The 55,463-nt window shown below is 39.8% G+C and overlaps 3 protein-coding genes and 3 long non-coding RNA genes across 6 annotated transcripts; 4 read left to right on the forward strand and 2 right to left on the reverse strand.

Moving 5' to 3' along the window:
* Positions 1–389: 389 nt before the first annotated feature.
* Positions 390–1,230, forward strand: LOC121644988 (tripartite motif-containing protein 16-like). The gene has a single exon (XM_041993263.1). It carries the CDS (start codon positions 390–392, stop codon positions 1,089–1,091), a length of 702 nt encoding a protein of 233 aa, XP_041849197.1. The 3' UTR covers positions 1,092–1,230.
* Positions 1,231–7,261: 6,031 nt separating this feature from the next.
* On the reverse strand, positions 7,262–17,766 carry LOC121644080. The gene is made up of 3 exons (XR_006011221.1): positions 17,663–17,766; positions 16,719–16,724; positions 7,262–7,273 (listed from the first exon to the last, which is right to left on the reverse strand). It is a non-coding gene; the product is annotated as an uncharacterized LOC121644080 (long non-coding RNA).
* LOC121644019 (tripartite motif-containing protein 16-like) lies at positions 13,034–14,854 on the forward strand. The gene has a single exon (XM_041991713.1). It carries the CDS (start codon positions 13,046–13,048, stop codon positions 14,708–14,710), a length of 1,665 nt encoding a protein of 554 aa, XP_041847647.1. The 5' UTR covers positions 13,034–13,045; the 3' UTR covers positions 14,711–14,854.
* LOC121644074 lies at positions 14,980–16,179 on the forward strand. Its single transcript, XR_006011215.1, has 3 exons — positions 14,980–15,539; positions 15,658–15,734; positions 16,056–16,179. It is a non-coding gene; the product is annotated as an uncharacterized LOC121644074 (long non-coding RNA).
* Positions 17,767–23,413: 5,647 nt separating the features above from the next.
* Positions 23,414–24,154, reverse strand: LOC121644078. The gene is made up of 3 exons (XR_006011219.1): positions 24,105–24,154; positions 23,698–23,759; positions 23,414–23,431 (listed from the first exon to the last, which is right to left on the reverse strand). It is a non-coding gene; the product is annotated as an uncharacterized LOC121644078 (long non-coding RNA).
* A 23,231-nt stretch (positions 24,155–47,385) lies between these two features.
* LOC121644021 (E3 ubiquitin/ISG15 ligase TRIM25-like) lies at positions 47,386–51,349 on the forward strand. Its single transcript, XM_041991714.1, has 2 exons — positions 47,386–48,565; positions 49,962–51,349. Exons 1-2 carry the CDS (start codon positions 47,620–47,622, stop codon positions 50,012–50,014), a joined length of 999 nt encoding a protein of 332 aa, XP_041847648.1. The 5' UTR covers positions 47,386–47,619; the 3' UTR covers positions 50,015–51,349.
* The last annotated feature ends 4,114 nt before the right edge of the window (positions 51,350–55,463 follow it).

Raw genomic sequence — 55,463 nt, forward strand, 5'->3', positions numbered from 1 at the left:
GACACAGCTACTGCATGAACTGTATTAAAAGCTTCTGGGATGGAAAGAATCAGAAGGGAATCTACAGCTGCCCTCAGTGCAGACAGACCTTCACACCGAGACCTGTCCTGGAGAAAAGTATCATGTTAGCAGCTTTAGTGGAGCAGCTGAAGAAGACTGGACTCCAAGCTGCTCCTGCTGATCACTGCTATGCTGGACCTGAAGATGTGGCCTGTGATTTCTGCTCTGGAAGAAAACTGAAAGCCATCAAGTCCTGTTTAGTCTGTCTGGCCTCTTACTGTGAGAAACACCTTCAGCCTCATTATGATGTGGCTCCATTAAAGAAACACAAGCTGGTGGAGCCCTCCAAGAACCTCCAGGAGAACATCTGCTCTCGTCATGATGAGGTGATGAAGATGTTCTGCCGCACTGATCAGAAGTGTATCTGTTATCTCTGCTCTGTGGATGAACATAAAGGCCACGACACAGTCTCAGCTGCAGCAGAAAGTATGGAGAGGCAGTCACTGACAGTCACTGATGTGGATGTTTTACTGCCACAACCAGAACCAAAAAGCAGAGCTGGATTCTTAAAATATTCATATGAAATCACACTGGATCCAAACACAGCACACACACAGCTGTTACTGTCAGAGGGAAACAGAAAGGTGACAAGAATGAATCAACATCAGTCTTATTCTAGTCATCCAGACAGATTTGCTGGATGGTGTCAGGTTCTGAGTAGAGCGAGTCTGACTGGACGTTGTTACTGGGAGGTGGAAATGAGAGGAAAAGTTTCTGTAGCAGTCTCATACAAGAATATCAGCAGAGCAGGAGATGAAAGTGGATTTGGATGTAATGACAAATCTTGGTCACTATATTGTTATCAAAATAATTATGAGTTTTTCTACAACACCATCAGAACCTCCATCTCAGGTCCTCGGTCCTCCAGAGTAGGAGTGTATCTGGATCACAGAGCAGGTATTCTGTCCTTCTACAGCGTCTCTGAAACCAGGACTCTCCTCCACAGAGTCCAGACCACATTCACTCAGCCGCTCTATGCTGGACTTTGTGTTGGTTTTGGATCCAGTGCTGAGTTGTGTGAAGTGAAGTAAAGTTATTTTCTCTGCTTGTTGCTGAGACTTCATTGTTGTGATGTCTCTGCTCTGCTGTTCTGTTGTTTATTTGACATTTTTTTATTTGCTGGTTTTTCCTGTTTGTTTCTTTTTGGAGGAAATCACTGCTAATGATGATTTTTATTTCCATCAACATGAAAATCTGAACTTCTCTGTTCTCTAAATATGTGTTGAATATTTGTATTGATGTATTTGTATGTTGTTGTTTCTCTTCCACTTCATGGAGCCAAACAGAGAAACCAGCAGACCTTCCTTCATCACACATTATTTTACTCTCAACACTTTGGAAATGTAAAAATCATTTTCTACTTGAAATTACTTTTAGTTGTTCTAGAGATCAGATGTTGTTGTTTTTGTAAACCAACAAACAAACAAGGTTTCTAATGATGATGTTCAGAAAGGCTCATTTCCAGGATCAGAATAAATGAGATCATTCATCATGTTTAATGTCAGAACAAAGTCAATTTTTCCAAACAAATAAACTTTGAAAGAATGAACAAAGTATTTCATGTTTCATCAGTGATTTAGCTGTTATTGAAATTAAATGACATATTGTGTGAGGCCTATATGTTGTGAAATGAAGATTTATATGTTAATTATGATGCTAATATTTTCTTGAATAAAGTAAATGAAGCAACATTTCCTCTGGTCTTTAGATGTGTGGGGACCTGTTGCTGCAGACGTTACTGAAGAGAATGGAAATCTCTGAGAAACCAGCTTTTAACACGCATGAAGGGAGCGATGGTGTTAAAAGTGACGTCCTTCCCTCTCACCACTGCCATCCAGGCCATCCGACGCTTCAGTTACATCATCATCCTGCTATCCAAAGCTTCTTTTCCAAGTGGGAAACCAAAAAATCTAACTTTGTGGCCTACTTTTCTACCTTCTTTTGTCATGTGACTTAGTATGGCACTCTTCCATTCAACACAAGACTCCCATTTTATCAAAGATTTTAATGCAGGCAAAGACGATGCACAGTTGTTTACAACAAGGATGCAATCAACATTGACCCATAATACACTGCTGATATCCCGAGCGTTACGTCACCTGACAAAGACCGATGTGGTTACGTGTGTGGTAAACGGTCCAACTCAAAGCAGAAGTAAAGCTAACGGAAATGCAGCAAGTAGAGCTTGGAACATAGATGATACTTAGCGCAACATCCCTGATCATATTACAACAAATCAGACGTGGTCGATTCCATTAAGTTGGACTTATTCAATTTTCTCTCTGTGTAGAATTACATGAACAGACAGCTTCTATTTGATTAACCCAGAATACGTTGGTTCTATTCAAGACATTTTTATTTAAAATTTACTTTAATAATTACCACAAAAATCAAGGACAAATTACTATTGAATGTATTTTACCAAATTCATTACTTCAAACCTATATGACCACAGAATCATTTATTACAGTGTATGGTGGATCGTTTGTAATCAACATTACAGACTTCTGGGTCTGGTGCATTCAGTTTTTCAGATAACACGATGTCAGGAGCACATACACAATCCTGAAATTACAAGGAATCCATTGATACCAGTGACATGTGGTGGGGTTCATGACTGGTGAGGTACTGTCAGATTTACATTGTAAGAACTGAAAAGAGCATCTTATTTCACATTTCATCCACCAGCATGCAACTATGCCCCCTTGAGGTGAGGCAGAGTACTTCCTGTCTCACCTGCTGACTTTTCTCTGCACTTTATTGTTCGAGAAACATGAATAACTTGCAAAAGTTGCAAAAGAAACAACTTCATATTTATATTACATAACTCAGAGAAAGATTTAAATTATCTAATAATCCTCCCACATGTTCATACAACATAATTACTCAAGCTATTATGTCAGTCTGGCATCAGTCTGTAAACCAGAAACTGTTATAACATAGACGTCCTTATAAATGAAGCTAAATAAAGCAAACAGTTGAACACTGGTGTAAACTGTTTTTGTCTGTCTGCCAGTGTGTGTCTACACATTTTTTTAACCACAATTGCACATTATATTGTTCCAGTGTTGAAATTTCCATTCAAAGATGTTAAATTCTCTCTCTATATTATTCGAAGATATTACACTACAACTTCAGTGTTTTTATTATATCACGTCTGCATATTCTCTTTTAATAAAATTTTATCTGTTTACTGTTGTGCTGCTATTCTTTATTCTGACTGAGAATTTCAATAAAAACTTTTATGAAAAAGTAAAACTGTCAAGCGTCTCATCTGGTTAACAGTCATGTTTCTATTCAGTGTTTATTTCCACAAGATTTTTAATGTAATTAAAATTTAATGTAATTTTCATTATCAAACTGACACTGGTTATTTATGTGCTTACGAGGCAACGAAAAGTAAAAAAAAATATTTTAAAAAGTGCCTTTGACAGACTTTATTATTCATCTTTAAGTCATGGACGAAAACAAACAACAAAAACTGCACATTTTTGCTGCACAAATACTATATAAAAAAAAAGCTCCAACTGACTGTACACATACGTCATCATCATCATGTGTCTCATCCTCTGATCAGCTGATCACCATCTTCTCCAGCCTTATGTTTCTCCTCTCTGGTCTGTAGCTCTCCAGGGTCTGCATCCTGGTGGACTCCATCTCTGCTGCGTGCAGCGTCTCTTTCCTCAGCTGATCCGTATGCAGCGTTCGTGGGTGTAACTGATGTGTCCTAGAAGCAGGGATGGTGCACAATCTTAGCCTCCATCATTTCTTAAGCTGGTTGACCTGCAATCACATATTTGGTGTTATTAAAAAAACTAGTTAACACTGGATGCTTCCATTACATTTCACACTCTTAACCACTTAATCCAACCAGTTAACATCTCATCATATCTCACTGAACACTCTTCGTATTTACCTGCATTTTTAAAATCATTCACTCTGTGACGTTTTGATATAAAGATGATTAAACAAAATAAACACTGATCAAACACAAACAGATGAACCCTTTTTTATTTTCCTCCCTCTTTGCCTGTAGTTCATAAGTGAAGTTAGCCAGTGTGAATATAGCAACTTTAAAAAGCCAAATAAAGTATATTCATTAACATTACTTACACAATAAAAACAACAACAACAACAAAAAAACTCTCCTACTTGCCTTTATGAAAATGCCAAGAGCAAAGACACATGAAGGGAGATGGTGGTGAAAGTGATGTCCTTCTGTCACAAAGCTGCAACCCGCCTCAGTTACATCCTCAACCTGCTGTCCAAAGCCTCTTTTAAAAGTAGGAAACCAAAAACGTCGTGGCTACCTTTCTATCTTTTATAATCGTGTGACTTAGTGTGGCAGTCTTTCACACAACACGAGACTCCCATTTTATCAAAGATTATAACTCAGCAAAGACGATGACATCTGTTTACAACAAGGATGCAACCAACATGGCGATCTACTGCGGCTATCCCGAGCGTGACGTCAGCTGACACAGACCGATACATAGATGAATCAAATCTTCTTAACGGGGAGGTTAAAAATTAGAAGATGTCAGTCCGTTTCTGCTCAGGCCAGAGCGCACATCCATGATGCTGAAAAGAAGTTGTAATCCCATGCGATTTCTGGTGTCATCCTTTATCAGCATCACCTGGTAAAAACGCTCTCTACATGCTTCAGCGTAGCTTCAGTCCATCTGCTAGCGAGTCCGCTGCATTGACGTCGCAGTAAGTTGTCATGAAATTATGGTGTTTGAATACAATTCATGTCGATCAAATATTTCACAGAATTTCTTTTACCTGTGCTGTTGTAGTTTTATTGATTTATTATATATTTACTTTTTCTACCATAAAATGAGAGTGTGTTGTGCTGTTTTCACAATGTGACAGCCTGGACTGTGTGAGTGGCTGGAAACAGTGACACGATGATGCCGTATCCAATGCAAAATTTTATTTTTTATTTACCAGATAAAGATTTGGACAGGAACTCACTCCTTCCTGTTGCAGAGCAGTCAAGCCTCCACCAGCAGCAACACCCAAATGAGCAAGCGAGCCCCATTTATCTCCTGCTGCTGATTGGACTGAACCACGCTCCCAACAGGTTTTTCTTCAGTTATTCAACAAACTTTTCCTGCTAAAATTAACTTATACAAAATCTTAAAATTATTTACACACAAATTATATAACACCCTAAAAATAAAGTTAACCCCAAACCAATATATAAATGAACTCTTAACCCCTCTGCCCCATGCTCTCTCCCAAACCATGAAAGAGTGTCCAGGCCACCTGAGACCGATTTGTCCGAATGCCCTGAAGAGGACATGAGTCAGGTGAGTCAACACAATTACACCATTAATTTACCTTATGCAATTTACACACACACACACACACACGCACGCACGCATGCACACACACACACACACACAATATTTCCTGTCTTCCACCATCATAATATTACTAACAGCTCTCTCTCACAGGTATCTGGAAGACAGAGTCAGACGTCATTATTTCATTGTTCAATAAATACAAAAAATAATTAAACATTTTGTGTGCAACTATGCATTTTTTAAAGTGCAAAATGTGCTTGAGCAACCAACCAAGAGTGCTGTACAATTATTTATTTTGTAAAATCCACGTAACAAACCTCTGCTTCATTACACACAAAATGGAAATCCCGCCACATATGAGAAAAAACAGCCCAAATTTCATCCACCAACCCAATGCATTTATTCCGCGCCTGATGTGATGAAAAGTACCCCAATTGGCCAAAAAGAAAAAAAAAGAAAAAAAAAAAAACGGCCAATCTGGTAACACTAAACTCAGTTGAACCAACCATTGCTGATGGTTGGTTCAACTGAGTCAGTTGGTGGACTGAAGCAATTGGCACAATTTTAGAAGGGTGATAGGGCCTCTTAGGACATCAATCATTCACTGGAAAATTCAGTCTGTCTGCACCTCCATTCAGGTAAACTGACTTTTATTATCATAATTACACATTTTAAAATGGAACACAAGGAAACAATTTAATCCAGGATTTTCAAGGGTCCCCATCCTGTACCTGGGTGTTCACCTCAACAGTAAAGTGGACTGGTCACACCACACAGATGCCCTGTACAAGAAGGGCCAGAGTCGCCTTCACCTCCTGAGGAGACTGAGGTCCTTTGGAGTATGCAGGCCTCTGCTAAGGGCATTTTATGACTCTGTGGTAGCCTCTGCTGTCTTCTACCCTGTTGTCTGCTGGGGAGCGAGCAGCACTGACCGGGACAGGAAGAGACTGAACAAGCTGGTCAGGAGGCCCAGCTCTGTCCTGGGCTGCCCGCTGGACTCTGTGGAGGAGGTGGGTGAGAGGAGGATGTTGGCCAAGCTCACATCCATCATGGACAACACCTCTCACCTGCTGCACCAGACTGTGGAGGGGCTGAGCAGCTCCTTCAGCAGCAGACTGAGACACCCTCAGTGTAGGAAGGAGCGCTACCGCAGGTCCTTCATTCCCACTGCTGTCAGACTGTACAACTTATCTGTATAGTCATAATACTGTGCAATATTTATTTATATTTTACTGTGCAATACCCCCCATTATCAATATCATCATCATTCTTCATATCCCACCATCACCATGTAAATATGTATATAGTCTGTGAGGTTGTTTTCTTTTGCTCTGTCTATTATATATATATGTATATATTTTATTTATATATAAAGTATATATATATATATATATATTATATTTATAATGCTACATATTTCTTTTTTGTTTTTCTTAGACTTCTTTTCTTGTAAATAATTTATATTGCACCTTCTTGTTGTGATGCATGTTCACTTTATTCTGTCTGCTTTCTGCACTTTATTCTGTAATAAGAGCTGCTGTAACTAGTGAATTTCTCCACTGTGAGATTAACAAAGTCTAATCTAATCTAATCTAATCCTGCAGTGGCAAGATTCTACTGCATTCAGGGACAACTCTGATTAATTACAATCAGAAATTCATCAGAAATTCATATTTGTATGTTTCACTTTTGTTTGACAATGCAAAAAAAAGAGTATTTTTTCAGAAAGTCTATTACTACCATATTATTATTGTTGTTGTTGTTGTTTCAGTGTCAGTAGCAGTGGTTTGGAAGCAACAGCAACAGTCAGGTTAACAAAGGGAAGCAGCAAAAAAAAATAATAAAAATCTGAGTAATGGGGTCCCGGGCCCCTGAGCCCTTTGTCTAGCAATGCCCTTGCCCTCACAGTCTCTGTAGGCATAACTTATTGATCACCAAAGTCTTTTTCAGGTTCAACAGACAAATCCCAAATAAACTCTGCTGTCAGCCATATGGCTGATATTACTGCACATTTGAAGAAAATATGGAAGCCTTAGTTTTAAGATTGCAGGGACTCCTGTTGTTTAAACATCAACACAAAAACTTAAACCAATAGCAAGCAGACGTAAACCACTTCCCCAAAACCAGTGACAGTTCTCCACATATCCAACCAGCTCCACATTTGCTCCCTCTGATAGTATGATACCTGCCTGCAGCACCAAAGGACTCGTAGTAACGTCTGTCTCCGCCCTAGAAGCACCTGTCCTCCTCCTCTCCACTTTCACCTCATCACCTCTGCTTCTGTGTTATGGTAGATTCTCTGATGTTTAAGGAGGTTTGTGGTCTTCACACACACATCAAATTGTGCATCGATGCTGTTTGTGAAGCTGAAATATCTCCACTTATCACTGCGTGTCGGACTGATCACTGAGCAGTGGATGAACCGTGACGCTGCGTCTTTTCAGTTCCTACCTATGCTGAAAGTTTAGTTATATAAATGCTGGTATATGATGAATAGATATTTCACTATTGATCCGAACATCATTACTATTTATTCTTCTCAGATACCTAGATCATATTGTAGGCCCGTTCCCACTTATTTATTTATTTTATTCACCGGGACACCGGCCCAAGAGTAATGTTGCCCACCGGGAATCCTCCTGAACCTCCCGATTTGCCGGCATTGCTCTTGATGTGTATTTCAGTGTGAGTAATCGGAAGTGTGGCGTGAGAGTGTGTAAAGCCATTCCAGTGTTTGAGTCTCACGGCCAATGCGTGAGAGTTGGCAGCCCTGCAGGTTATGGCTCTTAAAATATGGTTTATATGCAGGGATATTAAACACAGCTTAGGCCTTGGCAACGCCTTTGACTTTTATTTGTTTTAGTTTTATTATTCTGATCATTTCATATTTAAATCATCACCAGAGAATTTAGTGTTTTTTCTTTGAGCTCTCTGGCTCCCCCTACAGTTTTAGGCTGTAACAGCAAGGTTATAAAAACAAACCTTCATCTGAGCCCTGCACATGGAGAGCTGAACACATGAATCTGTTGTCATGTTAAAGAAAGTGACGCCTTCAGAGTCCAACAAAAACTCAGAGGAGAACTTTTGGGAAAACTAGATGGATAAATGGACGAGGTATAGGGAGGGAGGATAAATGAATGAAGGAGGGAAGGATGAGTAAATTGGGGGTGGACAGATTAATGACAGAAGGGAGGATAAAAGCATGAATGGATGAAGGAGAGTGATAAAGGTAGGACGGTAGGATGAATACATGAAGGAAGAAAGGATTGATGGGTGAGGTTGGAAGGATGGAGGGAGAGAGAATGGAAGGATGGATAAGGGTGAAAGAGGAATATGGATAATGAGGTATAGGGATGGGTAAATTGGTGAATTGATGAGGTGGAAAGGATGGAAGGATGAATGACAAATGAGAGGGCGGATGAAATGACGGATGAGAAAGAGAACTGATGGCTGAGAGAGGGATGAAGATTGATGAGTGGATGAGAATCATTGAGGGAGGATGAAAGGTATGGATAAAGAAGATGGAGGAGTAGATGAGGACGATGGAGGAGTAGATGAGAAAGATGGAGGAGTGGATGAGGATGATGGAGGAGTGGATGAGGATGATGGAGGAGTGGATGAGGATGATGGAGGATGGAGGAGTGGATGAGGAAGATGGAGGAGTAGATGAGAAAGATGGAGGAGTGGATGAGGATGATGGAGGAGTGGATGAGGATGATGGAGGAGTGGATGAGGATGATGGAGGATGGAGGAGTGGATGAGGAAAGAACACCTGATAAAAACGATCATCAAAAATGATCAAGTAAAGGATGGGTGAGAGGGGTGGTAGAATGGACGGATGAGGGAGGATGAATGAGGACAGGAATAGGGAGGGTGAGGCTGAGAGAAGCAGACAAACAGAGCTGAGTGGGTGAAGCAGCTGATTATAGGTGTGGTTGAGGCCTTGCTTCTGAGCCTCAGTTAAAAGCTCCACTTCATTAGCTGTGAATTATTGGATAGTTTGAGATGTTCTGGATTGAAATGAAAAACATGGAAATGTGTCTTTGAATGTACGAACAATTCTGACAACTCTAATTCTTTTATTGACATTTTGACAGAGGAGAGAAAAATAAATAAACTAAATAAAAACTATAATAAGTAAAAAATAATTACTGTATATGTCTGTAGAAGTAAAATGTTGTATATGAAAAAAATGTGGAACTGTTTTCAATAATTCCTGCATCAGAAGGTTAATATAACATTTATATATGTATATATGACTACTGTATAGTTTAAAAGTTTGTATAGTTTAAAGTCATTATTCATTTACACCAAACATGTAAATGATGCACTCAATGACTTAATTTTCCTCTTTGTATCAAAAATGTGCTGTTTATAGGCCAGGAAGCAAACAATACAGCCAAGACTCCACATATCTACTGATCCACTCAGGGGAAGACCCAGGAGGACTTCAGAGCTCTATAAGGAAGATCCTGAATGTCTTTATTTTGCCGCCTGGAGATCTTGTCGATTGCTGATCCAAAGTCTGTTAGTTTGAGCTTGAATGGGATTAACCTATAATTTACAGACATGATGTTATCTGGTTTAATATCTGCATTTGCTATCCAAACGCTTTGCAACCAGCATTTGCTGCACAATAACTCTTGTTTCAGACATGCGCCATCGTTCCATGTATGGGTTATTCATGAAGCCTTGTAGATCTGTATCCAAGCATTCAAGCATCAGATTTATTTGTTCAATAAAGTTAAAATGTCCAATATATCTAACTGTGCTTTGTAGAATGAAGATGTCTGATTTTCCTCAGAATTCTTAACTCCTGTGTGGACCTGTTATTTTCTTTCAGCATTTTAACAACCACGGTTTCATTTGTCCTAGAAAAATGGTGCTTGTAAACTTTTCCATCAGCCCTTTGACTGAGAAGAATTCCGTCCTCTGGGAATAATTGTGGAAGTTCGGCAGATTCTATCTTTTCTGAATCACTGCTACTATTACTGTCTATTGGGGAGCTCATGTTTGCAGCCTATAATGTTCACAAATCTAAGTAAGTCTTTTATCTGCTACTGACGGCCTGTTTACATGAACGGGCTTATATGGCTACTGGCTGATGACGTCATTGACCAAGTCTCCCTTTGTGACGTGAAAGGTCTTCGATGCTGATAAAAAATGCTGATTTTAGACATATTCAGTGGCAAGTCACCCAGAACATGAAGTATTTTGTATTTTGTCTTCAAGACATGTTTAATAAGAATTGTTATCTACAGATCTATAGAGAATATAAAGTTATGTTTATAGAAAGTTACAATAGAAATGTTTATAGAAGGTAAAATGACATGGAGTTGTCTTGTGTCTGATGTGAGGAAAGTCACATGATAAGGTCAAGGGTCATGGCCGCTGCCTTATGGGTAAGAGAGCTGGCGCAGCCGCTGTGTGTTAGAGATGCTGAGCTTAGAGATGCAACATTCTACACCGAGTTCATTGAGGCGCACACTGTAGTTTGTTATTTTTTGCTTTATATTTCTGCTCATTTGTTTACAGTATGGACGATGTAGATTTATTTTATGTATAAACGTTTCTGTTTTTGATGTATCAGCTTTCATGTGTTGCTTGACTTGACTTTGTTTTTTTATTTGTAGTTTACACGGCGTCGACTTAAAGAAATAGAGAAGGAAAGAAAATAAAGAAGACATCAGTACGTTTCATGGCCTCTATTAACTGAACCTGTGCAGCTAAATTGCTACAACAGGTGGTGATGGGCTTGGCTACAGCTTCACCTAAAGATGAAAAGAGATGTTTGATGGTTTCTTTACTTCTGAATGACCTTGTTATGTATGTCAGTGTTACACAAGTGTAATTCACAGCCCAGAGGATGTTTTTAAAAACAGGATCTTTGGATATCATGGCATCTGCTAACAACTCTACAGAACCAAATTTCTTACAGAGATATCTGAGCACAAATGTGTGCATATCTTTTCCAACGAACTGCCGTCTTCCTGGAAGTGAAAGACATTTCATGGCTTTGTCTACGAGAGGCCTGATAATGGCATTAATGGACTCCAAAGTGTCCAGAGGTGACTGAGCCCTTTCAGCCATCTTGTTTATCAACCTCACCAGCCACAGGGTAATATTGATTCTATTTTCCTTAGAAGAAATATCAAATTCTTTCTCTTTATTGAAGAAGAAATATGTAAAATGAAGGTCTCTGTCTTGGTGGTGGTTCAGGCTCCGGATCCTATTCCAGACTCTGGGATGTTCTATAAACCTGACCCCATCCTGCTGTATAACACCCTCACATAGATTCTGATTTCTAACAGCTAAATTGCTCATAAATCTCCTGCTTTCATAGAAGAAGGTGTCGGCCATTTTTTTCTGCCAATATGAAGACTTTGCGATGACTACGTTTATCTTTCTTCATCATGCCTTTGATCTGACAAGCAGCTGTACCCAAAGCTCTTCTATTTGGGATTCTTTATGTCATTAGTGATAGAGATTGATATATCATCCATGCAACGTTCCTGCAAAGTTACACAGTTCTAGCCTACAGTGTGATATTATATCGTCTTCATTAACTCTCGGGTAGGTACAATGTCCACACATTTAGGGGAAAACATTCGTCCCTCTTGACTATTTATTTCCATATTGGATGGGTTGTTACACATACAACAAAAACTATGACTATACAGCCACAATATATACGTGCCTCTGAACAGACCCTGGTCATAAATGTTGTTATTCTGTCTATTATAGTAAGAAATTGTACATGTATCTAAATTTTGAAAGTGTGAAAAATATAGTCTAGACTTTTTTTTCTCCTTAGATGAAATAGGGGTGTAGGAAAGACTCCTAACAGGCTGTTAGACACTGATTTTTCAACTTGAACACAAAGTCTTACCATAAGTGGTTCATAGGAGTCTGGTAGTAAGTGTTTCGTGTTTTAAATCTACCGTGCTGTCCACAAAGGAGTGTCCCTCAAACTGTCTTGAAATGAGTGGTTGACCCTTCTGAGGTCCTTTGATGGTGGACTGAATGATGGACTCATGAAGTTTTAGATCACACAGCAGATTAAAGAAAATTCCATTTAATGATGAACATGTTTTATTCCAAACCAGGTTTTTCCTTCAACCTGAGCCACTTGTTTTTGTGTCTAAACCTGAATAAACTGGAAGAACGTCTGTGTCACATCCTAAAACTGATTTCATTATCAGCAGCAACAGCAAAGTGTCTCCATTATTTCCTAATAAAACACAGGTAAAGTCTATTTTTAATGAATTTAAACATGAAGTTTATGTTGAAAGTTGAGCAAAGCAGCTGTTGAGCCTCAGCAGATAACAGAGGGTCAGTATCGTCTCTGTGGAGAGTCTCTAAAGGAGAATTGTAAACAACAGTAGAAGAGGCTGGAAACAGAAGTAGATCTGTTCAAAGTCTGCACTGATACTGCAGATGAGGCGCTTCATGTTACATGTTAGTTCCTGTAGCCACTCCTAGCAGATGTTTCTATGTTCCCGCCCCTCCACAGATCTCTCTTCATCAGGATGGGTGTGAGCAACATGGTGGAACATGCAGCTGCTGGTAAGACTCATTTCCTGCTTCATGTGAGATCTGTTGTCCTTCAGAGCGCACACACTCTTTCTGTTCAGAGAAAGTGAAACTGTTTGACAGTTACTGTGAAGAGGAAAATGGCGCAGCAGGGAAATCAGCTTGACCGAGTAAAGTTCTGCTGTTGCATCTGTCTGGATCTACTGAAGGATCCGGTGACTATTCCCTGTGGACACAGCTACTGCATGAACTGTATTAAAAGCTTCTGGGATGGAGAGGATCAGAAGGGAATCTACAGCTGCCCTCAGTGTAGGCAGACCTTCACACCGAGACCTGTCCTGGTGAAAAACACCATGTTAGCTGATTTATTAGAAGACCTGAAGAAGACTGGACTCCAAGCTGCTCCTGCTGATCACTGCTATGCTGGACCTGAAGATGTGGCCTGTGATTTCTGCTCTGGAAGAAAACTGAAAGCCATCAAGTCCTGTTTAGTCTGTCTGGCCTCTTACTGTGAGAAACACCTTCAGCCTCATTATGAATCACCTACATTCAAGAAACACAAGCTGGTGGAGCCCTCCAAGAACCTCCAGGAGAACATCTGCTCTCGTCATGATGAGGTGATGAAGATGTTCTGCCGTACTGATCAGAAGTGTATCTGTCTGGTCTGTGTTATGGATGAACATAAAGGCCACGACACAGTCTCAGCTGCAGCAGAAAGGACTGAGAGGCAGAGAGAGCTGGAGGTGAGTCGACAAGAAATCCAGCAGAGAATCCAGGACAGAGAGAAAGATGTGAAGCTGCTTCAACAGGAGGTGGAGGCCATCAATCACTCTGCTGATAAAACAGTGGAGGACAGTGAGAAGATCTTCACTGAGCTGATCCGTCTCATCCAGAAAAGAAGCTCTGATGTGAAGCAGCAGATCAGATCCCAGCAGGAAACTGAAGTGAGTGGAGTCAAAGAGCTTCAGGAGAAGCTGGAGCAGGAGATCACTGAGCTGAAGAGGAAAGACGCTGAGCTGAAGCAGCTCTCACACACAGAGGATCACAACCAGTTTCTACACAACTACCCCTCACTGTCAGCACTCAGTGTGTCTACACACTCATCCAGCATCAATATCCGTCCTCTGAGATACTTTGAAGATGTGACAGCAGCTGTGTCAGAGCTCAGAGATAAACTACAGGACATTCTGACAGACAGATGGACAAACATCTCACTGACAGTCACTGATGTGGATGTTTTACTGTCACAACCAGAACCAAAGAGCAGAGCTGGATTCTTAAGATATTCATGTGAAATCACACTGGATCCAAACACAGCACACACACAGCTGTTACTGTCAGAGGGAAACAGAAAGGTGACATTTATTAAACAAGATCAGTCTTATTCTAGTCATCCAGACAGATTCACTGAATGGTTACAGATTCTGAGTAGAGAGAGTCTGACTGGACGTTGTTACTGGGAGGTGGAAATGAGAGGAAACGTTTTTGTAGCAGTCGCATACAAGAATATCAGCAGAGCAGGATATGAAAGTGGATTTGGATATAATGACAAATCTTGGTCATTATATTGTGACCAAAACGATTATTATTTTCGGTACAACACCATCAGAACCTCCATCTCAGGTCCTCGGTCCTCCAGAGTAGGAGTGTATCTGGATCACAGAGCAGGTATTCTGTCCTTCTACAGCGTCTCTGAAACCAGGACTCTCCTCCACAGAGTCCAGACCACATTCACTCAACCGCTCTATGCTGGAATTTGTGTTTTGTCTGATGGATCCAGTGCTGAGTTGTCTGAAGTGAAGTAAAGTTATTTTCTCTGCTTGTTGCTGAGACTTCATTGTTGTGATGTCTCTGCTCTGCTGTTCTGTTGTTTATTTGACTTTTTTTTATTTGCTGGTTTTTCCAGTTTGTTTCTTTTTGGAGGAAATCACTGCTAATGATGATTTTTATTTCCATCAACATGAAAATCTGAACTTCTCTGTTCTCTAAATATGTGTTGAATATTTGTATTGATGTATTTGTATGTTGTTGTTTCTCTTCCACTTCATGGAGCCAAACAGAGAAACCAGCAGACCTTCCTTCATCACACATTATTTTACTCTCAACACTTTGGAAATGTAAAAATCATTTTCTACTTGCAATTACTTTTAGTTGTTCTAGAGATCAGATGTTGTTGTTTTTCTAAACCAACAAACAAACAAGGTTTCTAATGATGATGTTCAGAAAGGCTCATTTCCAGGATCAGAATAAATGAGATCATTCATCATGTTTAATGTCAGAACAAAGTCAATTTTTACAAACAAATAAACTTTGAAAGAATGAACAAAGTATTTTCTTTTGTCTTCATTTCAGTGTTTCTGTAAATCTGATGGAGAAAATGTCAAACTAATATGAGGGAATAACTGAGGCAGTTTTCCTGGAACAGCAGAAAGTAATAAATAAAGCATTTTTTCTTCTAGAATTGTTTGCTTTATTCTACATCTAACATGAAGAAGTCAGAGTGTTTGGAAACTTAAATCTCACATCTACAAGTTCTACTTCCAGCCTGAAAGCTGATGTGAACACTGTTTGGAAGCTGGAAAGTCTTCTCTCCCATCTTTCCCAGGTTCCCTGAATGCAGCATCAGTGTTGCAGGTTGTGACTCCTGTGAACAAACTGACTCAGTGTGATATTACAGATATTTCAATCTCTCTTTACTGATGTTGTTGAAGCTGCCAAAGGCTCAGTGAAGTTTTTCCACGTCTTCCTGCAGGTTCACAACTGGAATGTGAAAACTGATGCACACCACAAGAGGGAGCCTTCATCCTGCTAACAGGGATGAAGAGGAGGGTAAAGCTCCTCAACTCACTTTGCCCACATGTTTTACATTCTGACAGGTTTTCTTTTTATTTACTCAGTTTTTATTTGATTTATTACAACAAACGTCTGCTGTTATCTAGTTGTTGATATTTGATATTTTACTCAATGTTTTCCTTTTAATTTAATCAAGATTCTGACAAAGAGAAACATTAAAAATGTTATGAATATATTAAGTTAACATAACTGAAATCAGCTTTTGAGATAATTACAGAAACTGAACTAAAACATGAAAATATCTGCTAATATTTTCTTGAATGAAGTAAATGAAGCAACATTTCCTCTGGTCTTTAGATGTGTGGGGACCTGTTGCTGCAGACGTTACTGAAGAGAATGAAAATCTCTGTCAGACTGAAGAGAAACTTTCCTGGTCAGACATTTCTTATTTCATAATAATCAGTGAGCTGCATCCTTTTCTTTAAAATATCATAAATGTTAATAATGTGTATTTTGAAGTGTGGGACTGGTACCATTTTTAATCGGATACACTTGATCTCTTACATCTGATTTTATGACTTTACAGACGGCTGTTTGAGAATGTGGTTTGTACAGTTTTACAACATTTCATCTGTAGAAACTTCTACAAAACAGGTTGAAGTCAGACGTGTTTGCTTTGTGCCAGATTTAGTATATTTATTTAGACTGTCAGTCCAAATAAACAGTAAACAGTTTTTATAAACAGTTTTTATTTCTTTAAGGTTCATATCATCTCTGCTGATTGCTTAACTCTGTCTACAAGTACTACACCCTTTATGTATTCAGTGTTTTATTTTTAATAACAGCATAAATTTATACTATAGGTACTTTAAAATATATTATTTTACATGTTTTGTTCTCTAAACCTACCATGTATCAATACTTTATCAGTAGTTTAATGTGTTTTTCTTTTCTCTTCTTAAAAATACCTTGTAGGTCCAGAGGCATTCTAAAGCTTAAATGTAATATTTAATTATTTACATCAAACTACTCCACACAAATTAATTAAATTGTCATTTGTTTTTCTCTCAATTTTAAAATTGTCTAAAGAAAACCCCCATCTAGATATTAAGCGATTGATCAGGCAGCCAATTAAAGCCCTTTTCAAAACACTTCTAATCGGACGGAGTTTACAGATTAAACGACGATATCTTCTTAATTTCTCATAAAAACGTAAATGTTGTCAAGTTGCGCAGTCGTGCAAAATGATGTCGTTCCATCGTTTGTCCACTAGATGGAGCTCTAAACAAGCCAAGATGACTGTGGATCATTCAGCTTGCCAGTTTACATTAAATGGAGGACCATCCATACTCTTTGCCCTGCAAGACGGAGGAAAAAATAGAAAAGAAAAAGAAATAATAACCGGGAGAAAACGAGAGTATACATCGGTGGAGCATTTACCAGATGGAGGCAGTTGATGAGGGTCTTCAAAGCTGACACGGAGGTTGCAGGTGTAACATCGTTTAATAGGTTCAGGTTAAATCCTGCTTAATGGGGGAAAACAGGCTACCTGCTGTTGTAAAATGTACCTGCATCTCTTAGCGTAATAGTGGCAGCAAGGAATTATGGGTAATCCTCAAACAGCAGAGGATTTCTATGAGGTAAGATGCAGATGAATGTCCGTGGACAATATTAATATAAACTCACTGAAAAGTGCATCGAAGTGAAGTTGGTTTTCTTTTGCTTTTATATTATGTGTTTTAGAGGAAATTCGCCATGGTGTGTTTTATTGCTGGTGAAAATTTTGGTTTAAGATAGCTAACATTAACATGTGCCACATTTCCAGAGTGAGCATGTGCTGTTGTCCGCACGAGGTGACATTCCTCTCTGTCTGTTACTGATGCAGAATAAACCTGATGTTACCCACACCTGACCAGCTCCAAGAGTCATTCACGTAGTCAGAGAAGACATCACACATCGGTCACACAGGCTTTCTGCTGGATGGGTGAGTTAATTCAATCTAACAGTGAAGTTTATTTTGGCGTTATGTTAGAAACAGGGCAGGGTAGTCCAGCAACTACTTTATCCTCCCGTTGGTTCAGTCGGACCATTTACTGTTACTTGCTATATAAACGGCAGAAACAGCTAATTTGTTAGTTAGCCTACAGTAGAAAAGCTCAGTTGCAACAGTTTTCAGTTGTTGTTACTCTTCACAGAAGTCATACCAATAGGCGACCGTGCGCTTCTTTCAGATGTATTTTCCGAGAGCTTTCCCTCATGTTTTATGATTTATTTCAGCTGATTTGTCAATTGGGGTGGGGGTAGTTGTCCTCCTTCTAGTCAGACAAAATAGACCAAAGTAATACCAGTTTCTCATCGTGATTTAATCACTAGAACCACAAGAATTCTAACACAAAAATATCTCTCAGATAATAATTATTTCTAATCAATATGTCGCCCACCTCCCTTAATAAATCAGCTGAAATACGTGTTATTAAACACAGAGTCATGTTACAGCACAGGATCTTCCCCTTGCAGCGCCGACAGGTCCACTGCCCCTGCTTCCTCTTCATCTCCCTCTTCCTCTTCCTCTATATCTCCCTTCATCAGATGATCTTGTTTCTCTGCAAGTCACGAAAATGGTTTCACCCGATATCATTAGCTATTGGCAGTAGCTTGGTACCAAATACATGGAGAGCATGCTTGTAACTTATCGGCATAAAAAACATTATTATGTACCGTTCTGTACCTCATCACCTGACGGGACACTCGAACTTCTGAAAGATGTTGACATTTTCACATTTATGATTCTACGCAGCTTCCGTAGTTGTAATAACGCTCCTAGACGGTGAGGTTCCAATAGAGTACTACTCGGTTGCTTGCATTACATGAGCGCATCACTAGATGGGAGTAATTCTTACACACTGGGGCTTTAAGAATGACTCAGCATGTCTCTAGTTTCAGTTCAACTGTTTGCCATGTGTCATGATAGTGACCTCTGCTTTGTTGCGTCTGTCATGCTTTTCATTTACGTTGCATTGCTAAAGTTGTGCTAACCTAGCTTGTCTGTTTATGTTAGCAGTAATATTGCTGTGGTTATGTCAACCTAGCATAGCGTTAGCTAACAGCTTCAAAGCCAGTCAGTAACTGAAGAAAAAAACATGTGTGTACAAAATATTTGAGAGTTCAGAACGAGCGATGACATGTTTTGACATCTAAGAAAGGTTTTTATTTTGGTTCATAATGAGGCATGACTTCATGGCAAAGAAAATAATGGAGTAGAGAAAATGTCATTTAATGTTAAAGGGCATCAGAGGGCTGCATAAATACTGTGGCAAAACAACAGAGAGGCCTACAAGAAGCTTTGGCTGAAATCAAACAACTCAAGGCTTTAATGCAAGAAAAGGACAAAAAAAAAATTGAGCAACAGGAAAGAAGAATTGATGACTTGGAGCAGTATTCAAGGATGGATGACCTCCTGATATCAGGGCTTGAAATACACTACAGCCGGTGACAGGGGAGATGACAGTGAGCTACCTTCTGCTCTAAATCTGGATACTTCTTCATTGGAAGATCAGGTAATCAAGTTCCTTAACAGCAGAGACATCACAATAGACAGTAAAGACATTGTTGCTATACTTTGGCTCAAAAAAATAGCAAAAAGCCAAACATTCTCATCAGGCTTGCTAATAGGAAACACAAAATGGAGGTGCTGAGAAATGCTAAAAAACTGAAGGGTACAAGTGTATATGTGAATGAGCACCTTAGAAAAAAAAGTCTGAAATTGCAAGACAAGCAAGGATCCTGAGAAGAGAAGAAGATTCATGACACTTGGATGAGAAACTGCAAAGTATTGATAAAGCTGAATGGAACCCCAGAGCAGGCAAAAGTGATGGTTATCAAAGATATTTTACAACTTGAACAATACAAATGACATTATGCTGGGGATGAACATGGATGACATGATGAAGACTATTCACAATACATATGGACAGTAAAAAAATAAGACCTACTAAGTATTTGGACCAAAATCCTCAGCAGTAAGAACAGAAACTGGTAAAGCATGCTATGAAAGTTTACAGTTGCAAATGTTTGATTACACAGAGTAAAACTCACAGGATATGCTAAATGATATTGATCCAGAGAATAATTTCTATACTACAGTATGTACTCATTGTGAATATTATTCTGAAGAGCAGTTTGAAAGTAATGTGATTACAAAAGACAAACTATCTGTTATACATTTTAATTGCAGAAGTCTAAACTCTAATTTTTCTAAGATTATTTGCTGGTTGAGAAAAACAAAAAATTTAATTTATTGCAATAGTAATTTCTGAGACTTGGCTTCATGAAGAACAATCTTCTATGTTTCAAATTGAAGGATATAATATGTTCTTCACAAGTAGAGATGACCAAAAGGGTGGGGGGTTGTTTTATATATTGATCAAAACCTTACAAGCAAATCGGTGAGCAACATGTCATTTGTAATTAATACAACTATGGAGTGTGTTACTGTGGAAATCGAGATGGAAAAATCAAAGAATGTCATAATTAGCTGTATATATAGAAAACCAGGATCCTGTATTGAAAAGTTTAGGGTAAAAATAATTGAAATGTATGATGGTATAAACAACAGAAAATGTGTTTTGTTTGCAGGGATTTTAACGTTGATCTGTTGAATCCTCAAATGCAAAATGTAAATACAGAGTTTATTAATTCCATGTTCAGTTTAGGATCGTATCCATCAATCACTCGACCAGCTCGAACAACAAGAAACAGTGAAACATTGATTGATAATATATTCACTAATGATATTGAAACTGATGTGTTAAGTGAACTTTTAATTGCTGACATTTCTGACCATTTACCTGTTTTTACAATAGTACAGAGGCCTACAAAAGTACAACTATTGTAGTTTCAAGACAAAAAACTCAAGAAGCAGTAAATTCATTTAAAGCTGATTTAATTAAACAGACCTGGGACGAGGTTTATGTAGAGGATGGAAGCATGGCTTATGAAAGTTTTCTGAATATCATTTTTACCCTTTATGAAAAAAGTTGCCCTTTAGTCCAAAAGGTAAAGAGAAATAAATCTGCTGAAAAGCCATGGCTAACCAAGGCTGTTCAAAAAGCTTCTACAAAGAAAAATAAGTTGTATAAAGATAAAAAAAAAAAATAGAACTCAGGAAACAGAACAAAAATATGAAAGTTGTAAGAATAAGTTAACAAGCATTATGCAATCATGTAAAAAAATTATTATAGTAATATACTGGAAGAAAAGAAATGAAATATCAAGAACACTTGGCAGGTACTAAATGAGATAATAAATAAGGGGAACCACAGTTCTACTTTTCCCAATTACTTTTTAACCAAAGAAAAATATAAAATCAATCTAATGATATTGCAAATGAATTCAACAAATATTTTATTGATAATGGGCCTAACACTGGACGAAAAGTACCAAGATACGGAGCGATCCGATGCCGCTATCTGCCCGTAACTGTCTCAAATACGGACAAGATACGGGGAAATCCCCGCCGCATCCCTCACATATCCTATTCTTAGCTCTCTCCGGATCCGGACCACTAAAAATCCGAAAACCCGGATTTTCATCCGCGAGGTATCTACAAGATGCGTGTTTATGTGATCCCACGCGGATCCAGTTTTAGATCTCCTCGGATATTTACCTCTAATAAATCCGAGAAAAGTCCAAAAATCCGGATTTCCGTCCGCAAGGTATCCAGAAGATGCGTGTTTATGTGATCCCCCATAGATCCGACTTTAGCTGTCTCTGGATACTGCCCGCATCTTAGGCGGTTCATGTTTACAGATCACGGGTAATACATAGAACATCCGTGACGCAATATGTCTGATTTAATGGTTCTCTTCATTAATTATATGGTTTGGCATGTAAACTTTCATGTAAAAGTACTAACCTAATTATCTTTTAAGATCTTATCAGGCACGTTGTGTGACAGTCTTCAAATGTTGGTCTGTGTACCATCATTGTGTTGTACACATCACTATCTGGACCAAATCCCACATTACTGTTTCAATAAGCATTTATGAAATGACCTACTGTCAAGATTAAACTGTATAAAAATATCAGCATTATTAACTGAACAGTGTGAACAGAACAGAATGAAGCAGTCTAATAAATCAGGTGCATCTACATAACTGCATAGCTGAATGAAAATATGTCAGACAGGAAGACCAGAACAATTTTTTTATTATAAATTAAAGCACACAGTTTGGTTTCACTTCAGATAAATGGGTTTGATCCCTCTCGGCGGCTGCCTCTGGCTGTATGTGCCACTGGGCACTCTCCGGTGCACCATCCTGGAGGACATCTTCTGCAAGTCAGTGAGGTGGCACTGACACCTTTCTAATATCTCAGTCAGTCTTGTTGCCCTCCATTCAGGTGGATACACTTTCCATATGTCTTTGTTTTCACTGTCCGTCTCCTCGTCGCTCATCGTGCATGCAGGCGCCCCTTCCAGGTATTTATACTCCTCATCAGTAAGGATGGAGCGAGCAGCAGATCGGCGTGAATTTAAAAGCTTAAACAGAAAAGAATAGATATTACTCAATGGTGAATGACATTAATAGGCCAATGAGAACACTTAAATACATACATTAAAAAATTAATATACAAACATTTTTTACTGCCTCTGCACTGCCAGCAACTTCATATTTATGCACAGTTCATACAACACATTTCAGTTGTTGTATCCAGAGAACACTGCTGACTACAACACTGTAATGTGATACACAAGCAAATCAGAAATCTGATGCATCCTCATGCTGGGCTTACACCAGAAGACTTCTAAAGACAAATATTTAGAGTTTTTTAAGTATTAGCCTAGTTTCAGACTGAGATTTGACAAAGACTGAAATCACTATTAACAAGTCTACAACTAGATTCTTTCAGCATTTTTTGTGATATTGGACAGTTGATATCGAATAGAGAATTTAACATCATTATATGTGCTTTTGTATCTCTACCAGGTGTTACACCGACTCATCAGCATCATGAATGAGTTTTCTAATTATGCTCTCCTTTGTACTCTAACACATACATGATCCACAGCAGACATTTACTTATTAGCATAATGCTGGGCTTACACCAAACAATTTTAACAGTTGCAGAATAAAAACAGAAGTTTTTAGGAAATTTTAGGAGTCTTTGCTTTGCTGTGGGCAGATCAGCCCTGTTCTACATCGACTGTACAACATATCACAGCAAATGCTAAAAGAATCTAGTTGTAAATAGTGATTCACACTCTTTGTCAAATCTCAGTCTGAGACTAGGATAATACTTTTAAACATTTGTCTTTAGGTGTGAGCTGAGAACTTCTCTAGAGTTTTTTCCAAATCTCTTTAAAGTCTTCTGATGGAAGCCCAGCATTATAAAGGAACCTAAAAAATAAATAAATAAAAAAGTCATTCAACTCACTCTATGCCTTCGGTTGTTGAGCGCTTTGGCCCTCCGATCCTCCTCCACTTTGTTGTCTTCTGATAATTTTAATTCCCTCCTTATATTCTCAAAGTACCTGTTGCATGCTCCTATGAACACAAAAAGTGACACATTAATTGTGATACTTTCTCTGGAGAGAAGCATTATTTTTATAACTAACTTAAAACCAATTTTAGAGTCATAACTTACTTCTGATCAAAGAGGTGTCATATTCTTCTTCATCTGTTATTGTCCGCAACAATATATTTGTGACAGTAGAATTGTGCTCAGACGTGAACCTGCAGATTACATCACAGAAAACACAACAAAGCAACATGAAACATGACATATACAAAATCTGCTATGAAAATTTGTTGGTGACTATGTAAAATTAAAGCCTATGTAAAAAGTGCAATTATTGTTGTATCTAAGTCCATTTAAGATGGACTAAAGCATCATTAGTCTATGATCTGACGAATAAGTAACCACTCAAGGTAATGCTGCATAAAAAATACATGTCTTGTAATCAACGTACAGACTATTAAAATGCTTATAGATGTCTTACCTCTCATTTCCTCTGTACTTTTGTCCATCCTCCAGACTCTTGTGGATCCTTTTTACCTCACGCTAAAACTGCCAATATCACAAACAGATCATGTGAGAAAAAAAAAAAAATTGACAAAATTTTGAAACACCTCATTACAGCGGCTTGTACAGCTTGTTTGTGCCTGTGTTTGCAGACATATTTTATCTAAGGCAGTGGTTTCACACACTGCAACATATAGCCTTTTCCTAAAATAAGGACAATGTGTGGGTATTTATCACAGTGGCTCCTAATGTTCAAAGCCTCCTGGTGGGGGGGGGGGGTCCTCGGATCCCAGGTTGTAACAGTAGTAACAGTGTATGAAGATGCATGTTAGATCTGTTTTACTCAAATCTATGAAAACAACAAAAAAGACTTGACTAACTTACAGAGAGGGTTGTGGGAATCTGCTGCGGGGTGCGTGGTTCCGGAGTTGCTGGCGTTGCTCCGGCAGGCAATCTGTTCTCCACGATTTCAGTCAGTGCCACCAGTTTCTCCATCATTTTGTCAATTTTCTGGTGTGCACCGCACAGTGCCCTGAAACATTTACAGTTGTGTTTTGCAACATATCAGTTTTTTATTGTAAACAGTGGAATATGGTTACAGAAATCAAAGCATGTGAATCCCATTTTTGTAAGTCATTGAAGGGAACAATGAAGGGAACATGGGTTGGGAACAATTTCTACTGATTTTTTTTTTTTCTTTTGTAAATGGGACGTTGCATATTAATATACATTTATAACGTCATCATGGATGACTTAATGTTTAAATCACTTCAGACAGACTTCTTTCAATCAATATTAATTTAACTAGTGTCAAAAAAGGCAAGGACATGGCGTGCCAACACCCACAATAATCTAAATAAATACATATTTTACAAGTACTATGTAATACACGAACTGAAACCAGCTGTGACTACACTGTACTTTATACTTCGCTTGCTGGCGTCTCTGCCAGTCCTACGAAGCTTGCGGTATGACGTCACATTCCCCATTTTTCCAGGTTATCGGTTCTTAACTTACCGACACATGCACTTTTGTATTTGCAGTGCAAACTTACTCTCATCTACAAACAAAAATGATGCTTTATCAGTATTAAGATTCCGCTCACATAGCTCTTTCGATTAACATATATCTGCCCGCACAAGCAACAATGCTGCTCATGCAAATACCTCAGCCGGTCAAATAGCAGTTAGCCTCTCAGTTTCAAGTAACTGCAGTTTCATTGATATAACAATATAACACAATTTGTCTGCAAAGCTTACAACTTAAATGTCTAGAAAAGAAGTTTCAACTTACTTCCACGTATCATCTGATGTGATACCGGTAGTCTCGGGACTATAGGCTCTACTGGCTTCAGTAAGGCGCCGCCGCCTTACTGTGTCGGCCCGAGAAGACCCGCATAGTGGAATTTCGGTTAAACGTCCGCTGACAAGAGCACTTCTGTCGTCGGAGTCCTCAGAGTCTGAAGATATGGCGAGGAGTCGTTTTCTTGAGCTAGACATCTTGTACGTTACAATAACCGACCAGAACTCTACCAGAAAACACATAATTCGGGACAGCAGCGTAGCTGCAATAGATACCGATAGATTCGATATGATTGGCTAGCGGAAATAGCCAATGAAATCAAGCGCCTCAAACAGCATCCAGCATCGCGAGAACTTACGAGACAAGGCTGAATCACATTAATAACTGCAATACGTTACGTTATAAATAGTAATACATTATCTTATTGTGCTGTTTACTTCTTCAGCAGAAGGATATCATGACTACGCCAGTTAAACATGGAGTTAAGAGAAAAACTAGGTACCTCTACTGTGAACACTGTAGAGAGATCGTTTCTAAAACTGCATACTATGACCACTTACATAAATATGGACAGAACGAATGCTCCGGACAAGTGGATACAAAAGAGGTATGTATGGTACATGGACTATTTTATTTATTTATTTATTCTGTATTGGACATTGAAAAACAACTGTACCTACATCAAGAAATTACATGATTACTGTCTTTTCATTAGCAAAAAGTATAACAGTTAAAGTTAAAAGTATGCTAGTGTATAAGTATTGGCAGTATAATAATAGCAAGTATACTAAAGACCGTGTACTTGCAGTGTAGACTAAGGTTATCACTCTTTGGACCAAATAGTAAAAATTATAACTAGTTCTTAGATAGTTCAGAGTCAGAATATGTAATATGGACTACTTAGTACACTGGCAATGGAATGTGTCAACTTAAAAAAAGCTTATAAATGGTCTGCCTTGGTCCTTAAACGGACTTCCTAAAAAAGAGAACATCTGCAGCTGATCCAAAACGCTGCTGCTAGAGTTTTAGCCAGGACTAAGAGATCTGAACACATCACACCAGTTTTCAAATCTTTACACTGGCTTCCAGTTATTCACAGAATCGATTTGAAAAACCTTCTGATTGTTTACAAATCCCAGAATGGTTTAGGCCCAGAATACATCTGTTATTATATTTAGTCTTAAAACATATTGCTAGTATAGTATCTAGTTCACTACAAGTGCATGGTCTGCAGTAAACTTCCTAGTGTGCATGTTTTGCTGTGTGCTTTCTCTGGTGTACAGTATGCTGATTTGTGGTCATTCTGAACTAAACTGTCAACCGTGTCAATAACTTTTCCTACATTTGCAAGTGTCATTTACTCGTAAAATGCACTGACTATGGTTTCTTTAATATTCAACTCATAGGGGTGCCCCAAAGAAAACTGTGAAATGAAACAACGAAATGGAAGTGGAAACAAGGAAACCACAGCTGATCTTCACAGTGATGAAAAAGAGGTAAGCTATACGGTATGCAAAATGAGATTAAATCCCTGATTGTTTCTGTTCTCAGACGAATAGGCTATTTCTTTCTTCATTCATGCGGCAGGTATTTCCAGGCTTAAAGGCATGAGAGTTGTTGTACTCAGGTGTTGTTATTAAAATTAGGCCAATGTCTAGGAGACTGTTTGAGTTTCATCTGCCTAAGGTTTTTATAGTTTCGATTTTGTTGGCATGGAACCTATAAGAGCCTGAAAATATCAGTTGTTTTAAACCAGGTCAAATCTGAGAATCTGCTATTAAAAAAATAGTCGGCCATATGTGCATACAAACAGTTGGAGTCCATGTACTGTGTTATTTGGTGAGGTAAATAAACTGGTGGAGCTACAGTAGCAGAGAGCCAGCAGTGGCTATTGTGGTAAAGCAGGTCATCCGGTGACTGAAAGGCCTGCAGTCAGATGTCTGCCCCCAAGTCATTCTGTGGTAACTTGGTAACACCTCAGCCTCCATGTCTCCAGCATCCACATTGCTTGTGTATGAATGTTTGGTGTGGACTGAAGACACCACTAGCATCAATTAGCTGCCACTTTTCCAAGATAGAAATAGAAATCCCACTGAATTTTTTTTTATTTATTTAAATAATGTATTCTGGTAACCATACTTTTTACTGCACCATTTTATTGATGGAACATGTCTTAGACACAATACATTGCAGATGATTCATTCTGACTTAAAAAGAAAAAGTATGAATGTAAAAGGCGAGTGAACCCAGCAAAAATGTGATAGCATGTACTCAAGTATGGTTTCATGAAAGGGTGGCTGTTGGGGTGCACGGCTTCTGGGTATTTGCATAAAGGTGTCTTCATGGAAAAAAGCTTGATAATCACTGGAATTTTCATTACAATACCTCTACTCAAGTAGGGCAGTTTCAGCTCCATGCTTGTCCAGTTGAGAGGGGTAAACAGCTCAGACATGACAATGCTCCAGATGACTAAGAGAATGGTTGGTGTGTTGGTGAGACGACTGGGACTTCAACGACCCTTAAATATGAATGTTGTAAACAGCAGCTTCTAAGTCTAGAACTTACCACCTGTGCGTTTAACACCTGAATAGCTCATTCACAAGACAGCCGAACCATCTCCAGAATCAAGTAGTTAATTACCTTCTATTCAAACACTCAAGATTTGCATTGACACAGACGACTGGGGATTTTTACACAATACACTGTAACCTGGTACAGTGTTCACACGAAACATTATCCCATCTCATAGGATTAAAAACAACAGTAAACCTTCTGTATGCCAGGTTCATCTAAATAAACTTTTTTTAAAAAAAAAGCAAAAAATGATTGGAACTCATGAAGTTATATGATGAAAATACAACACAAATTATGATCAGATTATATCTGATGTCACATCATGTCACGTGTGACTATCATTGTCAGATATAACTTTAGGATCCATTTTGTCATGTTATATTTGTGGTTTTACTTTTTAAGAATGAATGTGTATAACACACTGATCTGACCCTGATGTTTTTCAGTTAAGGTTAATTCTTGGATTAATGTTTAATGTCCTATATTTGTGTCTCTTACAGCATTGTGATGAGTCGGTCTACAGGGATGATGGAGAACAGCAACCCGATTCAGGTACATCCAATGTCAGCTATTCTTGTCAAATTTTTAGTTTTGTTGCACATTTTGTGTTTCATGTTGCATCTCTACGTTCTGTATCAGATCAAAGTTTTTTATTTATTTATTTATTTATTTATGTAACTGAATTGCTGTTAACTTTGAATGCAGGTGCCAGAAGCAGCGGATGCAGCAACAAGAACACGGGATTCAGTGACGAGGAAAGTGACAGCAGCATTGAGGACTCTGTAGGAAGTGAAGACAACACTGGAAGCAGCAGTGAGGAAGAGAACATGGAATGGAGTGAAGAAGACATTCACTTTGAAGGGACAGAGGAAGAGATGGCACATGGAGAGGGCGGTGACAAAAGCAATGTAGATGATGCTCAGTACTCTTGGTTTACGTATTTCATCCTTCAGCTTACTATGTGGAAGTCACATTTTACAATTTCAGATAACGCATACATTGCACTGTTAGATCTGCTTAGGTCATTTCTTTTTACAGTTGGAAGCATTTTCAGACTTGATATATTGAAAAATTTGGCTGAAAGAGTTCCTTCAACCATGTATATGGTCAGAAAAATACTTTCACTCAAAAAAGATGACTTCACTCACTATGTGGCATGCCCAGTTTGTAACGAAGTATACACACTTGAGGAGGCAACAATAATTGTAAAAGATGGACGAGGCATAAGAAAAAAATCTGCAAGATGTAGTCATGTTACTTTCTGAAAGCATGCTCTAAAGCGTCATCATAAGGAATGTGGAACCTTGCTTTTGAAAACAGTCACTGGAAAAAAGGGTTAACATATTTACACCCTAAACGCAGCTTTTGCTACAGAAATGTTACAAAGAGTTTGCAGGACTTAGTACATAGACCAGGTTTTAATGAATCCTGTGAGAAGTGGAGACAACGGGACATGTCAGACAATATATATGCTGATGTGTATGATGGAAAGGTTTGGAAAGACTTTCAGTCTTATAATGGAAAGCCATTCCTCTCTGAAGCACGTAATCTAGGTCTCATTCTTAATGTGGACTGGTTTCAGCCCTATGACAGAGTTAAAGATTCCATAGGTGTTATGTACCTAGTTGTAATGAATCTGCCTCGTGAGGAGAGATTTAAACAGGAGAATATTATCATTGCAGGAATCATTCCTGGCCCACGTGAGCCCAAAGAGCATATTAATCCTTACTTGGGACCTCTTGTCAGTGACCTTTATGATCTGTGGAAGGGGGTTTACTTGTTAGACTCTTCTGCTTTAGGAAAGCAACAATACAGAGCTGCTCTACTGTGTTTGTCAAGCGATATTCCAGCATCTCGCAAGACCGGAGGATTTCTAGGCCACATGGCAAAAATGGGATGCTCTAAATGTCTAAAAGAATTTCCAAGAACCATTGATAACAAGGTTGACTACTCAGGTTTTCAGTGTGATCAGTGGCTTCCCAGGTCAAAAGAAAATCATATTCTTTTTGCCAGGAAAGCAAAAAAAGCTAAATCAAAGGCAGATCAAGCAAAGTTAGAAGGAATTTATGGGGCCAGGTATAGTATACTTCATGACTTGCCTTATTTTGACCCTGTTCGAATGCATGTTATTGATCCCATGCATAATATCTTGGAGGGTACAGCCAAAAGAGTAATGCAAGTGTGGAAAGACAAAGGTATACTAAATAGCCAGTCCTTCCATATTTTACAGTCAAGAGTAGATTCCTTAAAAGTCCCAAGTGACCTTGATCCAGGAATTCCTGGAAAAATTGAGTCAGCATTTGATGGTTTTACAGCAGCCCAGTGGAAGATTTGGGTATGCACTTATTCTTTGTATGCCCTTAAAGGTCTTTTGCCGGAAGCAGATTATAATATCTGGAAGTGTTTTGTCTCTGCTGCAAGGACTCTTTGTTCTCGGATAGTATCAACAGGTCAGCTGGATGACACACACAGATGTCTCAAAATGTTCTGTAATGCTTTTGAGGACAAATATGGAAGAGAGTGGTGTACCATGAACTTGCACCTTCATTTGCACCTAAAATCCTGTGTCATAGACTATGGCCCTGTTCATTCATTTTGGTGCTTTTCCTTTGAAAGAGCCAATGGGATTTTAGGTGATTACCATACCAATAACAGACATGCAGAAATAATTATGATGCGTAAATGGTTGCTAGATTGGCAGGTATTTCAGAAAAATTTGTGTCTACCAAAGAAGTCTGGACAACATTTTGAATTCTCCAAAAGGAAATCATCAAAGTGCAGCTACATACTAAGCATGGAGCAGTTACATAAGCTTAAAATTCTGTCAGATAGTGATGATATTCAGCATGACTTCACATTTGATGATACATTAGAGACCCTGCTGCCACCTTTACACCGAAGGCATATTTCACATGAAGAGAGTGAAGCACTCCTTTCAATGTTTAAGACTTTGTACAAAAATGACTGTGTACACAGAGTATCGTTTAACGCCATCAGGTTTGACAGATGCACACTAGGGGGGGAATTACTATCAACAGGAGACTACAGAGCTGATGCAAAGTCATGTGTATTTGCAAGGTGGCTTAAAAATGATGAGAAGACTGGAGAACCTGTGATTGATATGAAAGCTGAAGCTCGACCAGCGTTGATTTCCAGAATGCTGAAGGTCATGGTCTTTGTGAAAAAAGATGGTGGGACAGTTAAAGCTGAGCAAACTGTGGCTGAGGTTAAATGGTTCAAACAACACAGTGACAGATATTATTACAGTCAAAGTCAGTCATGTTCTGTTTGGGAAGTAGGTTTTGAACCATTTTCATGTGCAACATACCTCCCACTGAAAAGAATCATTGGCCGTTGTGCCTATACCAAGACTAAGGTCAGGTTTTCAAGAATTAGGGAGGAAACTGTAAGCATTGTTGTTCCACTGTCATCACTGAGATGCATTTAAGGCCAAGGATATGTTTAGTATTGATTGCTTAAAGATTGACTTTTGTTTTGTTTGTGTTTTGTTTTGGGTTTTTTTACCCCCTTTTTTTTAATGATTTTGGAATAAGATTTGTTGTTGCTCCCAAAATATGTGACAAACCTTATTTTCAATATTCATTTTTTTTCTTAACAGTCCACTATTGTAGCATTTGTATTATTGTATTTTTAATATTCTAATAAACAAAATTGGTGACTGAAGTTAACTGGCTACTTCAAGTAATTTTCTTATTTTTACCCAGCAACTCTGAGATTCAAAATCAGAATAGGTCTTTATTGCACATACAATGAATTTGTCTTGGGGTTAGCAAAAACAATGAAAGTGAAAAAAGAACACACACACACACATAAAAAAATAAAATAAAAAAAAAAAACAGACCACAAACAGTATTTGCAGCCGCCCCCCCACCCCACCACCAGGCTCTTGAAGACATTTTGTTTCCCTCGCTCCAGGACAAAGAGGTGTTGGTGGGGGTGGGAGGACCTTTAGAGGTGAGCAGCTTCAAAGAGGCCACATCTCCTGTACTGCTGGGGGAGGGTGAGTGGCTGGTTTGCTGGGACTGTTGTGGAATGTTGGTTCCAGCACATTGTCTTTAAAAGCAGTAGTAAACCCAGTGTTGTTGGCAAACCTGAACAAATCACAACAGTCCACAGCTCCACTGGTCCACTTCTTAGATGTCCTCAAGATTCAAAGTGTTTATTGTCATTTGCCCAGTAAGGAAACAAGTTTCCCCGAACAATGAAATTCTGGCTTTGCCGTCTGCACTGAATGCCATACTAGATAGAAGATAAACATAAAGATAGAAAATTTACTTAGTTTTTTTTATCATATGTACATAAATGTGCAGTGTGCTACATAAACTGTTGTGAGGTAGACGGTAAGATGCATGTGCAAAAGATTAGCAAAAAAGAAAAAAAGTGAATTTATGTCATTAGCATTTTCTATGCAGGGGTGGAAAAAGTACTGAAAAATTGTAATTAAGCTAAAGTATCTTTATTTTTCTTAAATTCTACTCAAGTAAAAGTTATAGTACACGCCAAAGATCGACTCAAGTAAAAGTAAAAAGTACTAAATTTAATCGAGTAAAAGTTACTTAGTTACTTTAAATTACTTGATGTAAACAAAAGAAGAGTCATAAATCCAATCCAACACTGTTTTTAATAAACTTTTAAAACACTACAGTAAAAGAGAGAAAATAAAACCAAATCAAAGTATCCATGATGCTGAAAATGTTGAGCAATTCCTTAATAACAAAACTGTGCTCTTTTTTCTTTATATCACAAACATAAATAGTCAGTTGTCTAAATTAACAAACAGTGACTGGCGATATAAGAAAATAAATAAAGTGCCACGCCCCACAGAATATTTTGCCAAGTGAATACTACAACATTAGACTTTAAAGCGCTTGCTCAGCTTGAGCAGGGGAGGATTTTCAAAGTTTGTAGCACCAATCTGCGCTATCTTCACTCTGAACAACAAAGGCCGGAAGCTGTGGTTGGAAGGCCGGTGTTGAGTTTCAGAGACAGTTTGTTTTTATTTTTGGAAAAGAGTTCAGAAGATCCATACGTTCTAGATGCAGTAATTTGAGTAAATATGTTACTTTGTTACTTTACACCTCTGTTTTTATGTAGTAATACATGCTTCTTCTCGTGACCTTCTCATGGAGAGTTATATTATGGAGCTTTGGGACCACATGGGAACACCAAGATTTTTTTTTTTTTTTATTTTATTTTATTTTTCGGTGTGAAACAAGTTCGTAATTGACATCTAAATCAACATGTATTAGCACCCCCTGGTGGGTCCATGATGCCATAACATCGCTGTGGAAAATACCAGGATGAGAAACACGTAGGTCACCTGCCTGCGCACAGTGAGACGGGGCATGCCTGTGTCTGAATTGCCACAGAGCAGGCATCCCCAACCTGGGACCTCTTGAGCCAGTGTCCTACAGGTTTTCAGTATGTCCGTACTGCAGCACACCTGACTCAAATAATGGGTCGTTAAGAGGCTGGTGCAGACCTGGTTTATTCTTGCACACAAGACCGTTATAAGCAACACGGTGCGTCACCTGCCTGCATGCAGTGAGACGGTGCGTGCATGTGTCTAAGTGGCAATAGAGTGTGTGCGCTGCTTTCAGTTAATAATATGTTGTCTACTGACAATAAAAATGAAAATTATAAAGGCTATATGCACCGCTGGGACTGGGAGAAATAAGTTGCCGACACAAAGACGTGGTCCTGTCTACTTAAAGAGTGCAACGTCAACAAGTGTCCTCCAAGCTTCATCAAATCTCTCCAATGAAGTCAAACTTAATCCCATGTAGTAAATTAGGACTTTCTCTGGAAATAATAAACCACACTGAAAACCTGCAGGACACTGGCTCAAGAGGTCCCAAGTTGGGGATGCCTGCTCTGTGGCAATTCAGACACACACACACACACACCGTCTCACTGTGCGCGGGCAGGTGACCTACGTGTTTCTCATAACTGTCCCACATTTCTGTACAACAATAAACCAGAGTAGAACAATTAATCATTGTCAAAAAGAACTGAAAAGTTTCTGCTTGATGAGTATATTTTCCATGAAATGTATTTTGCTCCAATATAGGTCGTAACAACATCTGCATACAGTACAGGCTGTGTTCTTATAATAAACTTATCACGTTATAACGTGATAGGTTTCACGTTTTTACAATAAACGTATCACGTTATAACGTGATAGGTTTCACGTTTTTACAATAAACGTATCACGTTATAACGTGATAAGGTCCGATTTTTTTTTTATTTGGGTGACAGCTCCACGCTTCCTTACTTAGTAAATGAGTCGTTCTAACAAAATGTAATTTAAAGGGGTAAAAATGGACGAAGGTCACCAGAGAGGGCAAAATTCAGTTGTGTATGAGTTGGGTTATGAGATTTGTTATGTATTTTAAAATGTATATCTAATGCCCGACGACGTATCCAGGCGGAGGCGTTCGCGTTGATATTGGACACCTTGAAGGGAATTATCCTACTTATACCATGGTCACATACAAAATAAATTAAATAATAATATTAAATAAATTATTTATGTGTTATTGTTGTTTTTTTTACAGTTAAAATCCTAAGTTTTTCACAAGAAGCAGATGAGTGGACTATTTAATATCGCTCGTTGTGACGCGTTGCCAAGACAACCGGCTCTGACACGGAACCTGCAGCTTGGTCGGCCGCAGTTGCGTGACACAAACATAACATTTCAGAGGGCAGGTGCAGCTCTTACAGCTTGTGTGTGTCCAGAGGATGATGCGACAACTTGTTTCAAACAGTCAAAGTCCAAAGATAGTTTCCTACATCGTTACATAAGCCTGCAGGCTGCTTTCATAGCGTGATCAAGACGTGATCTGGCGTGTCTCGGCTCTAACACAGAACCTGCAGCCCGGTCGGCAGCAGCTTTTGTATTAGACCTGATCAGTGAAGAGAAGGGAGATGATTGCTGCCCTGCACCTGCTTTCATAGCAATGCCTCACAGACGTGATCTGGCGCGTCTGCAGCCCGGCGTCTGAGTTTCTGTTGCCACGGTTATAGTGAATAATAAATAAATAATTCAAACAAACTGTCATGTAAAGGGGTAAAAATGAACGAGGGTCATCAGAGAGGGCAAAATTAAGTTGTATATGAGGTGGGTTATGGGATTTGTTCCAGACGTATGTATGGAGGATATCTCATAGGATCTGTCACAGAAACGAATGCGGAGAATATGACGTAGGATCTGCGAGAGACGTGTATACGGAGAATGCCATACACTAGGATTTCTTAAAGTTGTGTATATGGAGGGTATCCAATGCTAGGATCTATCACAGATGTGTTTCCGCGGCATATCCCATACTAGGATTTATTATAGATGTGTATACGGAGGGTATCCTATAATAGGATCTGTTACACACCAATCTTCCCGTATATACCCGGAAACAGTCCGGAAGTGCCGCGGATACGGAGACTTGTATCCTCTTGGATCTCTCCGGATCTTAGGTGTTTTCGTCCAGTGTAACTTGGCAAAAGAGATCAATTTTAATCAAGATGATGTAGATAAAATTGTAGGTAAAATAACAAATTTAGATAAAACTATATTTATACAGGGTACATATGAAAATGAAATCATTACAATTGTTAAAAAATATAAAAATAAAGACTCAGCAGATTGGAATGGATTGGATATGTCAGTATTAAAAGAAATCATTGGGTATGTAGCCAAACCACTTGTACACATTTGTAACCAGTCCTTGCAGTTCGGCAGGTTCTTGAACGGGCCGATGTACACTAGCGTTCAAAAGTTTGGGGTCACTTTGCCATGGGATTCAATAGGGAAGTGACCCCAAACTTTTGAACGGTAGTGTATCTGGGACTCAATTTACGGCAGGAGTGGCGAGATCGAATATCCCGAGTTGACAGCTACACCATATCTCCAACTGCAAAGGTCGGTTCCTTAGACCGTCGTCGATCAGCCTGTTCTGTGTAGCGCCGGACAGCCAGCTGCAGATGTTGATGAGCCTGGCTCCATACCCGTTCGCTACATTTAAACCAGTCATCGACTGCTGGCATATTGGATCCTTCCCCATTCCAGGGGAAGAGCGGGGGTTGATGACCTAGAAAACACTCGAATGGAGTCAGGCGTGTGGATGCCTGACGAAGGGAGTTTTGGGCGTATTCAGCCCATGGCAGGGATTCACTCTAGCTAGTGGGATGCTCATGGCAGAAGGTACGGAGGAAACGGGTTACTTCCTGGATTTTACGTTCAGCTTGTCCATTAGTCTGGGGATGATATCCTGAAGTAAAAACTGACGGTCACTCCTAGCAGACGAAGAAAGGACCTCCAAAACCTGGGTATAAACTGGGGCCCTCGGCCTGAGACGATGTCCTCTGGGAGACCAAAGTTTCGGAAAACCTGTTCAAAGATGCCTCTGGCTGTGTCCGCTGCTGAGGGAATGCTGGAGAATGGTATCAATTTACATGCTTTAGAGAACCGATCCACCACCACCAAAACACAGGTTTTACCTTGAGATGATGGCAAGTCTGTAAGATAATCAACAGCCAGATGGGAACAGGGTCTCTGGGGGATCAGAAGAGGCTGTGGTTTTCCTGCGGGCAGTTGTCGAGGGCTCTTGGCCTGAGCACAGGCTGCACATCCCACGATAAATTGGCCCACTTGGACTGACATTCCAGGCCACCAGTATCGTGGCTGTAATAATGCCAACGTGGCTTGAGTACCCGGATGACCCGTACCGGGACTCGCATGTGCAGATTCTATGAGGGAGAGACGGGGGGAACAAATAATCTACCGTGAGGAGTGTCAGGTGGTGCAGGATGGTCAGTTAATGCCTCTTGGATTTGTTCATCCAGGGTCCACTGAATGGCACCAATCACTAACTCTGATGGTAAGATGGACTCAGGCTCATCAGGTTGTTCTGCCGGTTCATGGATTCTGGATAGTGCGTCGGCCCTCTGATTCTTAGATCCTGGAACACAAGTGATGTTAAAATGGAATCGTGTAAAGAAGAGGGCCCACCTTGCTTGTCAGGGATTCAGTCGTTTTGCTTCACGGATACAAGCCAGGTTCTTGTGATCAGTGAACACTTCAAAGGGATGTTGTGCTCCTTCCAGCCAGTGTCTCCATTCTTCGAGGACGAGTTTGATGGCCAACAATTCGCGATTACCGACATCATAATTTTGTTCAGCTGGACTTAGCTTTTTGGAGTAAAAGGCACATGGACGAAGACGGGGAGGATTTCCAGACCTCTGTGACAGGACAGCCCCTACACCTGAGGTGGAAGCATCGACTTCAACGCAGAAAGGTAATACTGGATTGGGATGCTGTAGAACGGGTGCCGTCATAAAGGCAAGTTTCAAGGAATTGAAGGCGGAGTCAGCCTCCGGAGACCAGGAAAGAGTGCAAGGTGACTTTTGGAGCAGAGAGGTGAGGGGGCTGGCCAAGATGCTGTAGTTCTGAATGAATCGTCTGTAAAAGTTAGCAAACCCCAGGAAACGTTGTAGGGCTTTGACGGTGTCGGGTTTGGGCCAGTCTAATATTGTTTGTACCTTGCTGTTGTCCATTTTCACACCATCAGGTCCTACCATATAACCCAGGAAGTTGACAGTCGTCTGATGAAAATAGCACTTTTCAGCCTTCAAGAACAGATGATGGGCTCTGAGACGTTCCAGTACTTGTTGTACATGGCGGATGTGTGTCAGGAGGTCTGGGGAGAAGATGAGAATATCGTCAATATAAACAATGAGGAAGCGGTTGATCATGTCTCTGGAGATCTCGTTCATGAACCCTTGAAAGACTGAGGGGGCGTTAGCAAGCCCGTAGGGCATGACCAGATTCTCATAATGGCCGGTAGGTGTCACAAAAGCCGTTTTCCATTCGTCTCCTTGACGGATCCGAATAAGGTTATAGGCACTACGGAGATCTAATTTGGAGAATACTGTAGCACCTCTCATGGTTTCCAGGGCGGCAGGAACCAACGGAAGGGGATATTTGAATTTCACAGTTATCTGGTTCAGGGATCGGTAGTCGATCCAGGGTCTCGGTCCACCGTCCTTCTTCTCTATAAAGAAAAAGCTGGATGCGGCTGGTGACGTGGAGGGTCGGATGTAACCTTGAGCTTGTGCTTCAGTTATATATTGTTCCATGGCTGTAGTTTCAGGAATGGATAAGGGATATATTCGACCAGCAGGAAGTTTACCTCCTGGCAGCAGCTCTATAGCACAGTCCCAAGGACGATGAGGGGGTAATTGAGCTGCTTGACGGGGACAAAAAACATCCTGGAATGAAGCGTATTCAGTGGGAATAGTTTGAATCGAGTGGATGTCAGGGCTTTCAATTGTGGTAGCACTTACGGTAATTCTAGTGGGTTGTGGTAGACAGGGAAAACAGTTTGGATAACAGTCAGAACCCCACCGTAAGATTTCTCCAGTTTTCCAAGATAGAATGGGAGCATGATGTTCTAACCATGGTCATCCGAGAATAATATCAACTTGTGCGTGATCCAACACCAACAGTTGAATATCCTCTCTGTGGAGACAGCCGACACCAAGACAGATTGGTGGTGTCTGTAAGTCTATGGATCGCTGGGTGAGTTTTTTTCCTGTGATGGTCTGGATGCTGAGAGGAAATGGGCAGCGGTGGCATCGAATCTGAAGTCGGTGTTTTAAGGAGCCGGAGATGAAGTTCCCCTCGGACCTGGAATCAAGGAGGGCCGTGACTGTCAGAGAACCAGAGGATGACCACAAAGTGACAGGTATTGTAAGGGGTTTTGCAGAAATAGAAAAAGCTGATGCCAGACTCACCCGAGGATGTGGGGGTCGAACAGGACAGGTGTCAATAGGTGCCGAGAGTTGGAGGCGGAGTGATGGTTCTAGGCTCATCCGGAAATGAGTGAGAAGAGCTGTCTCATTCCAGCCACTCGATGCCGCCAAGGTGCGAAACTGCAAAACACTTTCGGTGATGGGGGTGCGTCCCTGCCGAAGGCAAAACAATCGTTCCTGTGTGGTGGCATCTCCGGGAAGAATCCCAAATGTTTATGATTAGAAGGTGCACAGACAAACAAGGGATCTCCGAAGGAACTCCGGTTAACTTATGGCACAGCAGTTTATTTGTCATTTACGCTGCTTGTGCTTGGAAAAGTTATCCTAAAGGGATTGGCATAATCCTGTGCTGTTGTGCAGCTTCATCGACGGGTCTGACGGGTCTAGTTTATTATTTTATTTTATTATTATTATTGAAGTCAAGTCGGCGTGAGGCGTGAGTGAGCTACATGCTAAGCTACATGTGCCAAACAAGATGGATTCAAACCTGCCCCTCAATATCTCCATTGAACTACAGAGAGCCAACAAGAAAATCCACCACCTCACCGCAGATATCCGCCGGCTATCAACTGAACTAAAAAACAAAGATGACCTTCTCACCCGCTTCAAAAATGTTGCCCACGAACAGTCACAACAGATCATGTCACTTACCTTGGCCCTCCAGGATACAGCAGTTTGGGATCCCGACACGGTACAAACATCCTCTTCCACACCGAAGCACCAGTGGTCCGAGGTCGTAGTCCGTCGTGGTGGGAAAAAGACCCGCAATGACTCCAAAGATCTTCAGCCTCCATTAAGCCTCCATAACCGCTTTGAAGCCCTGGCGCATCCATCTGATCATCCTACAGCCGGCCCAGGTCTCTTCGAGCTAGCTGCGAGGGGAGATGAGCTGGCTTCCCCCGCGGATGGATCGGTGACCGGGCTGGCCGCGGCACCTGACGTGGAGGCGGTGAGCCGCCACTCGACTGGGCTGTCGTCTGGAGAGGTACAGGGCAGGCTGACCGGAGGCTTTGGCGGTCGAGGGTCGGGGCAGGTGCCTTCGACCTCAGCGTCGCGGCGGAGACTCCTCAAAGAGGCAGTTCGCCGACGTTCAGGGTCGGCGCAGGACTCCGGGTCGTCCCGGTCTGGTGCCGTTGCTGCTGGCTTCATCCTGAATGAGCGAGAGTTTCCACCACTGGGTGTTCAGCCACCAAATACCCCGCAATCCTTCTCCTCTGCCGCGGGCGAAGGGGTGGCGTCCTCCTCCTTGGATCCCCTTCACCACCGGACGGCCCGGCGTTCATGCACACCTCCTCTCTTTCCCCCTACGACCCTCATAATCGGGGACTCTGTGGTAAGACATGTCCGTTTCTTTAATGCGACCACAAAATGCATGCCGGGTGCCACCGTACCGGTAATCATGAGTGAGCTCCCCGGTCTGCTGCAGTCTCTTCCAGACTCAGTGAAGCGGGTGGTTGTGCACGTCGGGACCAACGACACCACCCACCGTCAATCGGAGTCAACTAAGAACAATTTTAGGGATCTTTTTAACATTTTAAAAAGCAGCGGCAAGTCTGTTTTTATTAGCGGCCCGCTTCCCACTCTGAATCGCGGCGCAGAGCGTTTTAGCAGACTACTCGGACTGAACACTTGGCTCCAGCATACTTGCAAAGCTTTGAACATTGATTTTATCGACAATTTTAACGTGTTCTGGAACCGTTCCACTTATTACACATCGGACGGTCTGCATCCGAATAGATTAGGTTCCCGTATTCTAGCATTCAATTTACAGTACACATTGCAATCAGATGCACACTGACTGTTTACATCTGACGTCCCCACGTTCATTTCTTCCTCTGTACAACCACAACCAGTATCCGATTACCCCGTGCTCACTAGCCCCCCCATCCGATCCCTACAGCTTGATCCACCATCCAATCAACAACCGCCATCATTAGATCCGGACAAAACAGACAATTGTTACATTCTTTCATCTATCCCAGTCATATCCACGAATAGAAACACATACAGACAGACGAAAAGAACAAACCGCACTCTTAAACCAGTCAACATCACTGTAAACAAACTCAGAAATAAAGCTTGCCCTACATCTCTGAGCATGGCTCTTTTAAACGTAAGATCTTTAGTAAATAAGTCTTTTATTATCAATGATTTAGTTTTAGACTTCAAGCTTGACTGTATGTTTTTAACTGAAACTTGGCTGGGTGCAGATGCGACTGCTGTCCTTGCTGAGGCCTCACCGCCTAATTTTAACTTTGCTTTTTCAACAAGACATGGTAAAAGGGGAGGTGGCACTGCATCAATAACATCAAAAGCTCTTGCCACCAAACGTGTTTTATTTAATCACTATGACACTTTTGAATACCATGCAATCATTCTTAGCAGTCCTCCCATCCTGATTATAACCATTTATAGACCACCCAAGAAATGCTCAGCTTTTATTAGAGAATTTTCTGATTTTTTATCTATTATCTATAATTCTTATAGTATGATTGTTTTAACTGGTGATTTTAACTTACACATAGACAACCCCTCAGATCCTGTGGCAGCTGAGTTTTTAAGTGTTCTTAGTTACATGGGTTTTATTCAACACGTGGGGCAGCCGAGTCACAACGGGGGGCACGCCCTAGACCTCGTCATCACGTATGGCCTGTCTGCTGGTGTGTCCTCCGTTGTCGACTTGGCTGTTTCTGACCACTACTGTGTGTTTTTTAACGTCACCAGTTTTATCCAGCGGGGTGCCTCGGTGAGGACGGTGAGGAAACGTCATCTGACCCCTGAAGTGGCTGCAAACTTTCTCCAGGTGTTAGAGAAATGTCCTCCTGCTGTTTTAACTGCCTCCTGTGATTTTATTGTTGAAAATTTTAACAGTAGACTTCAGTCAGCCCTCAACATTCTTGCCCCACAAAAAACTACATCCATTTATACTAAACCTATAGCCCCATGGAGGAATGAGGAACTGAAGAAAATTAAGAGGAAATGCAGGATGGCTGAGAGGAGATGGAGAAAAAACAAAATAACAATAAATTATCAAATTTACAAAGATCAACAAAAAATATACAATAACGCCCTTAGGAATGCACGAGATAATTACTTTTCAAAAATAATCAGTAACCATAAAAACAACCCCAAAATCCTCTTTTCAACAATAGATAATATCTTAAATCCAGATTCCATTATATCCAATTTTAACCCAACACATGCTCTATGCGAGGAGTTTGCAGACCACTTCGTGGGTAAGGTAGACACTATAAGACGTGATATTTTATCCTTTCAAAATAACATTATTTTAAATACATCTGAGTGTCTGCCTTTACCGGAGGAAACACTGGACAGTTTTGCCCTGGTTAACGCTGTGACACTTGATAAGGTTTTCTCCTCAGTGAGGCCTACCACATGTCTTTTGGACCCAATCCCAACTTCGTTTTTTAAGTCATTTTATGCATCTTTTAGAGACGAGCTTTTAAACATTATGAACTGCTCTCTTCAGACGGGGGTCTTCCCTGCTGCCTTTAAAGGAGCTGTGGTGAGGCCCCTGCTGAAGAAGGGCGGTTTGGATTTTAATGACCTTAATAACTTTAGACCAGTGTCCAACTTACCATTTTTAAGTAAAATTTTAGAGAAACTAGTTTTTATTCAGCTCGCTGATTTTTTAAACACACAGAATGTCCTTGAGAAATTTCAGTCTGGGTTTAGGGTGAACCACAGCACAGAGACGGCCCTTTCTAAGATTTTAAATGATCTTAGATTAAATTATGACTTAGGGAAGACAACAGTGTTGGTTCTCCTGGATCTAAGTGCTGCTTTTGATACCGTTGACCACACTATTCTTTTATCTGGATTAAAGCAGCTCGGCCTCTCTGGTACAGTTCACAAGTGGTTCACCTCATACCTCACAGACAGGACATTTATGGTAAGCATGGACACCTACTCCTCTAGGGTCCGGGAGATCACATGTGGTGTGCCCCAGGGTTCGGTTTTGGGCCCAGTGCTTTTTAATCTATACATGCTCCCTCTTGGCGGGGTCATCAGGAGACATGGGGTCAACTTTCATAGCTATGCTGATGACACCCAGCTGTACATCTCCGTGTCTCCTGATGACTCAAGGCCAATGGATGCTCTTTTTAACTGTATTTTGGACATCAAATCCTGGATGGCAGAAAACTTTCTCCAGCTTAACCAGGCCAAAACTGAGTTTTTAGTCATCGGTCCTGAGGCCCAGAGAGAGAAACTTTTACCTAAACTACAATCATTGTCTTTTAATCCATCTTCACAAGTAAAAAACTTGGGCGTGATTTTTGACTCTGAGCTGACTTTTATTCCCCATATTAAGAATATTACCAAAATAGGTTTTTATCATTTAAAAAACATTGCCAGAGTGCGCCCAATTCTCTCCCGGGCCAACACAGAGACGCTTATGCATGCTTTTATCACAAGTCGTATTGACTATTGTAATGCCCTGCTTTCTGGTCTTCCCCAAAAAACCATCTCAGGTTTACAACTTCTTCAGAATTCAGCAGCACGTGTCCTGACAAAGACCAGAAGGCGGGCCCATATTACACCCATTTTACGATCACTGCATTGGCTCCCTGTGTGCTTCAGGATCGATTTTAAGGTCATTTTATTAGTTTTTAAATGTCTTAATGGTCTTGGACCTTCTTATCTCTCAGATCTGCTTTTACCCTATGAACCCTCGCGATCCCTGCGGTCCTCCGGCAGTAGACTTTTAGTCATTCCTAGGGTCAGGACACACACCCACGGGGAGGCGTCGTTCCAGTGGCGCGGCCCTCACCTGTGGAACAGTCTGCCGGAGGACCTCAGGGTTGCAGAGAACATTCATGTTTTTAAGACTCGGTTGAAGACCCATCTATTCAGCTTAGCTTTTAGTTGATATTCAGTTATTTAAGTATTAATTAGCTTCGTAATATTTGGTTTTATTACTTCTGACGTTTTATACACTGAATGCTCTTTTACTGCCTTTTATTGTTTCTGGATCCTTCCAGTGTTTCCTCTACGGGGGTCCGTCTGTACTGGGGGTGGTGTCCGGCTGTGGCTGATCGGTGCGGTGGGACGTACGTCTTGGCGGTGGGGGCTGGTGTCTCAGCCAGGTCTCCCCGGGCCGCCGTGCTCCTGTGTCCCTGCAGTTGCAGAAACTTGGCAGAATACTGTCCCACCCTTGGTGCAGATGGATCCCCTACTGATGAGGTTTCCTCATTTGTCCATCTGCACCTGGCATCATGTACTTTGAATTATTCTAGGCTGAAGGAGTGTGTGTGCCTGTATGGGGGTTGGGGGGTGAGGGTGATTGGACGGGAATGTTTTTAAATGTAAGGCGCTTTGAGCCACAATCCTGTACGAAAGGCGCTTTATAAATAAAGTTTTGATTGATTGATTGATTGAAATGTATGGGGATGTATGCTTGTATGCCTGGTGGCTAGATTGCAAACAGGTGTAAGTCATTAGTATTCTGGAGATTGACTACGATGATGCCTGGCTGGAGTGGGTGTGTCCGCAGCAGCCCCAGGTGCGGATGTGACACACTGGCACTTACTGAGCTTGTGGAAAAAATATCTGATGCAGTTGATAACAAACGATATACTGTAGGGGTGTTCTTAGATCTAACTAAAGCTTTCCATACAGTTAACCATAACTGGAAGTTACATATTGATTATATTAGAACAAAGTTGTCCAAATCACTGGCAGTGTTACACAAAGTTAAAGAGTTTCTAAATAAAAAAACGTTATATCTCTGGTGTTGTTCCTTAGTTTTGCCTTACCTGATGTATTCTATTGAAGTGTGGGGAAACCCCTACAAAACTAATTTAAACCCTTTGTTCATAATCCAAAAGAGTTATTCGGATTGTAAATAAAGCAGATTACGGAGAGCACACAAAGACATTTTTTGTTAATCTAGTTTAAAGATTTGGTTGACTTTAAAACGGCTCAATTTATGTACAAAATAAAGAATAATTTGTTGCCTGGACACATTCAGGGTTTGTTTTCAATCAAGGACAGCGTTTATGATCTTTGAGAAAACAATATGTTTAGAAAACCAAAAGCAAGAACAAACATAAAACAAACTGTATTTCTTTTGTCGGAGTTGATATATGGAACAAATTAGAGCAGGAGCTAAAAGACTGTACAACTTTAATAAGGTTTAAAAACATATTTAAGACAAATGTGATTAAACATTATGAATCATGTGAACAGTAAATATGTGTATATTATGAATTATATTATTTTCCTAAATTCTATTATTGTATTTATGACAAGGTAGCTATCTTCTTCTTTTATAGTTGGATGTAAACTGATTTGGGGGCATTATAAGTTTTTCCTTCTGCCTAAACCTTTTCAGACTGTTTTTAAGTTTTCCTTTTACAAGGACATACATTGTATTTATACTCTCTTTGTAAAAAAAAGTCTGAATAAAGAAATCTATAATCTATTATCTAATGTTTTACCAATAATTTCACTCATTATATTGCTTATATATAGCACACTTATGACCTAAATCCAAAGATAATTCATCAGCACAGCTGGTAGCTACATTAATGCATGCTCCATAAAAAGAAAAATTCACAGTGCAAATAAATAAAATAGAAGATATTTTATTCATACAAATTTGTTAAATTAGTCGGTCGATAAATCTGATTTTCTTTTTAATCTAAAAAATATATTTATATAACTGATGATTTAATGAAAGAGCTGAAATTAACCATCAGATACCTGCTGAGACGTCTCTCATGCAGAGCTACATAAACATCTTCATATCCAGAGATTACCCATACAATTAGTTTTTAAATCTATTTCAGAAATATTTCACTGGAAATCAACAGAAAAATGTCACTACTTTTAAATTATATGTAATACAGAACACTGGTTGTTGTTTACTTTCTGTCTGTTACCACTTCACAAAAAACTACATCACTTCAACGTATTAAGTGCAACATCATCAAGAAAAGTTTGTTTCAAGCTTTAAAATGTAAAAGACCGTTTAAACTTATCCACTACTTTATTCTTTGGATGAAAGAACAATTTTTAAACTTTTTGTATAAAATAAAATGTTGATTTTCCATCAGTAATTTACCTGTTAGTGAGATACAATAAAATATTGTGTTATTTCCTGTAATATTAATACTTTTTAGGGTTTTGCACCATGTATGATGTTGTATATTTTATATTTTACTCAATTTCTTCCTGTTATTTGGGTCAAGATTATGAAAAAGGAAAACAATGATAAATTTTATAAGATAAAGATATGAAATGAATATAACTCAGATCAACTTCTGAGATAATTACAGAAACTGAAAAAGAAAAACATAAAAATATCAGACAATACTTCTTAATGAAGTAAATGAAGGCAACATTTCCTCTGGTCTTTAGATGTGTGGGTACCTGTTGCTGCAGAAAGCAAACCTGTTGGCTCAGAAGTGTTTCATTTAAAGGTCCCTTATTATGTAAAATTCACTTTCTAAAGGTTTTCTAACAGCCACATGGAGCCAAAGGAGCTAATGGATTTTATTGTTGCAGGCAGAAAGGAGGAATAATACAAAAAAAGGTGGTGAATCACACGTGTTGGGAGTAGCAAAGCTACTTAAACCACAAATACAATATAACACAGCTTTTTCTAAACTCAACTCAAAACAAGCCAGTAAAATGCAAAACCAAGAATAAATAAACGGGTGAACGAAAAACTGGCAACTAATCTACGATATATTAAGAAAAGGTGAAGCAGCTCCAAAATCTAAAGTTTAACTAAAACTACTACACACAACTACAACCCTAAGCTAGCCCAACATGTTCTAATGTTTAACTATAATTTAACAAAATACAACAAAAGGAGAAGCCAAAAGGGCTTTATGTCTTACCAAACACCAAACAAAGAGAAAGAAACCAAGACTATCAGTCAGCTATACACAAAATGAAGAACACAATCTATCTAAACACCATCAAACCAAAGTCTACAATCACAACCACAAGTTCGCAAGCCAAGAGCAGACTGTCTGGAAAACAGTCGCCTTCCATCCCTGTTTGTAATCACGTGATGAATCCACAAAATGTGTGTGAGGATAATTTAACAACCTCTTTAACAATCCCACATTTAATGAAAAATCTAAGTAAATCATGTACTGTCCCTTTAAGAGTGATGCGTTCCTCGTTTCCTCCATGACTGATTTGCAAACGTACAGATGTTTTAACCACCGTTTCCTTATAGACACAGCTATTGTATGAACTGTACTGAAATCATCTGGTATGAAGAGAAGAAGAAAATTTACATCTGACCATATTTTCAGTGTTAAACGTTAGAAAAACTGAAGTCTCCATATGAAACTCTTTATGTTGGGATTCCTTTTTCCTGAGCTGAAGTATCTGTTAAAATTCTACGTCATTCTGATCTTAGTTTTCTAATATTTTCTGACTCCATAAGTCATGTTGTAGAGCTTTACTCATGTTTAAAATCTACCCTGCTGTCCACAAAGGAGTGTCCCTCAAACTGTCTTGAAATGAGTGGTTGACCCTTCTGAGGTCCTTTGATGGTGGACTGAATGATGGACTCATGAAGTTTTAGATCACACAGCAGATTAAAGAAAATTCCATTTAATGATGAACATGTTTTATTCCAAACCAGGTTTTTCCTTCAACCTGAGCCACTTGTTTTTGTGTCTAAACCTGAATAAACTGGAAGAACGGCTGTGTCACATCCTAAAACTGATTTCATCATCAGCAGCAACAGCAAAGTGACTCCATTATTTCCTAATAAAACACAGGTAAAGTCTATTTTTAATTAATTTAAACATGAAGTTTATGTTGAAAGTTGAGCAAAGCAGCTGTTGAGCCTCAGCAGATAACAGAGGGTCAGTATCGTCTCTGTGGAGAGTCTCTAAAGGAGAATTGTAAACAACAGTAGAAGAGGCCGGAAACAGAAGTAGATCTGTTCAAAGTCTGCACTGATACTGCAGATGAGGCGCTTCATGTTACATGTTAGTTCCTGTAGCCACTCCTAGCAGATGTTTCTATGTTCCCGCCCCTCCACAGATCTCTCTTCATCAGGATGGGTGTGAGCAACATGGTGGAACATGCAGCTGCTGGTAAGACTCATTTCCTGCTTCATGTGAGATCTGTTGTCCTTCAGAGCGCACACATCCTTTCTGTTCAGGGAAAGTGAAACTGTTTGACAGTTACTGTGAAGAGGAAAATGGCGCAGCAGGAAAATCAGCTCGACCGAGAAACCTTCTCTTGTTCCATCTGTCTGGATCTACTGAAGGATCCGGTGACTATTCCCTGTGGACACAGTTACTGCATGAACTGTATTAAAAGCTTCTGGGATGGAGAGGATCAGAAGGGAATCTACAGCTGCCCTCAATGCAGGAAAACTTTCATACCGAGACCTGTCCTGGTGAAAAACACCATGTTAGCAGCTTTAGTGGAGCAGCTGAAGAAGACTGGACTCCAAGCTGCTCCTGCTGATCACTGCTATGCTGGACCTGAAGATGTGGTCTGTGATTTCTGCTCTGGAAGAAAACTGAAAGCCATCAAGTCCTGTTTAGTCTGTCTGGCCTCTTACTGTGAGAAACACCTTCATCCTCATTATGAATCACCTACATTCAAGAAACACAAGCTGGTGGAGCCCTCCAAGAACCTCCAGGAGAACATCTGCTCTCGTCATGATGAGGTGATGAAGATGTTCTGCCGTACTGATCAGAAGTGTATCTGTTATCTCTGCCCTGTGGATGAACATAAAGGCCACGACACAGTCTCAGCTGCAACAGAAAGGACTGAGAGGCAGAGAGAGCTGGAGGTGAGTCGACAAGAAATCCAGCAGAGAATCCAGGACAGAGAGAAAGATGTGAAGCTGCTTCAACAGGAGGTGGAGGCCATCAATCACTCTGCTGATAAAACAGTGGAGGACAGTGAGAAGATCTTCACTGAGCTGATCCGTCTCATCCAGAAAAGAAGCTCTGATGTGAAGCAGCAGATCAGATCCCAGCAGGAAACTGAAGTGAGTGGAGTCAAAGAGCTTCAGGAGAAGCTGGAGCAGGAGATCACTGAGCTGAAGAGGAAAGACGCTGAGCTGAAGCAGCTCTCACACACAGAGGATCACAACCAGTTTCTACACAACTACCCCTCACTGTCAGCACTCAGTGAGTCTACACACTCATCCAGCATCAATATCCGTCCTCTGAGATACTTTGAGGATGTGACAGCAGCTGTGTCAGAGCTCAGAGATAAACTACAGGACATTCTGACAGACAGATGGACAAACATCTCACTGACAGTCACTGATGTGGATGTTTTACTGTCACAACCAGAACCAAAGAGCAGAGCTGGATTCTTCAAATATTCATGTAAAATCACACTGGATCCAAACACAGCAAACAAACAGCTGTTACTGTCAAAGGGAAACAGAAAGGTGACAAGAATGGATCAACATCAGTCTTATTCTAGTCATCCAGACAGATTCACTAAACACTGTCAGGTTCTGAGTAGAGAGAGTTTGACTGGACGTTGTTACTGGGAGGTGGAAATGAGAGGAAACGTTTTTGTAGCAGTCGCATACAAGAATATCAGCAGAGCAGGAAATGAAAGTGGATTTGGATTTAATGACAAATCTTGGTCATTATATTGTTACTTCAACAGTTATTATTTTTACTACAACAACATCAGTACCTCCATCTCAGGTCCTTGGTCCTCCAGAGTAGGAGTGTATCTGGATCACAGAGCAGGTATTCTGTCCTTCTACAGCGTCTCTGAAACCAGGACTCTCCTCCACAGAGTCCAGACCACATTCACTCAACCGCTCTATGCTGGAGTCTGGATTCATTCTGTTGAATCCAGTGCTGAGTTGTGTAAAGTGAAGTAAAGTTATTTTCTCTGCTTGTTGCTGAGACTTCATTGTTGTGATGTCTCTGCTCTGCTGTTCTGTTGTTTATTTGACTTTTTTTTATTTGCTGGTTTTTCCTGTTTGTTTCTTTTTGGAGGAAGTCACTGCTAATGATGATTTTTATTTCCATCAACATGAAAATCTGAACTTCTCTGTTCTCTAAATATGTGTTGAATATTTGTATTGATGTATTTGTATGTTGTTGTTTCTCTTCCACTTCATGGAGCCAAACAGAGAAACCAGCAGACCTTCCTTCATCACACATTATTTTACTCTCAACACTTTGGAAATGTAAAAATCATTTTCTACTTGCAATTACTTTTAGTTGTTCTAGAGATCAGATGTTGTTGTTTTTCTAAACCAACAAACAAACAAGGTTTCTAATGATGATGTTCAGAAAGGCTCATTTCCAGGATCAGAATAAATGAGATCATTCATCATGTTTAATGTCAGAACAAAATCAATTTTTCCAAACAAATAAACTTTGAAAGAATGAACAAAGTATTTCATGTTTCATCAGTGATTTAGCTGTTATTGAAATAAAACGAAATAATGTATGAAGCCTATATGCTGTGAAATGAAGATTTATATGTTAATTATGATGCTAATATTTTGTTGAATAAAGTAAATGAAGCAACATTTCCTCTGGTCTTTAGATGTGTGGGGACCTGTTGCTGCAGACGTTACTGAAGAGAATGGAAATCTCTGAGAAACCAGCCTTTAACACGCATGAAGGGAGCGATGGTGTTAAAAGTGACGTCCTTCCCTCTCACCACTGCCATCCAGGCCATCCGACGCTTCAGTTACATCATCATCCTGCTATCCAAAGCTTCTTTTCCAAGTGGGAAACCAAAAAATCTAACTTTGTGGCCTACTTTTCTACCTTCTTTTGTCATGTGACTTAGTATGGCACTCTTCCATTCAACACAAGACTCCCATTTTATCAAAGATTTTAATGCAGGCAAAGACGATGCACAGTTGTTTACAACGAGGACGCAATCAACATTGACCCACAATACACTGCTGATATCCAGACCGTTACGTCACCTGACAAAGACCAATGTGGTTACGTGTGTGGTAAATGGTCTAACTCAAAGCAGAAGTAAAGCTAACGGAAATGCAGCAAGTAGAGCTTGGAACATAGATGATACTTAGCGCAACATCCCTGATCATATTACAACAAATCAGACGTGGTCGATTCCATTAAGTTGGACTTATTCAATTTTCTCTCTGTGTAGAATTACATGAACAAACAGCTTATATTTGATTAACCCAGAATACGTTGGTTCTATTCAAGACATTTTTATTTAAAATTTACTTTAATAATTACCACAAAAATCAAGGACAAATTAATATTGAATGTATTTTACCAAATTCATTACTTCAAACCTATATGACCACAGAATCATTTATTACAGTGTATGGTGGATCGTTTGTAATCAACATTACAGACTTCTGGGTCTGGTGCATTCAGTTTTTCAGATAACACGATGTCAGGAGCACATACACAATCCTGAAATTACAAGGAATCCATTGATACCAGTGACATGTGGTGGGGTTCATGACTGGTGAGGTACTGTCAGATTTACATTGTAAGAACTGAAAAGAGCATCTTATTTCACATTTCATCCACCAGCATGCAACTATGCCCCCTTGAGGTGAGGCAGAGTACTTCCTGTCTCACCTGCTGACTTTTCTCTGCACTTTATTGTTCGAGAAACATGAATAACTTGCAAAAGTTGCAAAAGAAACAACTTCATATTTATATTACATAACTCAGAGAAAGATTTAAATTATCTAATAATCCTCCCACATGTTCATACAACATAATTACTCAAGCTATTATGTCAGTCTGGCATCAGTCTGTAAACCAGAAACTGTAATAATATAGACGTCCTTATAAATGAAGCTAAATAAAGCAAACGGTTGAACACTGGTGTAAACAGTTGTTGTCTGTCTGCCAGTGTGTGTCTACACATTTTTTTTAACCACAATTGCACATTATATTGTTCCAGTGTTGAAATTTCCATTCAAAGATGTTAAATTCTCTCTCTATATTATTTGAAGATATTACACTACAACTTCAGTGTTTTTATTATATCACGTGTGCATATTCTGTATTTTCTTTTATGACACTGGTTATTTATGTGCTTACGAGGCAACGAAAAGTAAAAAAAAAATATTTAAAAATGCCTTTGACACACTTTATTATTCATCTTTAAGTCATGGACGAAAACAAACAACAAAAACTGCACATTTTTGCCGCACAAATACTATATAAAAAAAGCTTCCAACTGACTGTACACATACGTCATCGTCTTCATGTGTCTCATCCTCTGATCAGCTGATCACCATCTTCTCCAGCCTTATGTTTCTCCTCTCTGGTCTGTAGCTCTCCAGGGTCTGCGTCCTGGTGGACTCCATCTCTGCTGCGTGCAGCATCTCTTTCCTCAGCTGATCCGCATGCAGCGTTTGTGGGTGTAACTGATGTGTCCTAGAAGCAGGGATGGTGCACAATCTTAGCCAGCCTCCATCATTTCTTAAGCTGGTTGACCTGCAATCACATATTTGGTGTTATTAAAAAACTAGTTAACACTGGATGCTTCCATTACATTTCACACTCTTAACCACTTAATCCAACCAGTTAACATCTCATCAGATCTCACTGAACACTCTTCGTATTTACCTGCATTTTTAAAATCATTCACGCTGTGACGTTTTGATATAAAGATGATTAAACAAAATAAACACTGATCAAACACAAACAGATGAAGCCTTTTCTATTTTCCTCCCTCTTTGCCTCTAGTTTACAAGTGAAGTTAGCCAATGTGAATATAGCGACTTTAAAAAGCCAAATAAAGTATATTCATTAACATTACTTACACAATAAAAACAACAACAACAAAAAAAACTCTCCTACTTGCCTTTATGAAAATGCCAAGAGCAAAGACACATGAAGGGAGATGGTGGTGAAAGTGATGTCCTTCTGTCACAAAGCTGCAACCCGCCTCAGTTACATCCTCAACCTGCTGTCCAAAGCCTCTTTTAAAAGTAGGAAACCGAAAACGTCGTGGCTACCTTTCTATCTTTTATAATCGTGTGACTTAGTGTGGCAGTCTTTCACACAACACGAGACTCCCATTTTATCAAAGATTATAACTCAGCAAAGACGATGACATCTGTTTACAACAAGGATGCAACCAACATGGCGATCTACTGCGGCTATCCCGAGCGTGACGTCAGCTGACACAGACCGATACATAGATGAATCAAATCTTCTTAACGGGGAGGTTAAAAATTAGAAGATGTCAGTCCGTTTCTGCTCAGGCCAGAGCGCACATCCATGATGCTGGAAAGAAGTTGTAATCCCATGCGATTTCTGGTGTCATCCTTTATCAGCATCACCTGGTAAAAACGCTCTCTACATGCTTCAGCGTAGCTTCAGTCCATCTGCTAGCGAGTCCGCTGCATTGACGTCGCAGTAAGTTGTCATGAAATTATGGTGTTTGAATACAATTCATGTCGATCAAATATTTCACAGAATTTCTTTTACCTGTGCTGTTGTAGTTTTATTGATTTATTATATATTTACTTTTTCTACCATAAAATGAGAGTGTGTTGTGCTGTTTTCACAATGTGACAGCCTGGACTGTGTGAGTGGCTGGAAACAGTGACACGATGACACCATATCCAATGCAAAATATAATTTTTTATTTACCAGATAAAGATTTGGACAGGAACTCACTCCTTCCTGTTGCAGAGCAGTCAAGCCTCCACCAGCAGCAACACCCAAATGAGCAAGCGAGCCCCATTTATCTCCTGCTGCTGATTGGACTGAACCACGCTCCCAACAGGTTTTCTTCAGTTATTCAACAAACTTTTCCTGCTAAAATTAACTTATACAAAATCTTAAAATTATTTACACACAAATGACTTAACACCCCAAAATTAAAGTTAACCCAAAACCAATATATAAATGAACTCTTAACCCCTCTGCCCCATGTTCTCTCCCAAACCATGAAAGAGTGTCCAGGCCACCTGAGACCGATTTGTCCAAATGCCCTGAAGGGGACATGAGTCAGGTGAGTCAACACACTTACATCATTAATTTACCTTATGCACTTTACATACACACACACACACACACACACACACAATATTTCCTGTCTTCCACCATCATAATATTACTAACAGCTCTCTCTCACAGGTATCTGGAAGACAGAATCAGATGTCATTATTTCATTGTTCAATAAATACAACAAATAATTAAACATTTTGTGTGCAACTATGCAATTTTTAAAGTACAAAACTGTAAATTAAAGTACAAAATATGCTTGAGCAACCAACCAAGAGTGCTGTACAATTATTTATTTTGTAAAATCCACGTAACAAACCTCTGCTTCATTACACACAAAATGGAAATCCCGCCACATGTGAGAAAAAACAGCCCAAATTTCATCCACCCACCCAATGCATTTATTCCGCGCCTGATGTGATGAAAAGTACCCCAATTGGCCGGAAAAAAAAAAAGAAAAGAAAAAACGCCCAATCTGGTAACACTAAACTCAGTTCAAGCAACCATTGCTGATGTGGACTGAAGCATTTGGCACAATTTTAGAGGGGTGATAGGGCCTCTTAGGACATCAATCATTCACTGGAAAATTCAGTCTGTCTGCACCTCCATTCAGGCAAACTGACTTTTATTATCATAATTAATTACACATTTTAAAAACACAAGGAAACAATTTATTCCAGGATTTTCAAGCGTCCCCAACCTGCAGTGGCCCAATTCTACTTCATTCAGGGACAACTCTGATTAATTACAATCAGAAATTTATCACAAGTTCATATTTGTATGTTTCACTTTTGTTTGACAATGCAAAAAAAAGAGTATTTTTGAGAAAGTCTATTACAACCGTATTATTATTATTATTATTATTATTATTATTGTTGTTGTTGTTGTTGTTATTGTTGTTGTTGTTGTTATTTCTGTTTCAGTAGCAGTGGTTTGGAAGCAACAGTAACAGTCAGGTTAACAAAGGGAAGCATGTAACATAATGCTGCTCATTTCATTAACATGGCAGGTCTTTATATCAAAATACCTGAGTAATGGGGTCCCGGGCCCCTGAGCCCTTTGTCTAGCAATGCCCTTGCCCTCACAGTCTCTGTAGGCATAACTTATTGATCACCAAAGTCTTTTTCAGGTTCAACAGACAAATCCCAAATAAACTCTGCTGTCAGCCATATGGCTGATATTACTGCACATTTGAAGAAAATATGGAAGCCTTAGTTTTAAGATTGCAGGGACTCCTGTTGTTTAAACATCAACACAAAAACTTAAACCAATAGCAGGCAGAGGTAAACCACTTCCCCAAAAACCAGTGACAGTTCTCCACATATCCATCCAGCTCCACATTTGCTTCCTCTGATAGTATGATACCTGCCTGCAGCACCAAAGGACTCGTAGTAACGTCTGTCTCCGCCCTAGAAGCACCTGTCCTCCTCCTCTCCACTTTCACCTCATCACCTCTGCTTCTGTGTTATGGTAGATTCTCTGATGTTTAAGGAGGTTTGTGGTCTTCACACACACACATCAAACTGTGCATCGATGCTGTTTGTGAAGCTGAAATATCTCCACTTATCACTGCGTGTCGGACTGATCACTGAGCAGTGGATGAACCGTGACGCTGCATCTTTTCAGTTCCTACCTATCCTGAAAGTTTAGTTATATAAATGCTGGTATATGATGAATAGATATTTCACTATTGATCCGAACATCATTACCAATTATTCTTCTCAGATACCTAGATCATATCGTAGGCCCGTTCCCACTTATTTATTTATTTTATTCACCGGGACACCGGCCCAAGAGTAATGTTGCCCACCGGGAATCCTCCTGAACCTCCCGATTAGCCGGCATTGCTCTTGATGTGTATTTCAGTGTGAGTAATCGGAAGTGTGGCGTGAGAGTGTGTAAAGCCATTCCAGTGTTTGAGTCTCACGGCCAATGCGTGAGAGTTGGCAGCCCTGCAGGTTATGGCTCTTAAAATATGGTTTATGTGCAGGAATATTAAACACAGCTTAGGCCTTGGAAACACCTTTGACTTCATAATGATGCTTTTATTTGTTTTAGTTTTATTATTGTTGTTAGAATGAGC

Source organism: Melanotaenia boesemani, chromosome 8 (genome assembly GCF_017639745.1).
Source record: "Melanotaenia boesemani isolate fMelBoe1 chromosome 8, fMelBoe1.pri, whole genome shotgun sequence".
Classification (NCBI taxonomy): Eukaryota; Metazoa; Chordata; class Actinopteri; order Atheriniformes; family Melanotaeniidae; genus Melanotaenia; species Melanotaenia boesemani.

Coding starts and splice junctions, on each gene's coding strand:
- LOC121644021 (XM_041991714.1), top strand. CDS start 47,620: ATGGCGCAGCAGGAAAATCAGCTCGACCGAGAAACCTTCTCTTGTTCC. Junction 48,566..49,961: donor CCCCTCACTGTCAGCACTCA/GTGAGTCTACAC, acceptor TCTGGTCTTTAG/ATGTGTGGGGACCTGTTGCT.
- LOC121644019 (XM_041991713.1), top strand. CDS start 13,046: ATGGCGCAGCAGGGAAATCAGCTTGACCGAGTAAAGTTCTGCTGTTGC.
- LOC121644988 (XM_041993263.1), top strand. CDS start 390: ATGAAGATGTTCTGCCGCACTGATCAGAAGTGTATCTGTTATCTCTGC.